The sequence below is a fragment of the Lithobates pipiens genome, unplaced genomic scaffold (assembly GCF_037356315.1).
Source record: "Lithobates pipiens isolate NorthernLeopardFrog02 unplaced genomic scaffold, aLitPip1_a1.2 Scaffold_10, whole genome shotgun sequence".
Lineage (NCBI taxonomy): Eukaryota > Metazoa > Chordata > Amphibia > Anura > Ranidae > Lithobates > Lithobates pipiens.
The window spans coordinates 99,967,617-100,020,098 of NW_027507686.1; the positions used below are offsets into that span (position 1 = coordinate 99,967,617).

The 52,482-nt window shown below is 45.2% G+C and overlaps 6 pseudogenes; 1 reads left to right on the forward strand and 5 right to left on the reverse strand.

Moving 5' to 3' along the window:
- Positions 1 to 1,549: 1,549 nt before the first annotated feature.
- Positions 1,550 to 1,668, reverse strand: LOC143953196 (5S ribosomal RNA; annotated as a pseudogene).
- Positions 1,669 to 12,001: 10,333 nt separating this feature from the next.
- LOC143955219 (5S ribosomal RNA) lies at positions 12,002 to 12,120 on the reverse strand (annotated as a pseudogene).
- A 2,010-nt stretch (positions 12,121 to 14,130) lies between these two features.
- Positions 14,131 to 14,249, reverse strand: LOC143948807 (5S ribosomal RNA; annotated as a pseudogene).
- A 759-nt stretch (positions 14,250 to 15,008) lies between these two features.
- Positions 15,009 to 15,127, reverse strand: LOC143954485 (5S ribosomal RNA; annotated as a pseudogene).
- Positions 15,128 to 15,440: 313 nt separating this feature from the next.
- On the reverse strand, positions 15,441 to 15,559 carry LOC143951251 (5S ribosomal RNA; annotated as a pseudogene).
- An 8,771-nt stretch (positions 15,560 to 24,330) lies between these two features.
- LOC143943026 (5S ribosomal RNA) lies at positions 24,331 to 24,449 on the forward strand (annotated as a pseudogene).
- Positions 24,450 to 52,482: the final 28,033 nt, after the last annotated feature.

Below are 52,482 nucleotides of genomic sequence, written 5' to 3' on the forward strand. Positions count from 1 at the left end.
CGCATACCACTTTCAAACGAAGGGGAAGCACTCCTACATGAAACGCTGGGAGGGGGAATTGGGTGAGGAGCTCCCCCTTGAGACCTGGCAGGGGGTGTGGCGCCAGGCAGCCAAATCTTCTCTGTGTACATTGTACAAAGAGAATTTCTACAAAATTCTTTTCTTCTGGTACCAGACCCCGGATATTCTCCACAGGATATACCCCTCTACCTCGGATCGCTGCTGGCGATGTCTGAGGGAGCGGGGCTCCCTGTTCCATATCTACTGGGCCTGTCCCCTGATTGCCCCATACTGGCTTACGACTCGTAGGCTGCTCCAGCGTCTATTCGACGTTCCTGTGCCCCACTCCCCCAAATTTTTCTTGATGGGCCGGTCCCAACCCGCTCTGACTAGGCCGGGCCGGAAGCTCCTTAGGCACATCCTGACAGCGGCCCGCTGCCTGATAGCCCTTAACTGGAAAAATCCATTGCCCCCGTCTAGGGAGGCCCTTTACTCCAGGATCAAGGATGTTGAGCTCATGGAGAAAATGACTGCCAGGGTGAGGGACAGGCTTGAGGAGCATGACCTGGTCTGGGGGAGATGGCGGCTGCTGGAGGACTGATGGTGAACCGGTGTGGACATGGTGATGTGGACCGTTGGCACTCTATTCCCTTTTCTATGTCTTTCCCTCTTTCTTTCCTTCTCTCTCCTCTTCTCTTTTCCACTCTTCTCGCTCATACTACTGATGGTCCTTGTTTTGTTTTAAGTTTGGCATATAAGCTAGGCAGCAGGCCCTGGGTGGCCTTTTGGTTTCCAGCACGGATAACTGACTTTTGGTGTCTTCCGTCCTGCTGTGCACCCTGGGTCGGTTGGTCTGATCCCGCTGCATTTCCCGGTACTGTATTCTTCTGCACTGTCTATTTACAATGGGCCTCCTGTGTTTTGGAAGCCATGTTACCACTGCTGTATGCCTGTGCTATTACTTTTGTTATGCGACCACGAAAACCAAATAAATTGTTATTTGAAAAAAAATAAAAAAAATAAAAATGGAGGACTCACATCACAAGGTAAACAAGAATTTTTTAAACAAACCTGGGACATCTGGAATACCTTTATATTCTCGCTGGAAGGATGTAGCCTGCTATCGCCTTAGTGCTCTGAGCTTTCTTTGACTGGCCCCTTGGGCAGTGGCTGCCATCGTGTCTCGTCCCCTCTTCTCCTTTCCTGATCTTTCACCCCTTCTCTTTTCTGCCTTCCTCCCCTATCTCTCACCCCCTCCACCCCCTCTCTCTTTTGGAAAAAGTGGAAAATTGGGAATGACGGCCCCACACCCCCCTCTGGATGGATTATGCCAGAGGGACCTGGGGTTTGTGTGACCCTGGATCTTGGTACAGTACTTCATCCGTGCCTCGAATCATTATGATTGATGGAAGGCAGACTCACAGTTGCAAATATACCAGTATCAAGTATTGTTCAGCTGCTTTTTGCTCTGTATTTCTCTGTTGCATTATGTACTCGGGGGACCATCTTCCCCTGTTTGGAGAAAAAATTATATTTGAAAAAAAAAAGAAGCCTACGACACCTGGTATTCCCAGGCGGTCTCCCATCCAGGCATTAACCAGGCCCGAACCTGCTTAGCCTCCAAGATCAGACGAGATGGAACAGATTCAGGGTGATGTGGCCGTAGACAATATCTTCAAGCACTCTCAACTCTCTTGACAAACGCCAAGATGGTCACCTTGGGAACAAGCGGAAAAAAATAGGTCAACGACAACAACATAAAAAGAAGACTGGGGGCGTGGCTTGGCCAGCAGCGAGGATGGCGGCGCACTAGCTGAGCTCCGGGGAGAGAGTCGGCAAAAAGCACAGTCTGTCCCACACCAGCAGCTCGAGATGGGCAAGAAAACACAGCTCACCCCTCACTCGAGTGCCCGGCGGAACCCAAGTGGCGGAGCAGCCAGGAATATCACCGAAATCTTCAAATCTCAATCCATGCTGAGGACCGGCGGCCCAGACAAGATGGCGCGGGCGCATGGCGAGGAGGAAGATTTTAGCGAGGACTCTCAGTCCGCTCCGGAGGACACAGGTAGGAGTCGTTTTCACTCCTCCAAACCCCTCACATACGACCACATGTCGGGCTTTGCTGCAGACATTAAGTCCACATTTTCAGCGGCCATTACGGACTTAAAAACCAACCTGCTGGTTCTCACAGAGAATATCACAGCAGCAGAGGCGGCAGGGAAACGGAGAGACAAAGACATCCGTGCACTCAGGGGAGGGCTGGCAGCCTTAGGCCTGGGGGGCAAGTCTAGTCAAGTGGCCCATTAATCCACGAATCAGCTCACCATCAACAGTGCCCATCAATGCAGCCTCACCAATGCCCATCAATGCAGCCTCACCAATGCCCATCAATGCAGCCTTACTAGTGTCTATCAATGCAGCCTCATCATTGCTCATCAATGCAGCCTCACCAGTGCCCATCAGCTCAGCCTTGTCAGTGCCCATCAATGCAGCCTCACCATAGCCCATCAATGCAGTCTGTTCAGTGCATGGGGATTAGAGAGAGAAAAGCTGCTGGATAACACAGAGCGGAGATCTCCCGCTTACCCAGTGCGGCTTCTGTCATACGAAGTCGTGCCTCCTGGACCAGGTTCTATGATAGATGTCACCAGTGTGCTCTTTATCATAGGACATCCTTGGCTTCCTGGCGGTACACTGAGGTACACGTCACGAGGAGCCGATGCACGTACCCAGTTGCTGTGATGTCTGCCGGGCACCCGCAATCGCTCATGACAGAGCAGGAATGTGGATCTGTGTGTGTAAATACACAGATCCACATCCTGTCAGGGGAGAGGAGACAGATCGTATGTTCCTAGTATATAGGATTGGTCTCCTCCCTAGTCAGTCCCATCTCCCCCACAGTTAGAATCACTCCCTAGGTAACACATTTAACCCCTTGATTGCCCCTAGTGTTAACCCCTTCCCTGCCAGTGATATTTATACAGTAATCAGTGCATTTTTATAGCACTGATCGCTGTATAAAAGTCACTCGTCCCAAAATAGTGTCAAAAGTGTCCGATCTGTCCACCGCAATGTCACAGTCACAATAAAAATTGCAGCATTACTAGTAAAAAGAAAAAAATAATAAAAATTCCATAAATCAATAACTTATTACTGCTTATCGCAATTTTTTTTACCAAAAATATGTAGAAAATTACACATCAGCCTAAACTGTTAAGGCTTAAGTTGGCATATTATAGCAAAAAGTAAAAAATATTGTGTTTTTTTTAACCAGTTCCCGACCAGCGCACGCCGATGTACATCGGCACAATGGCACAGGCAGGCATATTGGCGTACAGGTACGTCCAATCTGGTTGGGACCCCTGTGAGTCCGGTCATGGGTCCCGCGGACTCAATCGCCGCGGGCATATCTGCGATCGTCTCACGGGGCGGCTGAACGGAGAGATGCCGTTGTAAACAGCATCTCCCCGTTCTGCCTAGCAACAAATTACGCTGATCTCTGCTCCGTGTGATTGGAGCAGAGATCAGTGTTCACTAAATGAAAGCCCAGCCCCCCCCCCCCCCCACAGTTAGTAACACACCCCTAGGAACACTTAACCCCTACACTGCCACCCCCTGGTTAACCCCTCCACTGCCAGTGTCATTTACACAGGAATCACTGCATTTATATAGCAGTGATTGCTGTATAAATGACAATGGTCCCAAAAATGTGTCAAAAATGTCCGATGTGTCCGCCGTAATGTCGCAGTCACAATAAAAATCACTAATCGCTGCCATTACTAGTAAAAAAAAAATATTACTAAAAATGCCATAAAACTATCCCCTATTTTGTAAACGCTATAACTTTTGCGCAAACCAATCAATAATCGCTTATTGCGATTTTTTTTACCAAAAATATGTAGAAGAATACGTATCGGCCTAAACTGAGAGAAAAAATTTTTTTTTTATATATTTTTGGGGGATATTTATTATAACAAAAAGTAAAAAATAATGCGTTTTTTTCAAAATTGTCGCTCTATTTTTGTTTATAGCGCAAAAAATAAAAACCGCAGGGGTGATCAAATACCACCAAAAGAAAGCTCTATTTGTAGGAAAAAGAGAACGTCAATTTAGTTTGGGAGCCACGTCGCACGACCGCGCAATTGTCAGTTAAAGCGATGCAGTGCCGAATCGCAAAAAGTGGTCTGGTCTTTGGCCAGTAAAATGGTCCGGGGCTGAAGTGGTTAAAGTTGGCACTCTTTTTTTGTTTAAAGTGCAAATAATAAAAACCGCAGAGGTGATCAAATACCACCAAAAGAAAGCTCTATTTGTGGGAAAAAATTTATTTGGGTACAATGTTGCATGACCGCACAATGAAAACTGACCTGGGCAGGAAGGGATGAAAATGCCGGTAGTGTATTTCTTCCAAAAAAAATTGTATTTGAAAAACAGCTACATAAATACAGTGTGACGTAAAATATTGCAACAATTGGCATTTTATTCTCTAGGGTCTCTGCTAAAAAAAAAAAAAAAAATTATATATATAGTGTCAAAAAAGGTTTAGGCATGAAGGGGTTAATAATATCAGCTCCCAGCTTGAAACAATGGGAAAGAAGTGAGAAATCTTCATAGTGTAAGACTTTTCTTTTTAAGAAAAAATAAAAAAAACACATTCACCAAAAAACTTACATTATCTCTGCTCTGTCCTCAGGATCAGCCTCATGGGGTGACAGTCTGCTCCCCCGCAGCCTCTCGTTTGTTCTCTTCCTGTGGTCAGGCTAGGGAATTTTTTGCGCCCAGGAATTGCTATTAGGCCACCGGGACTACATGTCCCACAATGCTTTGCAGCTGCTGGAGGCTCTGATGGGCTCCCTCCCTCTACCAATGAGGAAGCAGGGGAGGGAACAGAGTGGGCGGACGCTCACACAGGCTGCAGTGTTCGGAGGAGAGGAGGGGGGGAATCCCCCACACGAACTGACAGGTCAGGTTGGCTCTCACTCCACTGTCAGTGGATTAGTGTGAGTGCGACCGACGGGAGGTGCAGGAACAGAGCGGCCTCCACTACATAAGTGAGTGTGAGTGTCTCTTGAGTTTCCGTGCCCCTCCCTCTGCCTCAGCTTGCAGCCCCTGCCCTGACCCGAAAAGGAAAAAAAATCGTGAGCAGTGGCCGCCAGCCATTATGCATATATTGTTAGGGCAGCCTAGGGGGAAATTGCCACCCTGCCCCCCGGCCCAGCCCGCCCCTGCGTGCACTGGAATCAGTGGCGGTGGCCCACTCTTCACATTTCATAGAAATGAACCGTCATTTAGAGGACCTGGACAATAGGGGGAGGAGGAATAACATTAGGGTACGGGGGATCCCAGAGTCGGTGGAACCGGATCAAATAGTCCCTGCTCTACGAAGACTTTTTAATAGCCTCTTGGATAGACAGGAAGACACCGCCATAGATTTTGTACGGGCCCACAGAGCACTCAGAGCGAAGGGACCGGACTCTGCCCCCCCCAGGGACATAATCTGCTGTCTTCAGAGCTTCCCCCTTAAGGAGGATATAATGAGAAGAGCCAGGAGGAATGACTGCATTGTCTTTAACGGAGCAGCCATCATGCTTTTCCAAGACCTATCACAAATCACACTGCGCAATAGGAGAGCCCTGCGCCCTCTATTAGATGTCCTCAGGATGAGGGAGATTCGCTATACCTGGCGCTTCCCATTCGCTTTGGTAGTCACACACGGAGGTAAGCAGCTTTCCCTGCGTACCCCGCAAGACCTTCCGGAATTCTGCGAGGCCCTGCACATAGAACCACTGTCACTACCGGACTGGTACCAGGAGTTCTTGCCATCGGTAGGGCCCCAGGAGCCCCCTGGTTCAGCTTGTTCAACGCCGGAAAAACACCTCCCGAAGCGCATGAGGAACAACCCAGGGAATCACTCAGCCATGGGAACCCCTGACTCCCACCGTGCCCCTTCTAGAGCTAGTGAGGGGGACCAGGGTTAGATTGATTTGTTCTATCCCACAGTGTGCTCTACGTGGGAATTCTTTGGGTCACCCCTGCAAAACGTATGGCTTCGAGGGGTATGTCTTGGGCGGGCTAGAGATTGATGTTATGGAAGACACACATTAGCCCACCCCTGGTAATGAACACCTCGCCTTTCATACTGTGACCTACTAACTCTCTTGTTTTGTGGTTGGGGTGCAACTACTGGGTAGGTAATGACTCGATAAGACGATATTAGAAATTTCCACTACCCAAGCAGTGTTATTGTGTCCATGTACCTAGAGCGCAACCTTGCAGAGCCAGTTATTTGAAGGATTTGGCATGGCACAGGAGTCTGGGGGAGGATTGCTGCACTTTCTGTCTTAGGCGGGTAAAGCTTGGACACGCTTCACACTCATCAGCCCCCTCGAGGATTGCATGAACTTTGTTTCCCGGCTAACTCTGTGCATCTGGCTTTTTTAGTGTGCATCTCCTTCACTGTTTGCCCCCAGCATACCCACAGACTGGTCTATCCTCGTGCTCAGTGAGCAATTACTTTGTACAGCTTCTATCAGGGCAGTGATGGTCCAACAAGAGGTGGCCGTGACCCTACCCGGTATTGTAATGTAAGTTCATACCCCAGAGGAGACAATGTCAGACGAAGGATGACCCACGGACTCTTGCCTAGATGGCCTTAATGTATTCTCCTTTTATAGGTTAAGAAGAACGAAGATGACAGACTTTTTTTTTTTGCTTTTTCTTTTACAAATAATTGGTTTATTATTGCTGACTCTCTATCCCATTTCAGCATGCTGTTTAATTGATTGTTCTTAGACACTGTGTTCTTTATTTTCTTCTGTTTTGATTTTTCTGTTTTTTTTTTACAGTGTCCTGGTTAGTCGCTTATTCAGGTCAGCACTCCAGAAAAAGCGATACGCTTTCTGGACTGACCCACGACCCTACCAAGCCCTCCAGGATCGGGCGCTTTGCCGGATTCAGCGAGAGGCTAATTTGTAATCCTGTGGGCTGAGTACAGCTCACAGAGGTTAAATATCTGTTCACTTACACTCGGGGACAGCTATCTTCTGTCTGCTGTTCCCTACCTCTTTTTCATTCCTTTCAGCTCTTCATTCATTCCTCCCTCTCCTTCTTTCTCCACTGTTCTTTCCTATCTGTTACTAGATTCTAATACCTCCCACGCGTTGACTTGCTTTATTAAAGGGTACAACAGTTTCGTACTTTGTCCATAACCCGAGGGTTTTTTTTTTCTTTTCTTTTTCTTTTAGTTCTACCTTTATTTTATTGATTTCCTAGATCTCCAGACCACAGAGGGCGAGACCAGTCTGAACACAAGCCTGGGGTTATAGGCCTAAGGAATTTCTTGAATGGCATACTCAACGTTGGGCTCCACGCCCCTGGTGGTCTCCCACAATATACAGGGATTGAACATTCCGGAAAAAAGAACCACGGTCCTCAGAGAACTGCAAAAAGGTAGGCCACAATGCGTTTTCCTTCAGGAGACGCATTTTCTCTCGCGCCAGACGCACAGACTGACTAATAGATTCTTTAAAAGAGCTTTCCATGCTACTAATCCCTTATCCAAGACAAAGGGGGTTTCAATTCTTCTGGGTAAAGATACTCCATTTGAAGTATCCGAGACGGTCTCCGACCCGGGGGGACGTTATATTTTCCTAAAAGGCTCCTACAAGGGCAGGCCTCTTACCCTGGCCAACACTTACTTTCCCAATAGGAACCACTTACAATTTTGCAAAAAACTAATGCAGGAATTACAGGGTTTCGTGTCAGGTTGCATCATTTTGGGTGGGGATTTTAATATCCCCTTAGACCCACTAGCGGATACCTTGACGGGGAAGTCATGTGTCCAGTTTCAGGTACTGAGACAGATCAAGAAGCTTCTGCAATCCTTACAACTCGTAGATTCGTGGCGTTTATTGAATCCAGAGGGTAGAGACTACACACACTTCTCTGCACCTCATAAAAAATATTCCCGCATAGATTACCTGTTTGTGTCCCAACGCGATTTATCAGTCATCAGTGCCGCCAAAATAGGCACACAAGTTATCTCAGACCATGCTCCAATAGCGGTGACCCTGGACCTTAATTTGCATAGACAGAAATCCGACACCTGGAGATTAAATTCATCCCTCCTGACAGACCCCCACACTCTACCTCAAATTGAGGAAGCGATTAAATAATATTTCTTGACCAACGACTTACCCGACACGGACCCACTGGTACTCTGGGAAGCACATAAATGCACTGTTAGGGGGGTACTAATCAAATTAGGTTTGAGACGCAAGCGAGCTCAGGAAGAGGAGACGAGGGGCCTATTGGAAAAAATAAATAGACTTGAAACTTTGCACAAATGCACACTATGCGAACGAACGGCCACAGACTTGTTGGAAACCAGGAAACACCTACATGACTTGCTTCTCATTAAATCCAAACGTATGTTATTTTTCAAAAAAAATATTTATTATGAAGGGGGCAACAAATCTGGCCGACTGCTTGCCACAGCCCTTCGGGAACACCACTCAGGACAGACCATCAATGGGATTCGGAATGCGGACGGTTCCTTAGCGGTCAACAACGAAACTATAGCTGCACACTTTCACGACTACTATATGGGGTTATATAACCTACCCCACAACATAGACCACCCGACCTGGACGGCAACAGATCCCAAATTATCACGGACTTCTTACTAAAAAGTGGACTCCCATCTCTTGGGGACCAAGACCTAGCTCTCCTTGACGAACAGATTTCTGATGAAGAGATTAAAAGGGCTGTTAACGAACTGAAGACTGGGAAGAGCCCTGGGCCAGATGGCTACATGGCCATTTATTATAAAACATTCCTGAATATCCTTTCGGTTCCCCTTAAGAAAGCCTTGAACTCCCTGTCCATACCCAGACAGGTCACCCCCGACTTCCTATCAGCACATATAGCGGTGCTGCCCAAACCCAATAAAGACCCTTCCCTATGCTCGAGCTACAGGCCGATATCGCTACTAAATTTAGATCTAAAAATACTGACAAAAATCCTAGCTTGCAGACTGTGCCCCCTACTATCGGACCTGATTGGTCCGGAGCAGGTAGGCTTCATGCAGGGGAGGGAGGAAAAAGACAACATTATTAAAACGCTTCTGCTGACTCAGGCCGCTCGTGCAGGGCAGCTCGGAGGCCTTCTCCTGTCCACGGATGCGGAGAAGGCCTTCGACCGAGTTGCGTGGGATTACATGCTGGCCTCATGCAGATGGGTAGGAATGGGAGAGCGGATGATGTCGTGGCTCTCGGCGATATACCAAAATCCCTTGGCTAGAGTCAGGGTTAATGGTTCCTTGTCGGATCCGGTGACTATCGCAAATGGGACCAGACAGGGATGCCCCCTGTCCCCACTTTTATTCATACTCTCCCTTGAGCCGTTTATTAGAACGATCAAAGGGGAGGACTCGATCAGAGGGTTCAGGGTTCGAGATAGGGAGTTTAAAGTAGCGGCTTACGCCGATGACCTGATGTTTTACCTAGTGGACCCACACACGCCGATCCCCAATTTACTTAAGGCCTTTACGAACTTTGGTTACATATCAAATTTAAAAATCAACTACTCCAAATCTGAAGCTTTAAATATAAACTTAAACCCTGAAGACCTAACTAGATTTGAAGGGAACTGCCCGTTCCGCTGGGAGAAGGTAGCGCTTAAATACCTAGGGGTGTGGGTGGCGCCAGACATTGGTAAAGTTTTTGATCTTAACTTTCCCCCGTTGCTAAAAACAATTGAAGAAGACTTGCGTTCATGGGGTGCGCGGTGGTTCTCCTGGTTTGGACGGGCCGCTATTCTGAAGATGTCAATATTACCTAGACTGATTTACCTATTCAGGACGCTACCGGTCCGGATTCCGAGAAGCTTCTTCCATAAATTAAATTCACTGGTGTTGAATTTCTTATGGAACAAAAAGAGGGCGAGGATTAGATTCGCCCTTCTGACGAAACCCAAGGTCAAGGGAGGGCTGGGGCTTCCGGACTTCAAGAAATACCAGTTAGCGGCCCACCTGACCAGGATAGTCGATTGGCAATGCCATAAGAGCGATAAGGACTGGGTGGGATTGGAAGACATGCTGTCTGAGAATAGATTGTCATTGATTCCCCTGAACAGACTAAAAGAAGAGATTAGCCTGAACCCCCTGACTGAGACAACACTGGCACTGCTACACGCGACGACAAAATATTTTGCTGTAACAACCCCATATGGCCCCCTGACTCCACTACGAGACAACCCGGACTTTATTCCGGGGACGGGAAACACTTTCTTCTATAACGCGACTTCTGAAGCCCCGAGGCTGGTGAAGGACTGTTTCACCCATGGCAGAATGAAAGACCTGAACACACTTAGGAGAGACTGGGAAGCCCCCAAAATCCCCCTTTGGACGTACTTCGTACTCAGGAGCTTTGTTAATTCCCCGAGACATAAGGAAGCATTTCATAGACCCTTGACGGATTTTGAGTCGGTCTGTGCGTCTGGTGAGCGACAGATTAAGACTACCTCTGTAGCGTATTCCTGGCTGCAGAATCTAACTAAGCACTCTGAGGACAACTGTAAGATTAAGTGGTCTCTGGAACTCCAAAGAAATATTACGGACTCGCAGTGGGGGGACGCTTGTGCATTGGCCCATAAATGTTCAATTAGCGCTTCCACCCAAGAGTTATGCTACAAACTACTGATAAAATGGTACCACACTCCAGACAAACTTCACAGATGGTTCCCACAGGTGTCGGAGATGTGTTGGAGATGCCAAAGCGATGTGGGGACACTTACACACATCTGGTGGAGCTGCCCCAAGTTAACTCCCTACTGGGATGAGGTGAGATCATTAATCACTCAAATGACACGTACCTCCATTACATTGGACGTGGCTTGTTGTCTCCTGCACATCACCGACATACCTCGGAAGAGGTATAAAAATTCGTTGCTCAAACATCTGCTGAATGCTGCTAAAGCACTGGTGCCGCTGCACTGGCGTTCCCCCAGAGTCCCCACGGTGAAAGAATGGTTGATTAAGGTAGCTGATACCTATGCAATGGAAGAAACGGTGGCTCAGGCCCATGAGGTGGTGGACCAATTTCATGACACCTGGACACCTTGGGTAGTGTTCAGATATTCTAAGAGACATGCCGATATCCTCCAGACCATCTGAGGCATGGTATACTTGCATAGACTACTCACCTCCGTTCTCTGGTTTTTTTTTTTCTTTTTTCTTCTCTTTCTTTTTTCCTCTTTTCCTCTTTTATCTTTCCTCTCTGCTCCCTTCAACTCTGAATGATCTTTCTTTCAGTTATTAATCACAGATTTTATCTGGAGGATTAGTTCATTTTGCTGTATGGTACAGGCGGTTTAGGCACCTGCGAGCTTACTCACATTCTTTCCTCACTGGTTAAGAATACTAGACGAAGGGGGTTTGCCTTAGACGATCGAGTAGCTTTTATTGTACAAGCTATAGCCTCTGGCAAATAGGTGTACCAAGAGGACAAGATTTCGCTGATTCTTAAAGTATTTTTTATGTACCACCAAATGCAATTGTAATGTTATAACTCCTGTTATTGTTTCACCTTTATTTTCAATAAATGCTATTGATGTGAAAAAAAAAAAAAAGAAGACTACGGCATCTGGAAATCCCAGGCGGTCTCCCATCCAAGTACTAAACTGGTCCCAACCCTGCTTAACCTCTCAGATCACATGAGATTGGGCTCTTTCAGGGTGATGTGGCCGTAGGAGATTTCTTCAGGCACTCTCAACCCTCTTGACTAACGCCAAGATGGTCACCTTGGGAAACAAACAAAAAAAACAAGTCAACGCCAACAATATAAAAAGAAGCCTACAGCACCTAGTATTCCCAGGTGGTCTCCCATCCAGGTATTAACAAGGCGCGACCCTTTCTAGCCTCTGAGATCAGAGGAGATTGGGTGCTTTCAGGGTGATGTGCCCAGCGAAAAAAAATAAACGAATCAATGTCAACAACATAAAAAGAAGCCTACAATAACTGGTATTCCCAGGTGGTCTCCCATCCAGGTACTAACCAGGCCTGACTCTTCTTAGCCTCCAAGATCAGACGAGATTGGGTGCTTTCAGAGTGATGTGGCCATAGGCAATCTCTTCAGGCACTCTCAACCCTCTTGACAAACACCAAGATGGTCACCTTGGTAAACAAACAAAATGCTTTCGGACCATCGTGCAACAATTTTGGCCTTTATTACAGGCCGACCCTATGGTAAATCAATACATAACTGACTCACCTGCAATTACTTTTAAGAGATCACAATCTCTAAAAGATTGTTTAGTTAAAAGTCATTTTATTGACAATCCATTATCCACTTCTTTGAAACAATTCGGCACATATTCCTGTGGTCAATGCGACACGTGTCCGTATATTAATAACTCTTGTAAAGTGAAACTACCCAATGGTAGTTGTTTTTTTCCTAAGTTTCATGTTACGTGTTCCACCCCCGGCATCGTATTTCTAGCGCAATGCCGATGCGGAGGCTTCTATGTTGGTAAGACTAAACGACTGTTTTCAATCCGCATTAAGGATTATATTAAACCTATACTAAATAAGTCACAGCCATAAGTAGGCATATTGGGACTTACCATTCCTTTGACCCTGATTGGATTCGTTTTACAGCTTTGGCACATATACCCTTGAATTCACGAGGTGGTTCTGTTGACAAGTTTCTTTTACAAACCGAGGCCAAATGGATTTTCACTTTAAAAGATACCCAGTACCCGGGGTTCAATGAAAATATCAGTTTTAGATCATTTTTATAACAGTGTTCTTTTCCACTTTTTCCCCTAACCCCCATTCTGGGTTTTCCCTGACAACAGGACTTAGATGAAGAAATTTCCTTCTTTTTTTCTCCCCCTCCTCCCCTCCCCCATTCCCCCTTTTTTTTTTTTTTTTATTATTTCATTATTGGATTTGTTATAACACCATATGAATTGACTTGATCATTGCTGTAATTATAATTGATATTTTTTTCTCCTTTTGTGTCTAATAATAAACTAGTTATCATGGTACCCTGGTTTGTTTGTATCTGTGTTCGCGGATCATGCTGCACAAACATTGGGATCTCTGTTGTTCACTATGACTCTCGTTCACAGGGCGGCGCTCCACAGATCGCTAGCGCCGTGTCCGGGATTAATCGATACCTTTTTTTTTGCATCGCTGGGACAAATCAGTGGGTCCATTAGCCTTTTCCTTTTGGTTGGGGGGCATACGGACACCCAGGGTGCCTCTTGAGTCATTGACTTTGGGGACACCCGTTATGGTGGATCACTGGCTGTTACCCCTATTATGGGGATAGGGCTAGTTTGCATACAGGCTTGTCTACTTCCGTCTCTATAACACCAGAGACCCATTATGGCCATCTCTCTATTGTTAACCCTGTTGGCAACTGCCCAGCTGGAAGCTCCACCTCCAGCTTAGTGGCATGATGGGAAATGTAGTCTGGCAGTCGGCGTAACTGGCTCTGCACATGCGCGGTGTTCTCTCCAGAATGTCCGCATCGAGCCGGTGACGTCAGACGCCGGTGACGCCGGTGACACCGGTGACGCCGGTTGCACATATCTTCATCTAGTGTTGATTCCTGGTTTGCGGTTGCTGGTCGATAGGTGGTAAGCGCCATTTTGTTTAGATCACATATGCCTGGGTTGCTATATATATCTATATTTATCTATGTATCTTTGTAATTACATTGTAGATTTATGTTACTTTGTATATTAATTCTATATTATATTTATCGTTAGTTGCACATTCCCCTGAAGAAGCTTGTTGCGAAACATGTTGGGAACGAGTGCTATCAGTCTTTCAACTTGCATTTCCGGGATCCCTCTAGTCCAGTAAAAATGCGTACATTGTTCTTTGTATTTCTACGTACTATATTTGACACTATAGTGCTTTTTAATGTATATGAATAAATAAATTTTTATTATATTTCGTTCTATTAGTGTTTATAATTGCACCGCTTAAAAATCTCCCTTGTTTCCCCTTCCCATCCCCCTTCCCCGTTTTGTAATTTTCATATTTATTAGGAGATGATGTGCCTATCTCTGCACGGTGTCACTGGATAGGTTGGACCATATTGTTTCTATAACATAAGAAGAAGTCTACAGCACCTAGTATTCCCAGGTGGCCTCCCATCCGGGTATTAACAAGGCCTGACCCTGTTTAGTCTCTGAGATCAGACGAGATCTGGTGCTTTCAGGGTTATGTGGCCATAGGCGAACTCTTCAGGCACTCTCAACCCTCTTGACAAACAACAAGATGGTCACCTTGGTAAACAAACAAAACAAAAACAAGTCAACGCCAACAACATAAAAATAAGCATGCGGCACCTGGTATTCCCAGTCGGTCTTCCATCCAGTTACTAATCAGGCCCGACAATGCTTAGCCTCAGAGATCAGACACGATCGGGCACTTTCAAGGTGATGGGGCTGTAGGCGATCTCTTCAGGCACTCTCAACCCTCTTGACAAACACCAAGATGGTCACCTTGGGAAACAAGCGAAACAAAAACAAGTCAATGCCAACAACATAAAAAGAAGCCTACGGCACCTAGTATTCCCAGGTGGTCTCCAATCCAGGTACTAGCAAGGCCCAACCCTGTTTAGCCTCTGAGATCAGAAGAGATTGTGCGCTTTCAGGGTTATGTGCCCATAGGCAATCTCTTTGGGCACTCTGAACCCTCTTGACAAATGCCAAGATAGTCACCTTGAGATACAAGCGAAAAAAAAACAGGTCAATGTCAACAACATAAAAAGAAGAATACGGCACCTGGTATTCCAACGCCATCTCCTATCCAGGTACTATCTAGGCCCAACCCTTCTTAGCCTCAGAGATGAGAAGAGATAGGGCTCTTTCAGGGTGTTGCTGCTGTAAGCGATCTCTTTGGGCACTCTCAACCCTCTTGACAAATGCCAAGATGGTCACCTTGGGAAACAAGTGAAAAAAACAAACGAATCAACGCCAACAACATAAAAAGAAGCCTACAATAACTGGTATTCCCAGGTGGTCTCCCATCCAGGTACTAACCAGGCCTGACTCTTCTTAGCCTCCAAGATCAGATGAGATTGGGTGCTTTCAGAGTGATGTGGCCATAGGCAATCTCTTCAGGCACTCTCAACCCTCTTGACAAACACCAAGATGGTCACCTTGGGAAACAAGCGGAAAAACAGGTCAACGCCAACAACAAAAGCCTACGACACCTGGTATTCCCAGGCGGTCTCCCATCCAGGTACTATCTAGGCCCAACCCTTCTTAGCCTCAGAGATGAGAAGAGATAGGGCTCTTTCAGGGTGTTGCTGCTGTAAGCGATCTCTTTGGGCACTCTCAACCCTCTTGACAAATGCCAAGATGGTCACCTTGGGAAACAAGTGAAAAAAAACAAACAAATCAACGCCAACAACATAAAAAGAAGCCTACAATAACTGGTATTCCCAGGTGGTCTCCCATCCAGGTACTAACCAGGCCTGACTCTTCTTAGCCTCCAACATCAAACGAGATCGGGTGCTTTCAGGGTGATGTGCCCGTAGGCAATCTCTTCAGGCACTTTTTCACCCTCTTGACAAACGCCCAGATGGTCACCTTGGGAAACAAAAAAAACAAGTCAACGCCAACAACATAAGAAGAAGTCTACCACACCTAGTATTCCCAGGTGGTCCCCCATCCGGGTATTAACAAGGCCTGACCCTGTTTAGCCTCTGAGATCAGATGAGAACTGGGATCCCAGTTGAAGTCATTGGATGACGTAACGCGTAGGAAACCGGAAGTGACGTTTACATCCGAGCAAGGCGCTCGCCGGTCCATTGTTATAACTGTGTACTGTTCCGTTTTTCTTGTGAGTAGACAAGTTTTATCTTAAATAAAAGTGTTGGTTTGAAATACTACACCATGGTGGACCTTTCTGACTTATCCCTTTGAGCTTGCCTGTCATTTATAACCCACGAGGAAATCGCAGGAGTTTGTGGTATCTCCAGAAGTCCGCTCTGCAGCCATCCCTTTGATCATTCTCTGTAATTTAGTTGCTTTGTTTCTCGCTGCATACCTTGCAGCTGCGAGGTAATTATATAGCATAAGCATCACTGGCACGGAATATCACCAGAAGAGAGTTGGTTTGGCACATTGCACTTTAATTTTTGGATTGTGATTATTGCATTCAAATTGCACGATTGGACTATGTATGGGACACTTTAGTGTGATTCACTGATGTTATCGTAACTCACTCATTTGCTGCTATTGATTCCCGTTGGAATTAGTCTATTTTTTGCGTGTTTTAATTAATTTTATATACACTGCAATTTTACACTGTTTTTTTTTTATTTTTTTTATTTGGTGATATGTGTTTTATTGCATTTAGCAATGTACCCTGAATTTTTGACACCTGAATGATGCACAGAGACACCTTTAAATAGTTAATTTATGTATAAATGCATGTATGCACTTTTCATATAACTTTTAAGCACTTGGCACTGTTTTAGTTTACAAACTCAGTTGCACCGATACTCGTTTTTGCTAGTATTAATGATTTATTTTTATTTTTTCATATTATTTGGTTTTCAAGGTAGCGCAACACAACCCCCCCTGTTTTAAGTATATATAGCATTGAGAGCCAACTCATACAGTGATTGCTGCTCCTGTTGTTATTTTGCCTTCTGACCTTATTTGCCATAGAGCGCGGAAGCCTCTTGATATACAAGGGCACTGGTAAGTCACTTCCTAGGTCTAGGGGGTTATAAAAATGCCTGTAGGTTACCACCCCCCCCCCCCTGCAAGACTGGAGCCAGCCTCACAGGATGAGTCAGTGCCCCTGTCAGGTTTTGCAGCCTCTCCTAATATTTCAGCCCCGATATACGTCACTGAGGACTCCCTTAGGGCTACATTGGAGGGTTTTGAAGGGAGAAACATATTGTTTCAGCTTCCCTGAAAGACAGCAGGAAAAGGGGTAGACCCCCTCCCTCTGCTGAGATTCCTCTTTCAGATGACACTTCTGACAATGAAGAGAGATCCCTAGCTTGGGACAGGGATCTTGAGCAGTTGGATGAACCAGAGGAAGAGGAGAGAGTCCCCTCCTCCAAGGCGCTCAGAAAACAGGTGCAGTATTATACTGAATTGGTGCGTACCACATTCAGAATGTCTGCTGCTGAGATCGCTACATCCTCTGTTTCTTCCCTGGGAGTCAGGAAAATCCCACAGACTGCCTTTTCCTTTCCAATTCATCCCTTAATGGATAAATTGTTGCATGAGGATTGGGAACATCCCGATAAACTGTTTGCTCCTCCTAAAAGGTTTTCTATGCTTTATTCTCTGGAGGAAAGTTTCACCAAGAAATGGGAGGTCCCATCTGTCGATACGGCTGTTTCTTGCGTGAATAGAAACCTGACCTGTCCTTTGGATAATGCTCAGGTATTTAAAGATCCAACTGATAAAAAGCTGGAAACATTATTAAAAGCCTCCTTTTCCATGACTGGCGCTGTAGTGCAACCTACAGTCGCAGCTGTGGGGTTGTGTCAGTTCCTCAAGGAACAGGTTAAGCAGATGCTTGGCCTCCTTCCCAGTGAGGAAGTGGAGAATTATGCAGAAATACCTCAAATTCTGTGTTTCATGATTGATGCGATTTTGGATTCTGTCCAACAAGCATCTCGTTTGTCTCTCCTGTTGGTACACATGTGAAGGGCCCTATGGCTAAAGAATTGGACAGCTGAGCTATCATGCAAGAAGCATTTGATTGGGTTCCCGTTTAAAGGGGAAAGTTTGTTTGGAGAAGAATTAGACAAATTCGTCCAAAAAATTTCATGGGGTAAATCTACTCTCCTTGCAGTCAAAACGTCCATCATTTAGGCGTTCTCTCTCTCCCGGAGCATCAAGCTCTAAGCAGTGGCGACGGTCTTCTCAACCCCCCTCTACAGGAAAGGCTCAAGGCCGGGCCCAGGCGCAGAAGAAATCCGGGGGTCAAAAGCCTGCCAAGCAGAGCCCAAAAGCTTCCTTGAGAAGGGGCGCCCCCGCTCGGCCGAGTGGGAGGAAGGCTCCTGCAGTTTGCGGAAGCCTGGCGGGAAGAGATCCGGGACAAGTGGGTGGTCTCTTCGGTATCTCTGGGCTACAAGCTGGAGTTTCAGGAGATTCCACCTTCTCGCTTTCTAAGGTCAAGGATCCCCAGGGACCCAGTAAAGCAAAGACCGCTATTTCTGGCCTTAGATCACTTACTATACCAGGGGGTGATAGTAGAAGTGGACCCAAAAGAACAGGGTTCAGGGTTTTACTCGCATCTCTTCACTGTTCCAAAGCCAAATGGAAGTGTCAGACCTATCCAGGATCTGAAGGATCTGAACAGTTTTTTACGCATCCAGTCCTTCCGAATGCAGTCAATTCGCACTGTGGTCTCCTCCCTGCAAGGGGGGGAGTTTATGGCATCAATAGACATCAAGGATGCATATCTCCATGTGCCAATTTTTGTGTGTCATGTGGCTTATCTAGATGATTTGCTTCTCATAGAGAAAACAGTAGCGCTCCTGAACCACGGTGTTACCAGAACGCTAGAACACCTGGAACGTCTAGGTTGGATTATAAAAAGTCATCCCTACAGCCTGCTACCAGGTTGGAATACCTGGGTATGGTTATCGACACCGCTCAGGGCAAGGTGTTTCTACCAAGGCCAAAAGCCTTGGCCATTGGGGATCTGGTGCGCCTAATTCTGGGCAGATGATCTTCCCCCATTCGGTTGTGAGACTGTTAGGGAAAATGGTCGCCTCCTTCGAGGCCGTTCCATTCGCCCAGTTCCACTGAAGGCCTCTGCAAAGATGCATCCTTGCGGCTTGGAACAGGAAGCCCCAGTCGTTGGATCTTCCTATGCGTCTATCCCCAGGGACACGCAAGAGTCTCGTCTGGTGGTTACAAACGAGAATTCGCTGAAAAGCAAAACTTTTCTTCCTCTTCCATGGAAGATTATTACGACAGATGCCAGCCTGACAGGCTGGGGAGCAGTGTTGGAGGAGACGTGCTCGCAGGGGAAATGGTCTGCGATCGAGAATCTATTGCCCATAAATGTCTTGGAGATCCGGGCAGTTTATATGGCTCTCATAAACTGGTCTTTCAGACTACGGGGTCTCCCTGTTCGGGTTCAGTCTGACAATGCCACTGCAGTGGCCTATATCAATCACCAGGGCGGTACCAGGAGTCTGGTTGCTCAAAAAGAGGTGAATCGCATACTTGTCTGGGCAGAAAGGCATGTACCATGCCTTTCTGCAGTCTTCATTCCAGGAGTGGAAAATTGGCAGGCGGATTTTCTGAGCCACCAGCAGTTGTGCCCAGAAGAATGGGATCTGCACCGCGCCGTATTTTGGAACATATGTCGCAGGTGGGGTACTCCAGACGTAGATCTGTTTGCGTCCAGGTTCAACAGAAAACTGGACAAGGTCGTGTCAAGGACAAGAGATACACTCGCTCAGGGGTCGGATGCTCTGACAGTTCCCTGGGGTAAGTACAATTTGATTTATGCCTTCCCCCCGTGTCCGCTTCTGTCGCGGTTCCTGGGAAGAGTCAAGAGGGAGACAAAGTTGGTTCTTTTGGTAGCCCCGGCTTGGCCCAGGCGACCGTGGTACGCAGAGATCATGAAGTTGGCAGTAGGCAGGCCGTGGATCCTCCCTCTCCGGCCAGATCTGCTCTCACATGGTCCAATTTACCATCCTGCTTTACACAGTCTGAATTTGACGGTTTGGCTGCTGAGACCCACATTCTGAGAGACCGTGGGCTTTCGGGGCCAGTCCTTTCTACTCTGGTCAATGCCAGAAAGCCGGCCTCCAGGCTTATTTACTACAAAATCTGGAGGGCATATGTTTCCTGGTGTGAACTCAGGGAATGGCATCCTAGAAAGTATGTCATTAGCAGGATCTTGGCCTTCCTCCAGTCAGGCCTAGAAATGAATTTGGCCGTAAGCACTATCAAGGTGCAGATTTCGGCCTTGTCAGTGTTTTTTCAGAAGCCACTTGCATCGCATTCCCTGGTGCAGGCTTTCATCCAGGGGGCTATGCGGATAAGGCCGCCAGTCAAACCTCCGGTGTGCCCATGGGTTCTGAATTTGGTTTTCTCAGCTTTGCAGGGGCAACCTTTTGAACCTTTGCATCAGGCTTCGTTAGTTCTTTTGACTAAAAAATTGGTTTTCTTGGTAGCCATATCCACGACTAGAAGAGTGTCAGAACTAGCAGCTCTCTCCAGCAAAGAGCCGTATCTAATTATTCATAAGGACCGGGTGGTAATGCGTCCCAACAGGTCCTTTCTGCCTAAGGTGGTTTCAGGATTCCATTTGAATCAAGATGTAATCCTACCATCCTTTTTTCCGGACCCACAGTCCGCAGAATAAGAATCTTTGCACACTTTGCATGTGGTAAGGGCAATCAGTATCTATCATCAGGCAACTGCTCAGATAAGGAAAACTGATTGCTTATTTATTTTGCCGGAAGGCCCTAGGAAGGGCCAGGAGGCATCAAAATCCACTCTCTCAAGGTGGATTAGACAGATTATTTCTCAGGCCTATAGTGTTAAAGGGAAGATCCCTCCTTTTCAAGTGAAAGCGCACTCAACTAGGGCTGTAAGTGCTTCTTGGGCAGTGCATCACCAGGCCTCCCTGGCTCAGATCTGTAAGGCTGCAACTTGGTCATCAGTCCACACATTCACCAGATTCTATCAGGTGGATGTCAGAGGGCAAGAGGATATCACCTTTGGGTGCAGTGTACTGCAGGCTGCAGTTTAGGTCCACCGGTCCTTGGCGGTCTACAGGGGCGGGCTGGGCCGGGGGGCAGGGTGGCAATTTCCCCCTAGGCTGCCCTAACAATATATGCATAATGGCTGGCGGCCACTGCTCATGATTTTTTTTCCTTTTCGGGTCAGGGCAGGGGCTGCAAGCTGAGGCAGAGGGAGGGGCACGGAAACTCAAGAGACACTCACACTCACTTATGTAGTGGAGGCCGCTCTGTTCCTGCACCTCCCGTCGGTCGCACTCACACTAATCCACTGACAGTGGAGTGAGAGCCAACCTGACCTGTCAGTTCGTGTGGGGGATTCCCCCCCTCCTCTCCTCCGAACACTGCAGCCTGTGTGAGCGTCCGCCCACTCTGTTCCCTCCCCTGCTTCCTCATTGGTAGAGGGAGGGAGCCCATCAGAGCCTCCAGCAGCTGCAAAGCATTGTGGGACATGTAGTCCCGGTGGCCTAATAGCAATTCCTGGGCGCAAAAAATTCCCTAGCCTGACCACAGGAAGAGAACAAACGAGAGGCTGCGGGGGAGCAGACTGTCACCCCATGAGGCTGATCCTGAGGACAGAGCAGAGATAATGTAAGTTTTTTGGTGAATGTGTTTTTTTTATTTTTTCTTAAAAAGAAAAGTCTTACACTATGAAGATTTCTCACTTCTTTCCCATTGTTTCAAGCTGGGAGCTGATATTATTAACCCCTTCATGCCTAAACCTTTTTTGACACTTGTTTACAAGTAACAAATCTTTTGTTAGAAAATTACTTAGAACCCCCAAGCATTATATATATATATATATATATATATATAAAAAAATTTTTTTTTTTTTTTAGCAGAGACCCTAGAGAATAAAATGCCAATTGTTGCAATATTTTACGTCACACTGTATTTATGTAGCTGTTTTTCAAATACAATTTTTTTTGGAAGAAATACACTACCGGCATTTTCATCCCTTCCTGCCCAGGTCAGTTTTCATTGTGCGGTCATGCAACATTGTACCCAAATAAATTTTTTCCCACAAATAGAGCTTTCTTTTGGTGGTATTTGATCACCTCTGCGGTTTTTATTATTTGCACTTTAAACAAAAAAAGAGTGCCAACTTTAACCACTTCAGCCCCGGACCATTTTACTGGCCAAAGACCAGACCACTTTTTGCGATTCGGCACTGCATCGCTTTAACTGACAATTGCGCGGTCGTGCGACGTGGCTCCCAAACTAAATTGACGTTCTCTTTTTCCTACAAATAGAGCTTTCTTTTGGTGGTATTTGATCACCCCTGCGGTTTTTATTTTTTGCGCTATAAACAAAAATAGAGCGACAATTTTGAAAAAAACGCATTATTTTTTACTTTTTGTTATAATAAATATCCCCCAAAAATATATAAAAAAAAATGTTTTCCCTCAGTTTAGGCCGATACGTATTCTTCTACATATTTTTGGTTAAAAAAATCGCAATAAGCGATTATTGATTGGTTTGCGCAAAAGTTATAGCGTTTACAAAATAGGGGATAGTTTTATGGCATTTTTAGTAATATTTTTTTTTTACTAGTAATGGCAGCGATTAGTGATTTTTATTGTGACTGCGACATTACGGCGGACACATCGGACATTTTTGACACATTTTTGGGACCATTGTCATTTATACAGCAATCACTGCTATATAAATGCAGTGATTCCTGTGTAAATGACACTGGCAGTGGAGGGGTTAACCAGGGGGTGGCAGTGTAGGGGTTAAGTGTTCCTAGGGGTGTGTTACTAACTGTGGGGGGGGGGGGCTGGGCTTTCATTTAGTGAACACTGATCTCTGCTCCAATCACACGGAGCAGAGATCAGCGTAATTTGTTGCTAGGCAGAACGGGGAGATGCTGTTTACAACGGCATCTCTCCGTTCAGCCGCCCCGTGAGATGATCGCAGATATGCCCGCGGCGATTGAGTCCGCGGGACCCATGACCGGACTCACAGGGGTCCCAACCAGATTGGACGTACCTGTACGCCAATATGCCTGCCTGTGCCATTGTGCCGATGTACATCGGCGTGCGCTGATCGGGAACTGGTTAAAAAAAACACAATATTTTTTACTTTTTGCTATAATATGCCAACTTAAGCCTTAACAGTTTAGGCTGATGTGTAATTTTCTACATATTTTTGGTAAAAAAAAATTGCGATAAGCAGTAATAAGTTATTGATTTATGGAATTTTTATTATTTTTTTCTTTTTACTAGTAATGCTGCAATTTTTATTGTGACTGTGACATTGCGGTGGACAGATCGGACACTTTTGACACTATTTTGGGACGAGTGACTTTTATACAGCGATCAGTGCTATAAAAATGCACTGATTACTGTATAAATATCACTGGCAGGGAAGGGGTTAATCAAGGGGTTAAATGTGTTACCTAGGGAGTGATTCTAACTGTGGGGGAGATGGGACTGACTAGGGAGGAGACCAATCCTATATACTAGGAACATACGATCTGTCTCCTCTCCCCTGACAGGATGTGGATCTGTGTATTTACACACACAGATCCACATTCCTGCTCTGTCATGAGCGATTGCGGGTGCCCGGCAGACATCACAGCAACTGGGTACGTGCATCGGCTCCTCGTGACGTGTACCTCAGTGTACCGCCAGGAAGCCAAGGATGTCCTATGATAAAGAGCACACTGGTGACATCTATCATAGAACCTGGTCCAGGAGGCACGACTTCGTATGACAGAAGCCGCACTGGGTAAGCGGGAGATCTCCGCTCTGTGTTATCCAGCAGCTTTTCTCTCTCTAATCCCCATGCACTGAACAGACTGCATTGATGGGCTATGGTGAGGCTGCATTGATGGGCACTGACAAGGCTGAGCTGATGGGCACTGGTGAGGCTGCATTGATGAGCAATGATGAGGCTGCATTGATAGACACTAGTAAGGCTGCATTGATGGGCATTGGTGAGGCTGCATTGATGGGCATTGGTGAGGCTGCATTGATGGGCACTGTTGATGGTGAGCTGATTCGTGGATTAATGGGCCACTTGACTAGACTTGCCCCCCAGGCCTAAGGCTGCCAGCCCTCCCCTGGCGGTCTATATATTATGATCTCTGTCTCCCTCCCCTCAATCTGAGCATTGCTTTGGGACATCCCACTATGTAATGAAGCTCCTGTGTCCCGTGATGTATGATCAAGAAAATAGGATTTTTATATACAACTTACCTGTAAAATCCTTTTCTTGAGAGTACATCACGGGACACAGGGCTCCCGTCCCTCTTGGATTTTACGTGGTTTCCTATTGCTTTGCTACAAAACTGAGGTGCCTCCCATATGGGAGGGGTTATATAGGGGAGGAATTCTCCTTAATTGGGGGTTAACCAGTGTCCAATCACCAGAGGTGCCTATATAACCCACTATGTAATGAAGCTCCTGTGTCCCGTGATGTACTCTCAAGTAAAGGATTTAACAGGTAAGCTGTATATAAAAATCCTATTTTTTATGTTGTTGGCGTTGACCTGTTTTTTTTTTTTGCTTTTTTCCCAAGATGACCATCTTGGCGTTTGTCAAGAGGGTTGAGAGTGCCCAAAGAAAGTGCCTACGGCCAAATCACCCTGAAAGCGCCCGATCTTGTCTGATCTCGGAGGCTAAGCATTGTCGGGCCTGATTAGTAACTGGATGCGAGAACGACTGGGAATACCAGGTGCCGTAGGCTTCTTTTTATGTTGTTGGCGTTGACATGGTTTTTTTTTCCGCTTGTTTCCCAAGGTGACCATCTTGGCATTTGTCAAGAGGGCTGAGAGAGCCCAAAGAAATCTCCTACGGCCACATCACCCTGAAAGCGCCCGATCTCATCTGATCTCAGAGGCTAAGCAGGGTCCGGCCTGGATAGTACCTAATTACAGGTGCTATAGGAATCTTTTTATATTGTTGGCTTTGACCTGTTTTTTTTTCGCTTGTTTCCCAAGGTGACCATTTTAGCATCTGTCAAGAGTTTTGAGTATGTCCGAAGCGGTCGCCTAAGGCCACATCACCCTGAAAGCGCCCGATCTCAGAGGCTAAGCAGGGTTAGGGCCAGATGGGAGACCGCCAGGGTCTATGTTGTTGGCTTTGACCTGTTTTTTTTTCACTTGTTTCCCAAGATGACCATCATTTGTCAAGAGGGTTGAGAGTGTCTGAATAGAACACCTTTGGCCACATCACCCTGAAAGCGTACAATCTCATCTGATCTCAGAGGCCTAGCAGCGTACGGCCTGGTTAATACCTGTATGGGAGACCATCTGTGTATGTTGTTGGCGTTGACCTGTTTATTTTCGCTTGTTTCCCAAGGTGACCATCTTGGTGTTTAACAAGAGGGTTGAGAGTGCCCAAAGAGATCACCTATGGCCCTATAGAGGGTGTAGGTAAGGGCTACAAGAGCGTGGTCAGACCAAGTAATATGGCCGATGGAGGAAGAGCTCACCAAGTGCAGTTGGTCATGTGGAATCAAGAAGAAGTCTATCCTAAAGTATGATTTGTGAGGGGAAGAGCAAAAAGAGTAGTCCCTTTCCCCGGAGTGTTGCAGACGCCAGACATCAACTAATTGGTCATTCAATAAACACTTAGTAATCTGCTTTCTAGAGGAAATGGGGAGCGAGGAGCAAGAGGCAGAAGTGTCAACCCACCTAATATCAACTGGCCCTCCCGAAAGTCACATAATCTGTGCAGGGTAGTTCTGAGGAACGTGTCTTGGTGATCATTGGGAGCGTACACAGTGGCAAATGTAAAAAGGAGCTCTCCAATGTGGCCCCTAAGAAAAAGATATCGACCCCCAGGGTCCACCAGAGAATCCTGGAGAACCCAGGGGAGCCTGCTAGAGATCAGAATGGAGACTCCCTTGGTCTTAGAGGAGGGGTTAGTAGAATGGTAGACCTTAGGCCGCGTACACACGCGGGGACTGTTCGCTCAACTTTGTCCGTCAAACAGCGGACAGTCCGCTCAAAATTAGCATGGACGGACTTGGCCACAAACGACGAACGAACAGTCCGCTGAAACCGTGCGCGATGACGTGAACGGCACGTACGACGGGACTAGAAAACGACGTCCTATACACTGCAATGCAAACTTCTGCGTGTAAATCCTTTCTGAGCATGCGCGGAACTTAGTTTGACGAACAAGCCTACACACGAGGGGACTGTTCGCTGAAACAAAGTTTCAGCGGACAGTTTTTCGGAATTTCCGAAAAACTTTGTTCAGCAGACTGTCCGCTGAAACTGTCCACTGAAAGCCCACACACGAGCGGACTGTGCGCCGAAACACTGTTCAGCGGACAAAGTTGAGCGAACAGTCCCCGCGTGTGTACGCGGCCTGAGGGAAGGATCTCGACCATAGAAAGGGGAGGCTAGTATTTTTAAAATGTGTTTCTTGTATAAAGGCCACATCAGTACGGAAAGTCTTCAGTTCTCACAGGAGGATCCGCCGTTTTTCAGGGGAGTTCAGTCCCTTAACGTTTAGAGAGGTGACCTTGACTGAGTCTGCCATCGCTCCTCGGGGAGGGGGAGGTGGACGTCAGAGAAAAGCAAAGAAAGTTGAACCAAGGTAGGTATTGGGTAGGTAATGGATGGTGGGAACTAAGGGGGAGAAAGGAAGGGCAAATGGAAGGAAAGGTAAGGGGAAAAAGAGGCCGGGCACCTCAACCCCAGGGGGAGAGGGAAATTAAGGGTTGTCTGCACTCAACAGTACAGGAAGGGTATACTAAAACAGCACAATTATGCTATAGCGCTTACCAGATGTACACTGGGTTTAAAGCGCCGTCCTACTTGGGTTGGTGGGTAGACAGGTCGGAGAGGGAGCCCCCGGATCCCAGTCCCCCCAGTCCTGGCAGTGGTAAATGTCACGTCTGATACCGGTATGCAAATAAAAGACAATCAGTAACATCATAGAACCAAAAAACAATAGTATAATCAAAACCGAGGTTGAGCAGATAACTATCAGCACTGAGGGGTCTCCTTGGCTCGCCCTAAACGTAGGCATGCACGAGGGAGCCCGTCACAACAGAAAAGGCATCACAGAATGGGATACACCACCCCCGTCCCATACCCCAAAAGTACATGCAGCCCCCGAACAAATGCATTTCTCCCTTTGGCAGATTGTCCTCTCCTTACCCCCTCTCCCCCGTCCATGCCCCGGGGGGAAAAGGGGGAGGCAAGGGGGGAAAACGGGGGGAAGGGGTGAAAGGGGGTGGGAAAGGGGGGAGGGAAGGGGGAAAGGAGGGAGGGGAGGGAATGGAAGGAGGGAAGGGGGGGAAGAGGGGGAGGGGGGGAAGGGGGGAGGGAAGGCGGGGAAGCTAGGGAGAGGGGACAAACATGCGGAAATGTCAAGTCCTTTAGCGCACTCACACCAGCAGCCACCCGGACCCCATAAATTTCAACTCCTCCCCTCCATGGTCACCACATCAAGATGAAAGAGGAGCAGCCCTGGTTAGTGCATGGAAAATCCGGCAGGCAAGGGGCTGGGGCCACCGTCCCTCCATCCAATGGGAGACTTCACCCGAGCAGCAGTCCTGGGGCCCGCCAATTAGTGTCTCTCCTGCATCGCCATCGGGGGCTGTGTAGAGCATCCAGAGGGAGGCTGGGACCGCCCAAACAGTAAGGGGTAAATCCTCCAGGGGGGTCCAGAGTCAAACTGGAGGGAAGCAGTGTCTCGTACCAATAGGCTCAATAAATAAGTCATCCAGGGTGTTCCCGAAAGCTGCAGAAGGCAATGTCGGCAAAGAGTAGGTGGGGGCCAGAGGGGGGGAGGGGCGCAAACCGGGGTTGGGGACACATATGCGGGAATGTCAAGCCCTTCCAGTACAGCGCACTAAGTATCACTCAGACCCCCCAAAGTGCAACCCCCCCTCTAAGGTCAAGATTCCAGAAGGGAAGATGAGCCGCCCTGGTCTGTACATGAAAGAACCTGCAGCTAAGGGGTTGGGGCCATCATCCCTTCTTACAATGGGAGATGCCACTGGCATGACAGCCCCATGTCCTGTCAAGTGGTGCCCCTCCGACAATGTCGTCGGGGTATATGTGGAGCATCCAGGGGGAGGAAGGGACCACCCAAACAGTGAGGGGTAAAGCCTCCTCCAGGATGATAGCGCTGTCTTGTACAGTTGGTTAATTAGACAAGTCATCCAGTGTGTTCCTGTGAGCAGCGGAAGGAAAGGTTGGTAAGGATTATGAATGGGTGGGGGCAAGGGAGTCCATAAAACTGCCACCAGATGACCGGGGCAGAGAGGGAAAGGGGATGAAAATCAGATCTAGTAGATGGGGGGGGGGGGGGGTGAGGAGTGTCCCTTATATTACTCACGTTGGCCATCCCTTAAAGCTGAGCGCTCTGCATACCCAGGAAGTTCTTCTGTATAATCTAGCCTATCTGTATACATTAGCCTGTCTTTGGTACACATTAGCCTCTCTGTACCAACTAGCCGGCCCTCTGTATACTCTAGTCCGTCTGTATACACTAGAGAGGCTTGGTTACACAGACGGCTAAAAAAGGGTTTAAGAGGCTTGTGAATGCAGAAGACGGGCTAGTTTATACAGAGAGGCTAAAGTGTACAAAACACAGGCTAGTGTATACAGATAGGCTAGATTAATACAGAAGAACGTCTTGGGTATGCAGAGATGGAGGCTAAGGTATACAGAGAGAGAGGCTAGAGTACGCATACTTGCTAGTGTATGCAGACGGACTAGTGTATACAGAAGACCTTTCTAGTTTATACAGAGAGGCTAATGTGTACAAAAGACAGGCTAGTGTATACAAATAGGCTAGATGATAGATAAGAACGTGCTGGGTATGCAGAGATGGAACCTAGGGTATACAGAGAGGCTAGTGTATGCAGACTTGCTAGTGTATACAGACGGACTAGTGTATACAGTAGACCAGCTAGTTTATACAGGGAGGCTAATGTCTATAGAAGACCGGCTAGTGTATACAGATAGGATAGATAATAGAGAAGAACGTCCTGGGTATGCAGAGATGGAGGCTAGGGTATACAGAGAGAGAGGCTGGGTTACAAAGAGAGGCTAGTGTATGCAGACTTGCTAGTGTATGCAGGCGGACTAGTATATACAGAGAGGTTTGGGTATACAGAGAGATAATGTATAAAGAGATGCTAGTGTGTACAAAAGACAACCAAGAGTAGACAGTGAGGCTCGTGCGCGGAAGCCGCGGAACGGCTACAGAGAGGCTAATTTGTACAAAAGACAGGCTAGTGTATACAGATAGGCTAGATTATACAGAGGAAGGTCCTGGGTATGCACAGATGGAGGCTAGGGTACTCAGAGAGAGACTGTGTTACACAGAGTGGCTAGAGTATGCAGTATACACTAATACGTCTGTATACACTAGCAAGTCTGTGTAACCAAGCCTCTCTAGTGTATACAGACGGACTAGAGTATACAGAGGACCGGCTAGTTTATACAGAGAGGCTAATGAGTACAAAAGACAGGCTAGTGTATACAGATAGGATAGATAATAGAGCCTAGTGTATACAGAAGAATGGCTAGTGTATACAGAGAGGCTAGATGATAGATAAGAACGTGCTGGGTATGCAGAGAGGCTAGTGTATGCAGACTTGCTAGTGTATACAGACGGACTAGTGTATACAGTAGACCAGCTAGTTTATACAGGGAGGCTAATGTCTACAGAAGACCGGCTAGTGTATACAGATAGGATAGATAATAGAGCCTAGTGTATACAGAAGAATGGCTAGTGTATACAGAAAGGCTAATGTGTACAGATAGGCTTGTGTATACAGAAGACAGTCTGGGGAATTCAGTGAGGCTATTGTATGCAGAGAGGCTGGGACAACGAAACTATTTGTAAAAAGAAGGCAGGCTAGTGTATATAGATTATGGGCACGGAGAGATTAATGTATACAGAAAAGCTAGCGTGTAAAGAAGACAGGACTTTATTTTTTGCTAATGCAACTACTTCTGAATCATGTAAAGCGCTTTTTTCATTCATGCTTTTTTCATTCTTTGGTGCTGTTAAAAGGTCAGTGGTGTGTTGTCAGTGGTGATATCAATGTGACAGTTAATGTGGAGAACTACAAATATGCAAAATAGGGCAAAAGAGTGCTAAGTTTATTTTGTTAAGTCATTGACTGATAGACGTTAAGTAATTGGCCGTTATTGGTTTGGCAGTACATTGTTTATTTTGTTCTGGTAGCACTGAGAAGACTGATATTAGATGAGTGATCTACACATTACGTTTACTTTTGCAGAGAGATATTAATATCTTAATATGTGCTGCGTGTAAGGTAGAAATAAGATGATTTTGTTTGAGTTGGTTTACCAGGATTTAGAGATAGTAATGTGTTTATTCTAATAATAAATATAGCAAAATTACTCAGATTAATATTGAGACAGTATATACAGGTCGGGTTTAAGTGGAAGTACACGAAATAACAGCAACGACGTGTTTAGGTTTTTATCAATCAGGTTCATTACGTGTCTTTAATCATGTAGTGAATATACCCCAAATAGAGCATAAGGATGAGAAAGGATAATAACTGGCATAGGATGACATGGCAAAAAGACAAACTGCATTAGAAATGTGAATGTGAATTAGAGATGAAATGTCAATCCCCATTGGTTACTTGCAGGTAACTATTAATACAGTTAACACGGCTACGTACAGCAAAGTGTGAGCTAAGCCGCAAAATATTACTTAATATTGCAGAGATTAAGTATTGCAGTTAAAAAGAGATCAAAAAGTTATCCCGGTAGCACAGAGTGGACTGATATTAGATGAGTGATCGTTGTAGTACAAATTCAGTTTCCTATAGCAGAGAGATACCAGATAAAGGTGAGAAGAGCAATTAAACTGTTCACATCGGTAGCATTGTATTACTCCTAATATGTGCGGCGTGTAAAGAAGCAATAAGATTGTTTTGTATTATCTTAAAATTTGCAGAATACGTAATAAAGGTGAGTAGGTAACCTGGATTTAGACATAGCAAACTCTATAATCGAATTTAGCAAAATTAGAAAGGATAATATTGAGACAGTATATACAGGTCGAGTTTAAGTGGAAATATACAAAGTATCTAGCTTACCTTTACATTGTTCAATAGAGCGTTGCAAAGTGATACCAAGGTAGAATGTCGGAATAGCAATTAGATGAGATGATTGCTGTAATCATGAAATATCAGCAACGACGTGACTAGGTTTCTATCTTTTTTCAGGATCCTTACGTGTCTTTAAGGATGAGAAAGTGTAATAACTGGCAAAGTATGACATGGCAAAGAGACAAATTGCATTAGAGATGTGAGATAGACTTGAAATGTCAATCCCCATTGGTTACTTACATGTAACCATTAATACAGTTAACGCGGCTACATACAGCAAAGCGTGAGCTAAGCAGCTAAAGGGTATACATTGTTTAAGAGTCAATTGTTGTAGCTTGAAAATTCCAACGTGTAAATCGTTCCATAAATTTTGTTACGCACGAAGACGGCTTACACTGACTGTTTTCCGTTTCTAATGGTTATCGGCATATCAGTAACCCTGAACATTAATAGTGATAGACATTAGGATGTATGCTTGATGTGAATGTAAAATAGTTGCATTATGTGTTATTAAATGTAATCAAGCTTTATTGCTATCCTTTGCTACTGCAACCACTACTACATCAAGTAAACCGTCCCACTGCTTTTCTCACATTTTGCTGCTGTTAAAAAATATATTGCCAGTGTTATGTGTTACAAAAGGTTATCAGTGTGACAGTTAATGTGGAGAAGAAGTAATACACAAAATAGAGTCAGAAAGAGAATCCCATTTCATAGAGGTAACGAGAGATGGATGCATTACTCTTAATGTGCAGTGTGTAAAACGTTTTTAAAAGATGGTTTTGTGTGAATTTTGCGTTAACGTAAAATTAGCTGTAGACATTGTAACTATGGTTAGGTTTACAACGATTTAGAGATAGTAATGTCTATAATAGAATAATAAGTATAGCAAAACAAATTAGGAAAATATTGAGGCAGTATATATAGGTCGAGATAAAGTGAATACACAAAAGGGATCAATGGATAGTTGCAAAGTATCATTAAGGCAGAATGTCGGAATAGCAATGAGATTAGATGGTTGCAACATAACACGAAATATGAGCACGGCTAAAATACAGAAAAACAGTACATAATTTAAGAGTACAGTAGAATATAGTATAAATTATTTAAGATTAAATTGATTTAGCTTGAAAAAATCTAAGTTTAAATCGTTGAGTAAATCGTTGAGAAAATCGTAAATTTATCAGATGTGTTATCTCGTCTGATTGATGAGATTATTAATCAATGAGATTATGATTAATTTGACAGTTCCATTACACGGTCCTTTTCCACTAGTATAATCGTAATCTAATATCAGTAAATGTTAAAATTGTATGATGGTTTACATTAGTATGTGGCATTGATATGGATTTTAAAGCGGTACATTAATTTTCTGAAGCATATGGCAGAAAGACGGCTTACACTGCTTTTCTCAGATTTTGCTGCGGTAAAAAGGAATGTTTTGTCACTGTGTTTTAACTGTGACAGTTAGGGTGGAGAAAAAGAAGTAATACAGAAAAGAGAGTCAAACAGTGAAATAAAAACGTTTATTTGCTTGTGTCATGACAGCTGATACTGGTTGAGCAATAAAACTGTTTTATTAAGATGTAAGACTAGTTTTATTCGCTATATATATGCTTTTCAGAGAGTTGTATAATATAGGCGACCAATAGGACATTTAAATGGCTTAATGTTGCAGGGAGGAAGTATCGCTGTTTCAACGGTAGGAGATTGAAAGCTTAGCTTGAGCATGGCCGAAAATTGTTTCGTTAGTCTAAATTTAAAGGATAAGTCGGTACCATTGAGAAAGCTTATATTAGACTAGTTGATCTTTGCATTACACAATTCTATTATTATTATTATTATTACAATCCTAGTGCAGAGAGATACTCAGTTAAAGTCAGAGATACTCAGTTAATGTCAGAAAAGCCATAAAACTGTTTAGCGAGCGATATTTACATTGCTCTTCGTATGTACAGCTTGTCTGGTAGCAAATGGATGGTTTTGTGAAAATTTTGCATTACCATACAATTAGCGGTAGACCTCATCAAAGTGAATAGATTTAACCGGATTTTGAGATAGTATTTCTAATAATAAATAAAGCAAAATAAGTCAGAATGGTGTGTGGTCAGTGGTTATATCAATGTGACAGTTGATGTGGAGAATTACAAATATGCAAAATAGAGCATTAGAACAATAGTCTCTCTGTATAAACTAACACCTCTGTATACACCAGCCTGTCTTCTGTACCCACTAGACTCTCTGTATACTACCCAGTCTTCTGTATACACTGTCAGCTTTGATTTATACCCAAGCCTGTTTTATGTACACACTAGTTTCTCTATATGCACTGTCCTATCTGTATACACTAACATCTTGGTATATACTAGCCTCTCTTTAAACTAGCCTCTCTGTGTATACTCAAGCCTATCTGCATACATGAGTCTGTATTCTGTATTCACTAGCCTTTCTTCTGTATGCTGTAGTCTTCTATATATACCAGCTTCTCTGTACACCCTTGCATTTCTGTAATAAAGCATCAAGCATACATCCTAATGTCTATCACTATTAATGTTCAGGGTTACTGTTACATTATGCCGATAACCAGTAGAAACGGAAAACAGTCTCTGCTATAGGAAACTGAATTTGTACTACAACGATCACTCATCTAATATCAGTCCAATCAGTGCTACCGGGATAACTTTTACATTTTAGAGTAATGAAATGATTTCTCAGTCATTTTGAGGCTACTAACGCTTCAAATCTCTTTTCAACTTCAATACTTAATCTCTGTAATATTAAGTAATATTTAGCTGCTTAGGTCACACTTTTCTGTACGTAGCCGTGTTAACTGTATTAATGGTTACCTGTAAGTAACCAATGGGGATTGACATTTCATCTCTAATTCACTTTCACATTTCTAATGCAGTTTGTCTTTTTGCCATGTCATCCTCTGCCAGTTATTATCCTTTCTCATTCTCATGCTATATGTGGGGGATATTCACTACATGATTAAAGACACGTAATGAACCTGATTGATAAAAACCTACACACGTCGTTGCTGTTATTTCGTGTATTTCCACTTAAACCCGACCTGTATATCTGTCTCAATATTAATCTGAGTAATTTTGCTATATTTATTATTAGAATAAACACATTACTATCTCTAAATCCTGGTAAACCAACTCACACAAAACCATCTTATTTCTACCTTACACGCAGCACATATTAAGATATTAGCCGGTATCTCTGCAATAACATCTAACATCTTCTCAGTGCTACCAGAACAACAAAAAACAATGTACTGCCAAACCAATAATGACTTAACGTCTATCAGTCAATGACTTAACAAAATAAACTTAGCACTTTTTTGCTCTATTTTGTATATTTGTAGTTCTCCACATTAACTGTCACATTGATATCACCACTGACAACACACCACTGAACTTTTAACAGCGCCAAAGAATGAAAAAAGCACTGTAACGCTTTACATGATTCAGAAGTAGTTGCATTAGCAAAAAATAAAGTCATGTCTTCTTTACACGCTAGCCTTTCTGTATACAATAATCTCTCCGTGCCCATAATCTATATACACTAGCCTGCCTTCTTTTTACAATAGTCTCGGTGTCCCAGCCTCTCTGCATACACTAGCCTCACTGAATTCCCCAGACTGTCTTCTGTATACACAAGCCTATCTGTACACACTAGCCTCTCTGTATACACTAGGCTCAGGGGAATAACATTAGCCTATCTGTATTACCTTGTTTGACTTTTCTGTTTTCTGTTTCTTTTCTAGGCTGTACTTCGCCGTATACCCGAACCATTCTTATTACCCCAGCCTCATTCCAATTATAATAGCCTCACTGTATACCCCAGGCGGTCTAGCTTGTCTTTTATACACCTAGTCTCTCGGTATACCCAGGTCTCGTGTATACGTCTTTATACACTAGCCTCTCTGTGTACCCTATCCTCTCTGTATAATCTTGCCTCTCATTATACCCCAGCCTGTATTCTGTTTACCCAATTTTGTCGTTTATATAAACTAGCCTGTCTACTGTATAACCTAGCTTCTCTTTATACCCCAGCCTCACTGTCAGCTTGTCTCTGTACACTAGCCTCTCTGTTTTCCCTAGTCTCTCTGTATAAAATAGCCTCTCTGTATACACTAGTCTGTCTGTATACTCTAGCAAGTCTGCATACACTAGCCTCTCTGTGTAAAAAAGCCTCTACCTCTGTTTAACCTTCCTGTCTTGTGTACACATTAGCCTCTCTGTATAAACTAGCCGGTCTTCTGTATACACTATTCCGTCTGTATACACTAGCAAGTCTGTGTAACTCAGCCTCTCTCTCTGTATACCCTAGCCTCCATATCTGCATACCCAGGAAGTTTTTCTGTATAATCTAGCCTATATGTATAAACTAGCCTGTCTTTTGTACAAATTAGCCTCTCTGTAGCCGTTCCTCTGTATGCACGAGCCTCACTGTCTACTCTTGGTTGTCTTTTGTATACACTAGCATCTCTTTATACATTATCTAGTCTTAACTAGTCCGTCTGTATACACTAGCAAGTCTGCATACACTGCCTTTGTGTAACCCAGCCTCTCTCTCTGTATACCCTAGCCTCCATCTCTGCATACCCAGGACTTTCTTATCTATAATCTAGCCTATTTGTATAAACTAGCCTGTCTTTTGTACACATTAGCCTCTCTGTATAAACTAGAAAGGTCTTCTGTATACACTAGTCCGTCTGTATACACTAGCAAGTATGCATACTCTAGCCTCTCTCTCTGTATACCTTAGCCTCCATCTCTGCATACCTAGGACGTTGTTCTGTATAATCTAGCCTATCTATATACACTAGCCTGTGTTTTGTACACTTTAGCCTCTCTGTATAAACAAGCCCGTCTTCTGCATTCACGAGCCTCTCTGTATACCCTTTTTTTTTTTGCAAATCTTTTTATTAAGATTTAGGCAGTAAACAACAGCAAGCAAACTAACAAACAAAAAAGAACACATACATTGGTCACGACTACAGTTACAGGTGTGGTGTATACAGAGTTGTAATACAAGACAGTTTGGTACATACAGAATATGACGGAGAGTCTAAGGCACCTCATTGGCCACAGATAGCTGACTCCATGTGCAGCAGGACAACTTGGAGTTAAAACATGCTACTCAGACAAACAACATTTCCACTGGTGCAGTTTCCAGTTTACTAGCAAAAGGTAACTTGTTAAGTAGGCTGCGGGTCAGAGGCTGTGGAGGCGTCGGCCAGCCAGCTGGACCAGACCTTGTCATATTTTTGCGGGCAACCCCTATTAACATAGCAGTCTTTGTAAAGAGGCATGCTGCCGTTGACCAATTTTTTCCACAGGGAGAGAGAAGGAGGAGTTGGCTTACGCCAGCTGAGGGCTATGACCTTGCGGGCATAGAACAGGAGAAGCCCAACCAGGGTGCGTCGCGCCACAGTGGGAATAATATGATCTATCAGGCCCAGTATGCAAATTTCTATGGAGGGCTGGAGCGATATGGAGGTGGCCTGTGCAATGACCCTCAGTATCTCCTTCCAATAGTCGACAATGGCCGGGCAGGTCCAAAAAATATCAGTGAAGTCCCCCGGTATTGTCCCACAACGCCAACACCCCGGGGGGGAAGCGGGGTTTATTTTGTGCAATCTATATGGGGTGAAATATGCTCGGTGGACCATCTTAAACTGTATTAGCCGGTCTCTCAGGGAGACCAGGGATCTGAAAGGGAAGTCCCACATGTCATCCCAATCATCATTATCAAAGGTGGGAATGTCGCGCACCCATTTGTCTCTGAGTTTTCCCAAGGTAGGGAGGGAGGTCGTTATCAAATGGGAGTAAAGTTTCGAGGTGGGCTTATTTTCACATCTGGACGTGAGGAGGTCCGGACTGGACAACCTGGGGGGGAGACCCGGAGAACTGGCATCTGAAGGCATGGGAGAGTTGTAGATATCTAAAAAAATAGCTCTGCGGGACGTTGAAGTCAGAAATCAACTTGGGGAATGGGGCCAGCGATTGGTCGGAAATTATTTGGTCCGCTGTTTTAACGTTAAACTTAGTCCAAGCATGGGGTTCAGGTAGTTTGTAAAACTGCTCTAGGGTGGAGTTCAACCACAAGGGGGCAGCTGGAGAAAGTGCATTGGCAGGGTATTTTTCAAGTTTAAGTCCTGCCCCCCATGCACGCAACGTGGTGTGCATGGAGGGGGTCAGCGGGTATGTTGCTTTTGGGCCACGATACAGTAAAAATTTCAGCGCTTCCAGTGACTTCACCACCGCCGCCTCAACCAAGGTGGCAGGGTTCGTCCTATCAGGAGTGAGCCACCAAGCCGCAGTAACCAGCTGGGTGGCTAAAAAATATTTGTACAGGTCAGGGCACGCCAGTCCTCCCTGGGAGGACTGACGCGTAAGCGTTTACCATCCATACCTGGGGGACTGGCCCCCCCAGATAAAGGAGGTAAAAAGGCTATGCAGTCGGGAGAAAAATGATTTAGGGATCCATTGTGGGGATTGGCGAAGTAGGTAGAGAAATTTGGGCAGGATTTTCATTTTTATCAGGTTTATCCGCCCTAGCAATGATAGGGGTAGAGATTCCCATGCCTTCAGTCGCAGCCGTGTCTCCTGAACCACTGGGGATAGATTCAGAGGTAAGAAGTCCGAAGCCTGCCTCGAGACCACCACCCCAAGATACTTGAAGCTCTCCACCCACTGTAGAGGTATATCGGGGGGGGGGGGGGGGGCGGTGTCACTGGCTGCTGGGTCTATAGGGAACAGAAGTGATTTTGACCAGTTAACCTTAAGGCCCGTGATCGTGGAGAATGAGTTCAGAATTTGTAATGCCCCTCTGAGAGAGGAGTCTGCGTCGTTAAGGAAGAGAAGGAGGTCGCCCGCATACAGGGTGACCCTCTCCTCCAGCCAGCCAACACGCAGGCCCCTAATGTGCAGGGAGGTACGTAAGGCCTCCGCCAGGGGTTCCATTGCGATGGCGAACAGGGCCGGAGAAAGAGGGCAGCCCTGTCTCGTGCCCCTGGACAGAGGGAAGGACCGTGAGAGACCCCCCCCCAGCTTAATGGCTGATGTGGGGTGCTGGTAGAGCGTCTGTAACCACGCAATAAATACCAAGGGGAACCCCATTCTACGGAGGACTTCCCACAGAAAAGGCCACTCCACAGTGTCGAAGGCCTTCTCTATGTCCAGGGAGGCCACCACCCGGGAACCCTCATTGAAGTGTTGTGCATGGATGTTGGTAAACAGGCGTCTTAAGTTGATGTCAGTGGCTCTATTAGGCATAAAACCGGTCTGGTCCGTCTCTATCACAGATGGCAGTAGGGGCTGTAGTCTCGTAGTGAGCAATTTGGTAAGGATTTTGAAGTCTGCATTTAGGAGGGCGATAGGCCTATATGAGGCGCAGGATGTGGGGTCCTTAGGTGCTTTATGGATTAGTATTATGTGTCCGGCAGGCAAGGGGCTGGGGCCACCGTCCCTCCATCCAATGGGAGACTTCACCCGAGCAGCAGTCCTGGGGCCCGCCAATTAGTGTCTCTCCTGCATCGCCATCGGGGGCTGTGTAGAGCATCCAGAGGGAGGCTGGGACCGCCCAAACAGTAAGGGGTAAATCCTCCAGGGGGGTCCAGAGTCAAACTGGAGGGAAGCAGTGTCTCGTACCAATAGGCTCAATAAATAAGTCATCCAGGGTGTTCCCGAAAGCTGCAGAAGGCAATGTCGGCAAAGAGTAGGTGGGGGCCAGAGGGGGGGAGGGGCGCAAACCGGGGTTGGGGACACATATGCGGGAATGTCAAGCCCTTCCAGTACAGCGCACTAAGTATCACTCAGACCCCCCAAAGTGCAACCCCCCCTCTAAGGTCAAGATTCCAGAAGGGAAGATGAGCCGCCCTGGTCTGTACATGAAAGAACCTGCAGCTAAGGGGTTGGGGCCATCATCCCTTCTTACAATGGGAGATGCCACTGGCATGACAGCCCCATGTCCTGTCAAGTGGTGCCCCTCCGACAATGTCGTCGGGGTATATGTGGAGCATCCAGGGGGAGGAAGGGACCACCCAAACAGTGAGGGGTAAAGCCTCCTCCAGGATGATAGCGCTGTCTTGTACAGTTGGTTAATTAGACAAGTCATCCAGTGTGTTCCTGTGAGCAGCGGAAGGAAAGGTTGGTAAGGATTATGAATGGGTGGGGGCAAGGGAGTCCATAAAACTGCCACCAGATGACCGGGGCAGAGAGGGAAAGGGGATGAAAATCAGATCTAGTAGATGGGGGGGGGGGGTGAGGAGTGTCCCTTATATTACTCACGTTGGCCATCCCTTAAAGCTGAGCGCTCTGCATACCCAGGAAGTTCTTCTGTATAATCTAGCCTATCTGTATACATTAGCCTGTCTTTTGTACACATTAGCCTCTCTGTACCAACTAGCCGGCCCTCTGTATACTCTAGTCCGTCTGTATACACTAGAGAGGCTTGGTTACACAGACGGCTAAAAAAGGGTTTAAGAGGCTTGTGAATGCAGAAGACGGGCTAGTTTATACAGAGAGGCTAAAGTGTACAAAACACAGGCTAGTGTATACAGATAGGCTAGATTAATACAGAAGAACGTCTTGGGTATGCAGAGATGGAGGCTAAGGTATACAGAGAGAGAGGCTAGAGTACGCATACTTGCTAGTGTATGCAGACGGACTAGTGTATACAGAAGACCTTTCTAGTTTATACAGAGAGGCTAATGTGTACAAAAGACAGGCTAGTGTATACAAATAGGCTAGATGATAGATAAGAACGTGCTGGGTATGCAGAGATGGAACCTAGGGTATACAGAGAGGCTAGTGTATGCAGACTTGCTAGTGTATACAGACGGACTAGTGTATACAGTAGACCAGCTAGTTTATACAGGGAGGCTAATGTCTATAGAAGACCGGCTAGTGTATACAGATAGGATAGATAATAGAGAAGAACGTCCTGGGTATGCAGAGATGGAGGCTAGGGTATACAGAGAGAGAGGCTGGGTTACAAAGAGAGGCTAGTGTATGCAGACTTGCTAGTGTATGCAGGCGGACTAGTATATACAGAGAGGCTTGGGTATACAGAGAGATAATGTATAAAGAGATGCTAGTGTGTACAAAAGACAACCAAGAGTACACAGTGAGGCTCGTGCGCGGAAGCCGCGGAACGGCTACAGAGAGGCTAATTTGTACAAAAGACAGGCTAGTGTATACAGATAGGCTAGATTATACAGAGGAAGGTCCTGGGTATGCACAGATGGAGGCTAGGGTACTCAGAGAGAGACTGTTTTACACAGAGTGGCTAGAGTATGCAGTATACACTAATACGTCTGTATACACTAGCAAGTCTGTGTAACCAAGCCTCTCTAGTGTATACAGACGGACTAGAGTATACAGAGGACCGGCTAGTTTATACAGAGAGGCTAATGAGTACAAAAGACAGGCTAGTGTATACAGATAGGATAGATAATAGAGCCTAGTGTATACAGAAGAATGGCTAGTGTATACAGAGAGGCTAGATGATAGATAAGAACGTGCTGGGTATGCAGAGAGGCTAGTGTATGCAGACTTGCTAGTGTATACAGACGGACTAGTGTATACAGTAGACCAGCTAGTTTATACAGGGAGGCTAATGTCTACAGAAGACCGGCTAGTGTATACAGATAGGATAGATAATAGAGCCTAGTGTATACAGAAGAATGGCTAGTGTATACAGAGAGGCTAATGTGTACAGATAGGCTTGTGTATACAGAAGACAGTCTGGGGAATTCAGTGAGGCTATTGTATGCAGAGAGGCTGGGACAACGAAACTATTTGTAAAAAGAAGGCAGGCTAGTGTATATAGATTATGGGCACGGAGAGATTAATGTATACAGAAAAGCTAGCGTGTAAAGAAGACAGGACTTTATTTTTTGCTAATGCAACTACTTCTGAATCATGTAAAGCGCTTTTTTCATTCATGCTTTTTTCATTCTTTGGTGCTGTTAAAAGGTCAGTGGTGTGTTGTCAGTGGTGATATCAATGTGACAGTTAATGTGGAGAACTACAAATATGCAAAATAGGGCAAAAGAGTGCTAAGTTTATTTTGTTAAGTCATTGACTGATAGACGTTAAGTAATTGGCCGTTATTGGTTTGGCAGTACATTGTTTATTTTGTTCTGGTAGCACTGAGAAGACTGATATTAGATGAGTGATCTACACATTACGTTTACTTTTGCAGAGAGATACCGGCTAATATCTTAATATGTGCTGCGTGTAAGGTAGAAATAAGATGATTTTGTTTGAGTTGGTTTACCAGGATTTAGAGATAGTAATGTGTTTATTCTAATAATAAATATAGCAAAATTACTCAGATTAATATTGAGACAGTATATACAGGTCGGGTTTAAGTGGAAGTACACGAAATAACAGCAACGACGTGTTTAGGTTTTTATCAATCAGGTTCATTACGTGTCTTTAATCATGTAGTGAATATACCCCAAATAGAGCATAAGGATGAGAAAGGATAATAACTGGCATAGGATGACATGGCAAAAAGACAAACTGCATTAGAAATGTGAATGTGAATTAGAGATGAAATGTCAATCCCCATTGGTTACTTGCAGGTAACTATTAATACAGTTAACACGGCTACGTACAGCAAAGTGTGAGCTAAGCAGCAAAATATTACTTAATATTGCAGAGATTAAGTATTGCAGTTAAAAAGAGATCAAAAAGTTATCCCGGTAGCACAGAGTGGACTGATATTAGATGAGTGATCGTTGTAGTACAAATTCAGTTTCCTATAGCAGAGAGATACCAGATAAAGGTGAGAAGAGCAATTAAACTGTTCACATCGGTAGCATTGTATTACTCCTAATATGTGCGGCGTGTAAAGAAGCAATAAGATTGTTTTGTATTATCTTAAAATTTGCAGAATACGTAATAAAGGTGAGTAGGTAACCTGGATTTAGACATAGCAAACTCTATAATCGAATTTAGCAAAATTAGAAAGGATAATATTGAGACAGTATATACAGGTCGAGTTTAAGTGGAAATATACAAAGTATCTAGCTTACCTTTACATTGTTCAATAGAGCGTTGCAAAGTGATACCAAGGTAGAATGTCGGAATAGCAATTAGATGAGATGATTGCTGTAATCATGAAATATCAGCAACGACGTGACTAGGTTTCTATCTTTTTTCAGGATCCTTACGTGTCTTTAAGGATGAGAAAGTGTAATAACTGGCAAAGTATGACATGGCAAAGAGACAAATTGCATTAGAGATGTGAGATAGACTTGAAATGTCAATCCCCATTGGTTACTTACATGTAACCATTAATACAGTTAACGCGGCTACATACAGCAAAGCGTGAGCTAAGCAGCTAAAGGGTATACATTGTTTAAGAGTCAATTGTTGTAGCTTGAAAATTTCAACGTGTAAATCGTTCCATAAATTTTGTTACGCACGAAGACGGCTTACACTGACTGTTTTCCGTTTCTAATGGTTATCGGCATATCAGTAACCCTGAACATTAATAGTGATAGACATTAGGATGTATGCTTGATGTGAATGTAAAATAGTTGCATTATGTGTTATTAAATGTAATCAAGCTTTATTGCTATCCTTTGCTACTGCAACCACTACTACATCAAGTAAACCGTCCCACTGCTTTTCTCACATTTTGCTGCTGTTACAAAAATTTATTGCCAGTGTTATGTGTTACAAAAGGTTATCAGTGTGACAGTTAATGTGGAGAAGAAGTAATACACAAAATAGAGTCAGAAAGAGAATCCCATTTCATAGAGGTAACGAGAGATGGATGCATTACTCTTAATGTGCAGTGTGTAAAACGTTTTTAAAAGATGGTTTTGTGTGAATTTTGCGTTAACGTAAAATTAGCTGTAGACATTGTAACTATGGTTAGGTTTACAACGATTTAGAGATAGTAATCTCTATAATAGAATAATAAGTATAGCAAAACAAATTAGGAAAATATTGAGGCAGTATATATAGGTCGAGATAAAGTGAATACACAAAAGGGATCAAGGGATAGTTGCAAAGTATCATTAAGGCAGAATGTCGGAATAGCAATGAGATTAGATGGTTGCAACATAACACGAAATATGAGCACGGCTAAAATACAGAAAAACAGTACATAATTTAAGAGTACAGTAGAATATAGTATAAATTATTTAAGATTAAATTGATTTAGCTTGAAAAAATCTAAGTTTAAATCGTTGAGTAAATCGTTGAGAAAATCGTAAATTTATCAGATGTGTTATCTCGTCTGATTGATGAGATTATTAATCAATGAGATTATGATTAATTTGACAGTTCCATTACACGGTCCTTTTCCACTAGTATAATCGTAATCTAATATCAGTAAATGTTAAAATTGTATGATGGTTTACATTAGTATGTGGCATTGATATGGATTTTAAAGCGGTACATTAATTTTCTGAAGCATATGGCAGAAAGACGGCTTACACTGCTTTTCTCAGATTTTGCTGCGGTAAAAAGGAATGTTTTGTCACTGTGTTTTAACTGTGACAGTTAGGGTGGAGAAAAAGAAGTAATACAGAAAAGAGAGTCAAACAGTGAGATAAAAACGTTTATTTGCTTGTGTCATGACAGCTGATACTGGTTGAGCAATAAAACTGTTTTATTAAGATGTAAGACTAGTTTTATTCGCTATATATATGCTTTTCAGAGAGTTGTATAATATAGGCGACCAATAGGACATTTAAATGGCTTAATGTTGCAGGGAGGAAGTATCGCTGTTTCAACGGTAGGAGATTGAAAGCTTAGCTTGAGCATGGCCGAAAATTGTTTCGTTAGTCTAAATTTAAAGGATAAGTCGGTACCATTGAGAAAGCTTATATTAGACTAGTTGATCTTTGCATTACACAATTCTATTATTATTATTATTATTACAATCCTAGTGCAGAGAGATACTCAGTTAAAGTCAGAGATACTCAGTTAATGTCAGAAAAGCCATAAAACTGTTTAGCGAGCGATATTTACATTGCTCTTCGTATGTACAGCTTGTCTGGTAGCAAATGGATGGTTTTGTGAAAATTTTGCATTACCATACAATTAGCGGTAGACCTCATCAAAGTGAATAGATTTAACCGGATTTTGAGATAGTATTTCTAATAATAAATAAAGCAAAATAAGTCAGAATGGTGTGTGGTCAGTGGTTATATCAATGTGACAGTTGATGTGGAGAATTACAAATATGCAAAATAGAGCATTAGAACAATAGTCTCTCTGTATAAACTAACACCTCTGTATACACCAGCCTGTCTTCTGTACCCACTAGACTCTCTGTATACTACCCAGTCTTCTGTATACACTGTCAGCTTTGATTTATACCCAAGCCTGTTTTATGTACACACTAGTTTCTCTATATGCACTGTCCTATCTGTATACACTAACATCTTGGTATATACTAGCCTCTCTTTAAACTAGCCTCTCTGTGTATACTCAAGCCTATCTGCATACATGAGTCTGTATTCTGTATTCACTAGCCTTTCTTCTGTATGCTGTAGTCTTCTATATATACCAGCTTCTCTGTACACCCTTGCATTTCTGTAATAAAGCATCAAGCATACATCCTAATGTCTATCACTATTAATGTTCAGGGTTACTGTTACATTATGCCGATAACCAGTAGAAACGGAAAACAGTCTCTGCTATAGGAAACTGAATTTGTACTACAACGATCACTCATCTAATATCAGTCCAATCAGTGCTACCGGGATAACTTTTACATTTTAGAGTAATGAAATGATTTCTCAGTCATTTTGAGGCTACTAACGCTTCAAATCTCTTTTCAACTTCAATACTTAATCTCTGTAACATTAAGTAATATTTAGCTGCTTAGCTCACACTTTTCTGTACGTAGCCGTGTTAACTGTATTAATGGTTACCTGTAAGTAACCAATGGGGATTGACATTTCATCTCTAATTCACTTTCACATTTCTAATGCAGTTTGTCTTTTTGCCATGTCATCCTCTGCCAGTTATTATCCTTTCTCATTCTCATGCTATATGTGGGGGATATTCACTACATGATTAAAGACACGTAATGAACCTGATTGATAAAAACCTACACACGTCGTTGCTGTTATTTCGTGTATTTCCACTTAAACCCGACCTGTATATCTGTCTCAATATTAATCTGAGTAATTTTGCTATATTTATTATTAGAATAAACACATTACTATCTCTAAATCCTGGTAAACCAACTCACACAAAACCATCTTATTTCTACCTTACACGCAGCACATATTAAGATATTAGCCGGTATCTCTGCAATAGTATCACTCATCTAACATCTTCTCAGTGCTACCAGAACAACAAAAAACAATGTACTGCCAAACCAGTAATGGCCAATTACTTAACGTCTATCAGTCAATGACTTAACAAAATAAACTTAGCACTTTTTTGCTCTATTTTGTATATTTGTAGTTCTCCACATTAACTGTCACATTGATATCACCACTGACAACACACCACTGAACTTTTAACAGCGCCAAAGAATGAAAAAAGCACTGTAACGCTTTACATGATTCAGAAGTAGTTGCATTAGCAAAAAATAAAGTCATGTCTTCTTTACACGCTAGCCTTTCTGTATACAATAATCTCTCCGTGCCCATAATCTATATACACTAGCCTGCCTTCTTTTTACAATAGTCTCGGTGTCCCAGCCTCTCTGCATACACTAGCCTCACTGAATTCCCCAGACTGTCTTCTGTATACACAAGCCTATCTGTATACACTAGGCTCAGGGGAATAACATTAGCCTATCTGTATTACCTTGTTTGACTTTTCTGTTTTCTGTTTCTTTTCTAGGCTGTACTTCGCCGTATACCCGAACCATTCTTATTACCCCAGCCTCATTCCAATTATAATAGCCTCACTGTATACCCCAGGCGGTCTAGCTTGTCTTTTATACACCTAGTCTCTCGGTATACCCAGGTCTCGTGTATACGTCTTTATACACTAGCCTCTCTGTGTACCCTATCCTCTCTGTATAATCTTGCCTCTCATTATACCCCAGCCTGTATTCTGTTTACCCAATTTTGTCGTTTATATAAACTAGCCTGTCTACTGTATAACCTAGCTTCTCTTTATACCCCAGCCTCACTGTCAGCTTGTCTCTGTACACTAGCCTCTCTGTTTTCCCTAGTCTCTCTGTATAAAATAGCCTCTCTGTATACACTAGTCTGTCTGTATACTCTAGCAAGTCTGCATACACTAGCCTCTCTGTGTAAAAAAGCCTCTACCTCTGTTTAACCTTCCTGTCTTGTGTACACATTAGCCTCTCTGTATAAACTAGCCGGTCTTCTGTATACACTATTCCGTCTGTATACACTAGCAAGTCTGTGTAACTCAGCCTCTCTCTCGGTATACCCTAGCCTCCATATCTGCATACCCAGGAAGTTTTTCTGTATAATCTAGCCTATCTGTATAAACTAGCCTGTCTTTTGTACAAATTAGCCTCTCTGTAGCCATTCCTCTGTATGCACGAGCCTCACTGTCTACTCTTGGTTGTCTTTTGTATACACTAGCATCTCTTTATACATTATCTAGTCTTAACTAGTCCGTCTGTATACACTAGCAAGTCTGCATACACTAGCCTTTGTGTAACCCAGCCTCTCTCTCTGTATACCCTAGCCTCCATCTCTGCATACCCAGGACTTTCTTATCTATAATCTAGCCTATTTGTATAAACTAGCCTGTCTTTTGTACACATTAGCCTCTCTGTATAAACTAGAAAGGTCTTCTGTATACACTAGTCCGTCTGTATACACTAGCAAGTATGCATACTCTAGCCTCTCTCTCTGTATACCTTAGCCTCCATCTCTGCATACCTAGGACGTTGTTCTGTATAATCTAGCCTATCTATATACACTAGCCTGTGTTTTGTACACTTTAGCCTCTCTGTATAAACAAGCCCGTCTTCTGCATTCACGAGCCTCTCTGTATACCCTTTTTTTTTTTTGCAAATCTTTTTATTAAGATTTAGGCAGTAAACAACAGCAAGCAAACTAACAAACAAAAAAGAACACATACATTGGTCACGACTACAGTTACAGGTGTGGTGTATACAGAGTTGTAATACAAGACAGTTTGGTACATACAGAATATGACGGAGAGTCTAAGGCACCTCATTGGCCACAGATAGCTGACTCCATGTGCAGCAGGACAACTTGGAGTTAAAACATGCTACTCAGACAAACAACATTTCCACTGGTGCAGTTTCCAGTTTACTAGCAAAAGGTAACTTGTTAAGTAGGCTGCGGGTCAGAGGCTGTGGAGGCGTCGGCCAGCCAGCTGGACCAGACCTTGTCATATTTTTGCGGGCAACCCCTATTAACATAGCAGTCTTTGTAAAGAGGCATGCTGCCGTTGACCAATTTTTTCCACAGGGAGAGAGAAGGAGGAGTTGGCTTACGCCAGCTGAGGGCTATGACCTTGCGGGCATAGAACAGGAGAAGCCCAACCAGGGTGCGTCGCGCCACAGTGGGAATAATATGATCTATCAGGCCCAGTATGCAAATTTCTATGGAGGGCTGGAGCGATATGGAGGTGGCCTGTGCAATGACCCTCAGTATCTCCTTCCAATAGTCGACAATGGCCGGGCAGGTCCAAAAAATATCAGTGAAGTCCCCCGGTATTGTCCCACAACGCCAACACCCCGGGGGGGAAGCGGGGTTTATTTTGTGCAATCTATATGGGGTGAAATATGCTCGGTGGACCATCTTAAACTGTATTAGCCGGTCTCTCAGGGAGACCAGGGATCTGAAAGGGAAGTCCCACATGTCATCCCAATCATCATTATCAAAGGTGGGAATGTCGCGCACCCATTTGTCTCTGAGTTTTCCCAAGGTAGGGAGGGAGGTCGTTATCAAATGGGAGTAAAGTTTCGAGGTGGGCTTATTTTCACATCTGGACGTGAGGAGGTCCGGACTGGACAACCTGGGGGGGAGACCCGGAGAACTGGCATCTGAAGGCATGGGAGAGTTGTAGATATCTAAAAAAATAGCTCTGCGGGACGTTGAAGTCAGAAATCAACTTGGGGAATGGGGCCAGCGATTGGTCGGAAATTATTTGGTCCGCTGTTTTAACGTTAAACTTAGTCCAAGCATGGGGTTCAGGTAGTTTGTAAAACTGCTCTAGGGTGGGGTTCAACCACAAGGGGGCAGCTGGAGAAAGTGCATTGGCAGGGTATTTTTCAAGTTTAAGTCCTGCCCCCCATGCACGCAACGTGGTGGGTCAGCGGGTATGTTGCTTTTGGGCCACGATACAGTAAAAATTTCAGCGCTTCCAGTGACTTCACCACCGCCGCCTCAACCAAGGTGGCAGGGTTCGTCCTATCAGGAGTGAGCCACCAAGCCGCAGTAACCAGCTGGGTGGCTAAAAAATATTTGTACAGGTCAGGGCACGCCAGTCCTCCCTGGGAGGACTGACGCGTAAGCGTTTACCATCCATACCTGGGGGACTGGCCCCCCCAGATAAAGGAGGTAAAAAGGCTATGCAGTCGGGAGAAAAATGATTTAGGGATCCATTGTGGGGATTGGCGAAGTAGGTAGAGAAATTTGGGCAGGATTTTCATTTTTATCAGGTTTATCCGCCCTAGCAATGATAGGGGTAGAGATTCCCATGCCTTCAGTCGCAGCCGTGTCTCCTGAACCACTGGGGATAGATTCAGAGGTAAGAAGTCCGAAGCCTGCCTCGAGACCACCACCCCAAGGTACTTGAAGCTCTCCACCCACTGTAGAGGTATATCGGGGGGGGGGGGGCGGTGTCACTGGCTGCTGGGTCTATAGGGAACAGAAGTGATTTTGACCAGTTAACCTTAAGGCCCGTGATCGTGGAGAATGAGTTCAGAATTTGTAATGCCCCTCTGAGAGAGGAGTCTGCGTCGTTAAGGAAGAGAAGGAGGTCGCCCGCATACAGGGTGACCCTCTCCTCCAGCCAGCCAACACGCAGGCCCCTAATGTGCAGGGAGGTACGTAAGGCCTCCGCCAGGGGTTCCATTGCGATGGCGAACAGGGCCGGAGAAAGAGGGCAGCCCTGTCTCGTGCCCCTGGACAGAGGGAAGGACCGTGAGAGACCCCCCCCCAGCTTAATGGCTGATGTGGGGTGCTGGTAGAGCGTCTGTAACCACGCAATAAATACCAAGGGGAACCCCATTCTACGGAGGACTTCCCACAGAAAAGGCCACTCCACAGTGTCGAAGGCCTTCTCTATGTCCAGGGAGGCCACCACCCGGGAACCCTCATTGAAGTGTTGTGCATGGATGTTGGTAAACAGGCGTCTTAAGTTGATGTCAGTGGCTCTATTAGGCATAAAACCGGTCTGGTCCGTCTCTATCACAGATGGCAGTAGGGGCTGTAGTCTCGTAGTGAGCAATTTGGTAAGGATTTTGAAGTCTGCATTTAGGAGGGCGATAGGCCTATATGAGGCGCAGGATGTGGGGTCCTTAGGGGCTTTATGGATTAGTATTATGTGTGCATGGCTCATGGAGGTGGGAAGGGTGCCCTCTGCCAGACAGTGAGTATAGAGCTGGGCCAGCTGGGGGACAAGAAGGGCCCCGTGGGTTTTGTAGAACTCCATAGGGAGACCATCTGGACCCGGGGATTTTCCTGCAGGAAAGGAGCAAATTGCCCTCTGTACCTCCTCCGGGGTAATGGGCTTCACCAAATTTTCTCTCTCGGCTTCCGAGAGCCAGCCGAGTGCCAGGGGGTCCAGCCAAGGCGCCAGGTCCTGTGGCATGAGATCCGAGGGAAGCACAGAGGTATAAAGGGAACCATAGTATTGCCGAAATGCGTCCAATATGTCTGGGAGAGAGGAGACCGATTCACCCGAAGGGGACACCACACCCTAGTATCACCGTCATGGGCAGGTCGTGTTGAGCTAACATTGCCAGGAGGCGACCGTTCCGGTCCCCCTGCTCGAAAAATCTTTGCTTATTGCGGTAAAGATCCAGTCTGGTAAGCTCTGTGAGGTGGAGGTGTAATTCTCGTTTCGCCGCATTAAGGGCTTCAAAACTAGAGTCGGTGGGGTCAGCTGTGTAGGCCTCAGTCTGGGTATCTACCTTGCTCTGTAGCTCAGTCGTGGTGGCAGCTTGCTCTCTACGGATCCCAGCTATGGAGGAAATATAATGACCTCTACTGAAGGCCTTGAATGCGTCCCAAGTAACCCCTGGGGAGGAGGACCCTGCATTAATTTGCCAGTATTCGGCAAGGCGGGCGGGATAGTGTTGGTCAAATCGGCGTGGGAGAGCCAGTGGGTTCCCAGGCGCCAAAGGGCTGAGGTTCGGGAAGTGGGGGAGCGGACATTAAGGAGGAGAGGGCAGTGGTCCGACAGCCCGCTGGGCAAATACGTGGCGTCTAGCACGTATGATAGCATGGCTGGATTGGCAAAATCTAAGTCGATGCGTGAGGACGTTTTATAGGTGGTGGAAAAGCAGGAGTAGGCCCTAGTCGAGGGGTGTTTCCACCTCCAGACCTCCGTCACTCCCATGGCCTGTGCCCAATTGGGTAGGTCTGAGGATCATTGTTTGGGGGGGACCGGCCTGTATAAGTCTGGGGCTAGAATAGCGTTAAAATCGCCCATAAGTAGCAGCCTAGCGGGGCAGTATGGAGTAACCTTTTCCAGGATAGTGTATAAGGTGGATGCTGAAAAGGGAGGAGGCAGGTATACATTTACCACAATATATCTCGTACCCCAAACTGTGAAAACTACTATCATGTATTTGCCCTGAGAGTCGGTGTGAATCTGCTCCACTGCACAGGGAAAGGATTTGCTGATCAGCACCGAGACCCCCCTGGCATAGGTAGAATAGGAGGCATGAAAGGCTCTCTGGATCCACGGCTTCTTTAGTGCCAACAGTTTGCTGCCCATGAGGTGTGTCTCCTGGAGCAGTATCATATGGGGGGAGTGCAATTTAAGATATTTAAACAGAACTGCTCTTTTAAATTTAGAATTGAGCTCCCGGACATTCCAGGATAGGATATTAAAAGAGGACATGTCACGTGTGGCCATCAGATGGTTCCGTTAATATTGCAAGGAGACGCCCATGGGTGTTAATATCATGTACCAAGAGCCGCCTAGACCCAGAGAGCCCATTGTAGAAAGAGTCATGACCAAACATTAACCATACAAACAAAAAAGTAAATACATAGACAAAAAACAAAAGTACCCTTGGTGACCGCCAGGGGTCAACCCTGCCCATATCTGGTGGCATCCCTGGAAACTGGGGAGCGATCAGATCGGGCCTATACCCAAAAAATAACAATTTAACCCCTTAAACTGTGCACGGCAACAGTGCAATGCCGCGTGTAAGAACGTGTAAAAGTCCTCCAGGGGGAAGTCCGCTGCAGGTTAGCAGCAACACTCCGTGCTAACCCGAGTACCTCGAGTGCGACTTAGAGAACAAAAAAAAAAGGGAGAAGAAGGGGAACAGAAAACAAAATATAAACCCCCCCCAAAACAAGGGGGAAATATAGCTTCCACGGTGTATTCCAGCCGGGATGGAGAGGTATATCCCAGGCACAGCTACAATCGTCACCGAGACAAGCCAGAAGGGGGGGGAGCAACAACTTATCTTGTAAAGTTCCGTGTGGATAGCTCACTCAACATAGGAGTTCGCAGACATGTAAGGATGATGGGCCGATACTTGGGCCTGAAATAACATAAGAGTTCAGTGTGTCCATTCATGTTCATTGCCTTCCCCCAGTGAGCCCCACACAACCCCCGGGCCCCCACGATGGAGTAATACACGCCACCTCAGCACAGCCCAGTAAGCCAGGCATCCGCCTCGGCCGGCGTGTCGAAAAATTTGACAGTGCCCTCGTGCTGGACCCGCAGGCGACTAGGATAGAGCATTCCATATTTAATGTTGCGGTCTCGTAGTCTGCGCCGAACATCAGTGAAGCTCTGTTGTCTTCTCTGTAGATCCGGGGAGAAATCGGGGAACAGCATGATGCGTGCATTACCATATTGCAGATTTGGGTGCTTCCTGGCCTCAGCGAGTATGCGATCTCGATCACGGTAGTTGAGGAAACGCACCAGGAAGGCACGTGGGGGTGCACCCGAGATAGGTCGACCCATCGGAACCCGATGAGCACGTTCTGCCACATACGTAGGGGGGATATCGGTCAGACCAAGTAGATCTTTGAAGAAGGTTTCTGCAAAGTCTGCCGGGTGGTCTCCCTCCGATCCTTCAGGAAGGCCCAGGACCCGAACATTGTTACGACGCATTCGGTTTTCGGCATCATCTGACTTCGCCACTAAAGCTTTAATCGTGTTGTGTAGGTCGGTGAGTTGGTCGGCATGTTGTCCCGTTCGATCCTCCACCTCCGAGATCCGGTGTTCAGATTCCGAGAGACGCCCCCGTATTTTATCCAGATCGTTGCGGATAAGGTTGCACTCCTCTGCCAGGTGATCGATCCGTACCAATAGAGATGTCCTGCTGCTTTCGATTGCTGCTAAGATCATGTTGGTGTCACCTGTGGGAGGCTGGGGTGAGGAGGGCGTGGGAATGTCAGCCGGGGGACCGTCCTCCATGTCAACCAACAAGGCCTGCAGTTTCTGGAGTAAGGCGGGGTCCCCGCGGGGGGATGGGGCTGCAGCCGGTGTCCTGGGCTGTT